The sequence below is a fragment of the Helianthus annuus genome, chromosome 13 (genome assembly GCF_002127325.2).
Source record: "Helianthus annuus cultivar XRQ/B chromosome 13, HanXRQr2.0-SUNRISE, whole genome shotgun sequence".
NCBI classification, from domain to species: Eukaryota; Viridiplantae; Streptophyta; class Magnoliopsida; order Asterales; family Asteraceae; genus Helianthus; species Helianthus annuus.
The window spans coordinates 124,520,020-124,571,970 of NC_035445.2; the positions used below are offsets into that span (position 1 = coordinate 124,520,020).

A 51,951-nucleotide genomic window follows, 5' to 3' on the forward strand; every position below is an offset into this window, starting at 1 on the left:
ATTGTTTATATGTGGATTATAAATAATGAAAATATTAATCAAATTATATGAGTTTAAATTTTGTAGATATAACAATTATAAAGTCATACTTATCAACAATTTTTGTGGAATATTAGTTAACAACTAATTTTTATATTGCTATGAACAAATATGTATAACTTTATGTTCAATACTAAATGATTCTAAAATATGTTGTATATTACAGGTTTTTAAAAATGAGCTCGTCATGTGTGGCTTCGTTAGAAGATGAATCATCGTTAAAACTGGTATGCTACAATGTAGACAAACAATTCTGTATATCTTTTATTAAATAAAATATATACATAAATGTAACCGTAGGTGCTTCCAATTGAGTTTGTGAAGAACGTATATGGAGATTATTGGCAAAGAACAAAAATATTGATAAATCATGAAACTGGAAAAAGTTGGCCAGTTTCTTTGAGAAGTGTAAGTGGTGAATCTGTTATAACTGACGGATGGAGTAATGTAATAAGGGAGCTTGAGTTGCCAAAGAGGACGTTATTGCGGTTAAGGATAATGGAAGACAAAAACATTGAAATAGATTGTTTTGTGGACAACATATGTGGTGAATCGTTTGTGACAGTCAACCGTTACAACATCTTAAAGATTGTAGTAAGTCTACTAACATGTTTTGTAAATTAAAATTTATTTTGATATAGTTTTTAAATAAATGGTATACATATATAACCAACAATAAAATATTACAAAACTTTTCAGGTGATTCCTGAAGCTTACGTAACAAACTGTTACACTTATTCGCCAGTCAAAGATTATTACAAAATTTATGCAGCAAGTCAGACTTGGAACATTGAGACGGACAAAATCAATGATAATTATGTTTTTACAAAAGGTTGTCCGAAGTTATTTGATGATCTTGCAATACAAGAGGATGATATACTCTTGTTGAAGAAAACGGACATCGTCACATTTGAATTGAAAATTTACCGTAGAGGAGTTGAGGTAGTTTTTACCAAGAAAGAAGAAAGTGAAGATGACTCTCTGATGGAAGTACCTAGAGAGACATACTACAAAAACGTTAACTTTGTAAGTAATTTAAATTAGCGTATAGTAGAATTATGTAAATATTATTAATTTGGGTATGTTATTTTATAACAGAATTTCTGTGAAGATGATGACTCAACAGATGAAATACTTAGTAAGGTAATAACTAATCATTTGTATAGATTTTGTTGAAATTACAATAATAATTTGTGGATTTTATTATTTAGGAAATACAAATGCTTCAAGGAGATAACCAAGAAGAGGTGAATAAAAACAATGAAGGAAAAGAAATGTCAAAGGCAGGAAGAAAGAGTTTGATCATAGAAGACAATAACCAATCAAGAAAAGCATATGTATTGGTTTTAAACAAAATAATAGATGAGTACTTATATTAATATATTTACAAATATTTAGATATATTTAATTAATATTTGTTCATTTCTTATTTAACGTTATTACTTGTTTTAACAGGTTCAAAATAAAGGAAAAAAGATGGTGGAATGTTGTAATGAAGAAAACAGTAAAAGCCTGATATGTGAATCCGAAGTGGAAATGCCAGAAGTGACAACTGTTGGACAGAAAACACACAGCCGCTTGGTACGTATAACTTAACTTAACAACATTTAGTAATGAATATTTAGTATAACTGCTGTGATTAAATATATTAGTCTAATAATACAATTTGTATAATGTTTCAAAAGCTTAAAGAAAATACAAAGAGTTATGAGAAAGCATTGAAGATAGTGGATATGCAAACAAAAGGTGTTGCAAGGATAAATGATGTTCACAAAAGTGGTATTCATGAGTTCAAAAAAAATGGAGATAACCGATTGGTATGATTTTTTAAAGTAGTCAATGCCAAAGACAAATAGTCTAACATCAATAAGCCTAAATTAATTATAAAACTATATTTGTCATGCAGAGAATGCCTGCTGATATTGTAAGAATTGGAGGATTCAAAAAGAAAGTGCACCAGTTAAAAGTGATGAACATGAATGGAAAAACAACAGATATTAGGCGGCAGAAGAATGGAGATGCTGTAAGGTATGCTATCGAAGGTTGGCCGATGTTCATGAAGGATAATGGACTTCATTCCGGTGACACATTGCATTTCATATTTGTATGTTCACAAAATCTCCTGATCTTATCAAAGGTTGATCTAGTTAATGCAGGTTAAAACATTTTCTATAACAGAATGCTTCAGATGTTTGTGCAGACTAAATGATGATGATTTTGTAACTATTAAATGTCTACTTCTTTTTTGGGACATGCAAGTATTGTTAAACTTTTTTTTTTCTTAATTAGTAGTTTAAGTTTAAAACCTATTAGTTCTATATCTTATATGATACCATATTTTGGAATGTACGTAAAGTTGGTATCTTTTATAAATGGTTGTGGATTATGAATGCTTAAATATGTATATTTAGAAATTAAGTTGTGGTTATTTATATGTCATTCAAATTGTTTATATAATTTGTTACTAATAAAAGAACCTGAACTACATTTTAAAAAACATATATCAAAAAATAAATATCTAAAAGACTTATAAAGTTGGTTAATAATATAAAAATAATGATTAAATAAATGAAACTATAAATTTGATAATATGTCTTTGTAAACTATATTTGTAGTATTATTATAAACCGGTAAGCCATGTAGTACATTAAATCTTTTGGGATCCAAATACAATTTCAATAACTTACGCATCTCAGTACACTCGTATTGTGTAACTGTTGGAGTTAAAAATGTATTATCATAAAAACCCAAAGAAACGATAAAGTAGAATTCATAATATAACATTATATACATATTTTTTGATATTTCATGTATATAATTTAGGTAAAATAAAAAATATGTTAATTGTAAAGTTTCACACTAAAATTAGAATATATATAATAAAAAATACAACAAAAAAAGACAAATGTGCGTGTAATATAGATCATTTTGTATGGAATCTTTTTAAATGAAAGATCTGTTGTGATACTCAGGATTTCAAAGATGAGATGTTAGTATGAAAATGTACAAATAGAACCTCTATATTACAACCGTCACACTTAAAAAATTACATCTACACAACCTATAGTTTATAAAGTGACTAAAATAATAACATTTTAACAATAAATTTATGTTATAAATAATTGTGTAATTGTATTAATGTTATCAATTCAGTTCCTAAATTTATGATATACACATATGAAGGTTAAATATCGTAACAATTAACATCATTTGTATATTTCGTATTGTTAATTACATAAGTTTTGGTATTAAAAACTTTGAATATATATATATATATATATATACTCTATATGTTTTCAAGTTATATATTACTAAAAACCTATATCACGAAATATATATTATTTATTAAGACAAATTTATTTATATTTAATTTTTATAACTTGATCATTTTGAAGAAATAGTGTTATCAATTATGTAACTTATTATAATAAATATTGAAAATATAAAACAAAATAAAGGTAAATGTTGATTATTAAATAACTGAATTATAAAATAACAAAACTTAATATTTAAAATATCTATGACAATAATACAATCATATCATGTACAATCTACTGCTACTTCACCTAACTTTTATGGATTAAGTATTTATATAAATTATTAGAGTAAATATTAGAAATAGAAAACAATATAAAGTTAAATGTTATTTATGAAATAATAACCGAATAAAATATTGAACATATCTCTACCTTTTACAATATCTATGAGAATCATTATATCATATCACATAATACCTAAAGAAGCTTTACTTCACCTTCTTCACATAGCTCAAGAATACCCAAAAGGAGGTTAAAGAAATTAGTAAAGGTAAGTTTTAGATTTTATATCCGATCACTTTTAAACAGATTGTTATTTTGATTTCAAAACTAAAGTTGTCTTTCTTATTCCAAATAACTCACACAATCTAACCCTAAAAATGATTAATCAGTAAGTTAATGTGAAATCTGAGTAACTTAATGTTAAATAAATAATTAGTATGTTATGTAAATTAAAAAGGGATTATATGTATTGCATGTGTTTGGAACTTTAGTTTCTTGGGTTCATAGTGTGATTTGGTTGAAATATTATGTTGATAGTCGTATGAAGAAATTGATTTGGTTGGTTTATAGTTTGATTTGGATGATTAAATGGTTTTTCTTGTTGAATAAAGTATGATTTACAATATTCTTAAATCACCTATATTGACATAGATTTGTATTGTTCTTGATAACAGTTCCTATAATATTGTTTATATGCTTTATATTTGGATTATAAATAATGAAAATATTATTGGGTAATAAAATATGAAACAACAAAGATTTCTACTTGATTTTGATTTTGAATATAATGACAAATGGGTTTGTGTAATCTAGATTGATTAAAAAATCATAATAATATAGGATATGTTTAAGTAATAAAAGTAAGTAACTAAAGTAGAATAGAAATGTAACATCAAAAGGAATTACAGTATTTAACGTATGTATGCTTGTGAATACTTTAAAGTACAAAAAAAGATTGGATTATATGTTATTACTGGACCTTTTTTTTTAAATGGGTTAAAATTCTAAATGTTTGTTAGAATGGCTGGAGCTGAAAACGATGTTGTCGTGATATTGGATTCTGAAGACTCTTCGGCTGAATCAGATGAGTTTGATGATGATGAGATCGGTCCGCTTATATTTGTTGTGCCATACACGAAACGCTTTGTAAGTTCCGATATAAAGTAAATGTTAATACATGTCAAATATGTTTTTATAATTTGGTTAACTATGGTATTTTTAAAATATCTCAACATCATTAATGGAAATTATTGTTATATTTTCTAACTTATAGCGCATACCAGTTGAAGTAGCACGGATCACATGAATTGACGAAACATTGAAAGTTAAGATCGCCAACAGGCAAAATGTGGAGACAAAACATGATGTTAGGCCGGAGCCAAATAAAAACAGTATGAAGTACGTTGTGAAAGGCTGGGCGAAATGGCTAAAAGATAACAACATACAAGAAGGTGATCATTGCAAGTTCCAGTACTTTCCGGATATATGTGTTTTGTTCCTTGCTGGTGTTTTCCGCTAGAGGTGATGTTTCAAACTATGAAACAGGTTTGACCCATCATATATGGTAATTTTGGCTAATGAAGGAAGCTACAGTAAGTTATGTAGTGTTAAAAGTTGTTTTGTAGTAGGTTAACATGTTTCTAGTTAACATCTTTATGTATTATGGACTTCTAGTATGTAACCGTGATTATAATTATCAACTTGTTCTAGTTTTTGTTTATATGTTATATTTAATTCATAGAAATATCGTCTTATATTGATATAACAATGAGGTTAAGTATATTCAAATAACAAAATTATATATTATTAACCTGAAAATTAGGAAATAGAAAAATGACAACATCTATATATATGAAAAAATAACTATTAAAAACAATTACTATAACATTGATGTTAGGATAAATCAACTACATAACATAAGTTTAATCTACAATTTCCCAAAAATTTCTTTGTAAACCACGTTTGCAGTTTTGTTTGTTGGTCTCCCATCTTTGTCGAATATTAGAACCTTAACGCCATCTTTAGTCTTTACTCTCGAAAAAGCAACATAAAGCTGACCATGTGAGAACATGGGGTCTCTAAGGTATAGACCAACTCTGGATAGAGATTGTCCTTGACTTTTGTTAATAGTCATCGCAAAACATACGGTTATTGGAAACTGCCTTCGTTGAAACTTGAAGGGTATTTTTTTGTCAGATGGTATCATGCTAATTCTTGGGATGTAAGTTCTTGAACCAACATTACTTCCCGATAATATCTCAGCCTCGATAACACGTTTACCAAGACGTGTGATTTGAAGACGCGTACCATTACACAAACCGTTTTGCTGATCAATATTCCTCAAAAGCATTACCGGAACACCCAATTTCAATACCAATATATGATTTGGTAATCCAGATACTTTCACACTGTTTAACACATCTGGATTATATAAATCTTGATGTAACAGATCATTAATTTCCTCAGTAGGACATAAACTATCAGAGCTAAGATACTCTACCTCTTCACCCGGAAACAAAGCAAGCAAACAATCATTTATCTCATGAACAACTTTATTCTTAGGAGCGAGTATAGCTCTTTCAGAAAAGTAGTCACGGTCTTTAAAACGATCCAAAACTGAAGGATATACAAAGTCAATCAAAGCTTGAATTGGATCATTTTCATCAGTTATCAAAAGATGATCAGGTATTTCAATATTAGAATCACCATCGTTAGAATCACCAACATTGCCTTCGCCGATCTCTAGAAGCCATTTACCAAATAGATTTATTTCCTCGATGTTTGAGCTACTAGATCCTACCGATAAACGCATGTTGGTTGTCAATTTTAACACCTTGCAACTGGACCAGATGTGGGATGAACATAAAGATGCGTTTACAATATCTTGCCTGCTTCCATTTTGTACAACCGGTAGGATTTGTTTAAAGTCACCACCAAAGACAATAGCTTTTCCACCAAATGGAAGTTCTGAATTTCGTGAATCAAATACACTCAAAACATCCTTCATTGTATGATCAAGAGCCTCGAAAGCATGTTTGTGTACCATCGGTGCCTCATCCCAAATAATCAACTTGGCTTCGTTTAGAAGATTAGCGACTTCAGTATTAGGCTTGATATAGCAAACCGAATCTTCATTGAGATTAATAGGAATATGAAATCGTGAGTGAGCAGTACGACCTCGTGATAACAACAAAGATGCAATACCACTTGAAGCAACATTAATAACAATCTGTCCAGTGGATCTAATGGATGCACCTAAAGTTTTCCACAAAAAAGTCTTGCCCGTACCACCATAACCGTACACAAAAAACACACCACCCTTTCCACTTCGAACAACATCCATAATTTCATTATACACTACTCTTTGATCTTCGTTTAGAGAGCTGTGAAGATTATTGAACTCACCCCTAAGTTCATTAGTGTCAAAAGAAAGCTCCTCATTTATCAAACGGTTGCTCTCGGACAGTAGATAGTCATCATCAGGATAAGGCATCGTTGAGAACCTGTGCAAGCTGGTTCCATTACGAAGAAGAAATTTTTCGATTTTGGTCAATGTTATATTCTTTAAACGTTCATCTGATACAACGAATCCTACAATGAAAACGAAAATTATTTAATATAACAAAACAATTTGTTAATATAACATAAACAAAATATAACAAAAAGGATAAAAAAGACATACCGCTCATGCCAGTATCTTTCCGCATATTGTATAAAATGTCCTCGGACATTACCTCCCACGTTTTCTCCCAAACAACTTCAGGTCTTGAATGCGTATTAGACAAAAGTAGTGTTCCAAACAAAGAACGAAGATAATGACCGTTCCCAGTGAAACTGGATTCTTTAATACACTCGATATATTCATTGTCATCATCTAACAGGCCACGTGCATAACACGCATCCCTAAAAGTAGGATAAACAACACCTTCATATGTTCTGATTTCTTCAAATGATCTTGGTCCTTTAACCTTGGTAAGAAGAATTCTTAGATAATAAGCCTCACCAAGAGAAGGAGACGCAGAATATATTCTCCCAATAACAACATAATTTTGACGTGGCTGCCAGCAACGATCTTTTAACTTCCACACATATTTTGAAGGAAACTGAACATAAGTAAGTTCTCTTGCTTCAGGCTTAGAATTGTTCATCTTCATCCATTCTAAGAAAACAGATGAATTTACTTGAGGTTTGTGTAAGACATCCTCAATATCGTCGTCACAACTAAATACAACATTTTGTTGTCCTGGAAGATGAAAAGGTAATCTCATGACAGAAGGATACCTATAATGAACATCATTGGCAAATATTCTCCAGCTTGCTTCACATGCGGAAACATATCTAGCTTCGTAATATTCTTTAATTTCATCTTTTGGGATCTCCTCATCTGGACCTCTGTCTGAATCAAAAACAGCAACCGTGGCTCGATCAGGTCCTTTATTAATATATTTAAACAAATACTTAATTGAACCCGCCTGATTGCACCACTCAACGTTGATGTGCGCCTGATACCTTTTAAGAAGCTTTTTGTTGTATGGAACTACACTCCTATTGTCCAAAGTAACACCCTTCTTCACAACCGTGTGACCAGAATCTCTTCTCCTATAAACGGGAAATCCATCAGAATCAATGGAAGGGGATTCCAAAAACTTCTTTGGAAAATTCTTAGAACAACGGTTCCCAACCATGCATGAACATTTCTTGTTGGCATGTCCGCAAGGACCATGAATCATAAAGTCACTCATAAGAGAATACAATTCAGGATCCTCGTTTTTATCAGGAATTTCAGCTGAGATAAATGGATCAATGTGTTCAACCGTAGGAAGCTTATGATCAGCTTTCATAAATAAGCAAATATGCGCATGTGGCAAACCACGCTTTTGAAACTCAACTGTGTAAACAACTACAAAAAAAAAACAATGAGTTAAATATAGTAGATAAAATGAATGGGAAAGACAAAAACAATTTATAAATTAAAAGTGGATATAGATTTTACATACCTGCATTAATATCACCAAATATTTTTTTTTTGCTTCAAATCATTTATCAATTCATCGAGTTTCATCTTAAACAATCGACAAAGTATGTCAGGTCTGTCTTCTGGCTTAATTGATGAGTCACCAATAAATCTAACAATTTCAGGCCATTTCGGATTACATGTGATTGTGATAAAGAAATTAGGATACCCATAATTCCGACATAACGCCATAGCATCCAAATAGTTTTGCATCATGTATCAAGAACCACCAGTAAACGATGACGGTAATATAACAGGTTGTCCTGTATGACTCAAATCACTCTGACCAACCTCTTGAACATTTTTAAGACTGTTAAGCGAGTCAGATCTCAGTTTGATTTGCTGAAAACGTATGAAGTTGAGCCTCTCACTTTCAATCATTGTGCAGGCATCGACTAAAAACTGCTGAAACAACCTTCTTGCATTAAGAATTATAGAAAACTTGTTATGTCTATCCTGAATTCTATAAGAAAAAAATTCCCTCATAGTGCAAGTTGGTCTTGTCTTCTTTGTGTTAGGACCAAAATCCCTATGAGGAATATTAATCCTATAGCCATCGTCTCCGTACGGAAAAAGAATTGGATACTGGAGAGCAAGGTAAGAAGGATGTAACTCGCTAATACGCTTAAGGACTCCTGAACGCTTTTCGACAATAATATCACGACTTTCTATCTTGAGATCAGGTTCATCAACTATTAAAGCAGCAACTTCAGAACACGTAGGTAAATTGTATGTCCTTCCGTCACGATCTCTCTGTGAGATTATCCGTAGCCTAAGGGAAACGTTAGGATTCTCATGGAGGTGGTCGCGTACCATTCTGTAAGTTTTTACCAGCATATTGGTAGAATCTAACATGTTGGTAAGAAACTTTATAAATTTAGCATCAAGTTCCTTTGCCCTTAAAGATGCTTTGCTTGTAGAATCACTGTAAATAAATGATAGGTTGTTAATTACTGTTTTAAACATTGAAATGAACAAAAATAGTATTATATGTTCTAACGTAATATTAAGAAACATAACCAAAAAAGATACTTACCCAAATAACAACTCTCTATTAGCAAGCTCATTCTCAGTATCATAGATATAAAGTTGTGAGAATTTTGGCTGGGCTCCGTCCTTAGGAAGAAGACTACCCATACTATGTGCATTCTGACCACTGATTCTATAAACATATGGAGCATTTCCTTTGTTTATTTTAGTATCTACTTTTCCTCCCATTGAAGTAAAGGAAAACATAGAATTGTAACGTCTTATATTCTTTAAGAAAAACTTGCTTTCTTGATCTAAAGAGCGAAAAAGCATCTGATAAGATGGATGAGAATCTTTATATTCAGGCAAGTCAACTTTACCATATCCACAACATAAGCTATATGTTTGTTTTTGAAGTGCAATGCGACCCTTTCCACCTTCGGTAGCCCATAACTTTGCAAAGCATAAACCACACGTAAGAGATTGGTCACCATGGTCAACGTAATCTGAACATTAAACACAAACTGAATAATTGTGTAGGACAAATAAAATATGAAATAAAAATGACTAACATTACTCAGTTACCTTTGGATACGCCTTTGGTGGCGTCTACAACAACCTCGTGAATATGATTTTCATCATCAGAATCAAGAGGAGCCATTGGTATGGGTTCTATTTCAATTGGTTTATGAATAAGTCTACGCTTTCCAGAAGACATCTTTTTTAGCGAGGTAATATCGGAGGTCGAACATCTTGTGTTACGTTTATTGGTTATTGGGGGATTAAAAGAGTAGCAGTCATTCAATGGTAAAGTTGATTATCTTGCAATATTATCTACATAACAAAGAAAATATAATTTTTCGTTAAGTATATGAATTATACAAATAATAATGTATGTAAGAATATAATTGTAAAATTTACCATGTGATATAGGATTCAAAGAAGACATAGCATTAGAACAATATGGTACACTCGGAACTTGCGTACGTATGTTTGTAATACACGACAGTGGTGTCATGTTTTCCTTGTTTGCCCTCATCATACGTGGTACTAATGTAGAAGAATGTTGCAAAACATTTGTGTTTATATTTTGACTTGAAAATGCCCCCGATGAATAAGCTACGTTTCTGGAAGATTTACAATTATTTCCTATTCAGAAAAAAATGATAATACAAATAACTATTTAGAAAATTATTTGTTCACATCTTTTTGGTATAAAAAATAAACAAAATATTAAACATCACCAAGTAGTAAGTGTTTGTTATTGGTTTACAAACCTGGTGTTATGTTTTCTATATTTGCAAACGGTGTACGGTTGGGTGTTGTATACTTATCTTGTAGTACATTTCCTTTCTTCTTCATTGTAGAAGGTGTAATAATGGAAGATCTTACGTTAACCGAGGAATCTAAATGATTACCTAATAGGATATAAAAAACATAATATAAAAAGTAATATCACCGAATTGCAGTTGACAAAGTAAATCCATACTGTGAAGTCTATAACATTATCTAAATATTAAAAGTAAACTTACGTGTCGGTATAAGAGTTGATGATTGGGTAGTAAATGTTGGTATTGAAAAATTGGGAGTTAAATTCTCTTTGTTATTCAAAATAAATCGTGTTGATGATGAAGACGTTGAGCATCCACTTTTAGAAATCAAATTTCTACTAATCCTTGATCTCTTACTATCAAGGTATAGTTTTCTTAACTTCCGCCTGTGTTTAGCCTGAACAGCTGAAATATTAAAATAGAAAAAATGAATAAATGTTGACATATGGTTGTTCAGTATTTAATTATAATAATTATTTGTTACACATCTCCTTAAATAACAAATCAATTATTAAAAATAAAATCTCATTTCGTTTAATAAAGTAACAATTTAGGTTGCCTTAAATAAGTATGTTTGTTCAATATTTGACTTAGACCATAGGTAATGGTTAATGCCCACTAAGGGGCATTTTTCACCACATCATCATCATAATGCCCTTTTAAAAAAGGTGTAATGGTTAATGCCCATTTCATTTATTACTTTCCATTATTTTTCTTTTTCTTTGGGCATTATTATAGAAATGCCCCTCACTCTTCATGCCCCTATAATGCCCATGAGTAATGATGTAAGGGCATTATCAAAATTTTTCATGCCCTTATAAAGCCCCATTACATATGGTCTTATAATGATAAACATATTTAGATTCTACATTTCCATTTATAACAGAATTACAATAATGTAATAAATATTCGTTTTTTTATTCAATTAGACCGAACTAAATCTATTATATAAAGGGTATACATACCATCTTCAACTATAGGTTTGAAGTTTTTCATAATGGTTTATATTCCTTTCGATATTATACTATTTGAAATCTTAATTCGACTCCATGGTAGATCCATTGATCAGTACAAATGTGTATGTCGACAATGGAATGAAGGGCTATCATCATGGCAGTTTATGTCGTTACATGTTAACTATGTTGAAGAATATCTGGTAAGATATTATAGTTGTCTTTTACTTACATTCATATTTAAATTACTTGTATCAACATTGTTGATTCTTACTTTAAAATTATTCGAAACTTATGGACGCAGGAGAGATTCTGGGAGGATTGCACGTCACTATATAAAGAACTTTATAAGGAATATTTTCCTCCAGGTTCGAATCAGAAGAAAATAGAAGAATATGAGGCAATGGAAGAAGATAACACGATTGGTGAAAAAAATAATTAGTCTTCTTGGAGAATTTGTGTTATGTCTTGTTTGTTTCGAATAATAAATATTTACTATGTTTGAATAAGATATTAAATTTTAATGTTTTCTTTGATTAAAAAAAATGAGGTATGCAAGTCAATGGTTTTGGTTATTACAATCAGTTATATGTAATATCGATTTTATAAATATGTGATTTATAACAGTAAACATTATAAATAAATGTATTAAAAACATATATGAATATATAAATGAAAGAAAATTACCTCTAACAAAATAAGCCGGAAGTGCTGTTGATTTTGACTTCTTATAATCAAGATATAGTTTTCTTAACCAACGTCTATACTTAGCTTCGTCAGCTACAAAGAAAAAAAAGTAAAAAAGTACAAATAAATGTACAATTGATATTGCAGGACAATGTAGTTGTTAAAGCATAAAAAGATTTCGAAAACAAAGTTGAATAATATTTTCTATATTAGAACTAACAATTACAAAAACACGTACACTTATTACCGATGCCAGGGTGTGGACGTTCAGAAGAATATGAAGTAAGTTGTTGAAACGTATTATGCCTTTTGTTACCACCACAGAGTACTACAACAAAAACCATATAAGTTTAAAATGAAAAACAAATGAATGAAGGAATAAAATTATAACGAAATACCTAAAAAATTACTGGAAATATAAAAAGTGATGAATAAAATGTTTCAACCGTATAAGGAATTCGAGAATGCAAATTCACATAACAATGAGAAGCTTTTTGAAAGTCTATGAAGTATTCGAATTTATAGAACTATGGTATTAGTTATTTATGGAATTAATAATATAAATTGGTAAAATGAATTGGAACAAAGGTAATTACATTAAATATCAAAACAATCTTACATTTATTGGTGTTTGATTAAAATTGCTAAAAATACGATTTTCTATAAATAAGTATAGAAATGTAACTGAATAGAAAAATTTGACATAATTACAATATTACTTAAAATAAATTTACAGGTGTAATTGAATATTAAATCATATATAACTATAAATGGTTAATGTTCATTTAATGAGAAGTAATTAATAAATGTTAAATGTAAAATTTAAGTTTGATTTAGTTATTTTTATGTTTTCGGATGATTAAATTAAAAAAAAATAAAGTAATCAACATACTCTCGTAAAATAACGAATATAACAAAACATCATTGACACTCAAAAAATATTATATCAAACCTCAATATGTCATAATAAATACCGCAAAACAGAAAACGTCTTTAAACATATAAATAGTCATAGCATACCGATAAAATTCCAATACTCAAATAACAAATAATTTGTTTCTTATTAAAACCACCATTTGCCATATCTCCTTTATCAATTGTGGCTTAGATCTTCGTCAACAACATTCTTCTCAACACACATGCGAGGCTTACTCGCTGACGACCCCAATCCCTCTTCATTCAAATAAACATCATCAAGGTTACGCTTCATATCAGAAGATGGCTGCTTCAAGTCACACACGTAATCCTTTGAAACAGGTGTGGTGTTATCCCCAGTGTAAGAATCAGCATCCTTAAAGAAATAAAAAAATTCTACTAAGACAACATTAAAATTACATATAAGTTAATTTTTAAATTAATACCTTAAAACTTTCACCACCAACAGCTTGGAACTCAGACTGAGTCATACCAAAAGAATCAGATACATCAAGCTGTAACAATATGGGAAAACAAAAGAAAATTAGTTGAAGATATTTTAAACAGTTATGAAAGTCAATCTATATCTATATATACAAAACAATTGCTTACTTGGTCAATTTTGAATTTTTTGTTCAGCTTATCCAAGATGTCTTCATCAGTGGTAACAACTGAGATTCCATAATTCTCGACAGCATTGACAATATTAAAGTCAGTTACTTTAATCACGAAAACACACTTTAGGTTAACCAATGATTCAAATTCAACTGGATATTCTCAGGGATTCTCATTTGACTTCAATAACTATATATTACAAAATATACGGTGTAATTATGAAAAATATATAAAATTTTAATTACAACTAATCTTTAATATAAAGTATAAATAAAAATAACCTCGTCCTGAATCTCTATAAGTTCCTTTGCAGTTTTACCAACAAACTTCAACGCCTCATGATCAAACAATGTAAGTGTCACCGTACCGGTTGAATCTTGAACACGAACCGGTATTTTAAACCTTAACAATAGTGTTTAAATATTTAAAATATTATATCTATATATCTATATATATATATGAATATATTAAAAAACGACCTACATTGTTGTTGTAGATCCGAATAATAAGTTGAAGTACGAATAACAAACATTTTACCTGGACAACGGGAAAACTTCTTTATCATTACAATACTTGTTAGAACATTGATACAACTTCTCATCTTTAACATCACTGTTCCATCATCCTTATCATAGGTTTCAAACTTTTGCTCAACTTTGGACTTGCAATAGTTACACCCATCATAATACCACATCTTATCTGAAACAATTGCAACGATAGTTCCAACAACAACAACTTTCTTTGGCTGTTTACATAATAAAAGACAACAATTTCATTAAAATTTTGATAAAATTTAAAATATAAAACATGAAATGTTAATGAAAACCTCTATGATTGATCCAAGATAAGCATGGTGAAAAAACATCGTTCTTTAAAAATTCATCTTCGACAGAACACATGATATATGACCCAGCATGGCTACTTGACTCAGTTGAAGCAGCAAGTTTTGCTAGAAACCTATTGAACAGTTTGAATAAAAACAAATGTTCAATAAACAAAAAATAAATAAAAAACAAAAAGATGAAATCAATAAATAAATATGTTTACATAATATGACTTACTTTTGCTTAAACAATAGCATGTCATCAAAGTTGTCGTTAATGAAAAGTCGTGAACCATCAAAGTTATTAGAAAAACCCCATTTACCTATTGTCATGTAAAAAAAAAGTAAACATTAAATAAAATATATATAAAGTAACAACATCTACATAAAGTGTACTATGAGGTAAGTAATGTGGTATGAATTAAATACCTTTGTATGTCTTAACAGCACCAAAATGGACAACAACGACAACATGTGCTTCACGCTTTTCACTAACCATGTAAGAATACATGTCCTTAGCGTAATCATCCCAAAGAGTTAAATCGATCTGAACATCTCTACAAAATAATATAACAAAAAATTATAAGTTTAACAACATTTTGTAAATTTGAAAGCCTAATATAGAATAACAAACAAAGAATTTATGAAAAAATTTTACTCAAGATCTTGAAGCTTAAGATTAAGGCGTTTCCCTTTACTACCATCCTTTTTGTTCGTTTCCTCGATGTTATAACAAACACAAACATAACCAATGAAATCTAGCAAAAAATATAAAATACATGTCAGCATATATAAGAACATAAAAAAAACCATAAAAATTCCTAAAACAAATATTATGGTATATAAAGTATGAAAAATTAATTAAAAACTAACATACCTACTGTCGTACCCTCCTTTATTTTATGTGACAGAACATCATTAAAATCAACAAAATTGAAAACATACTATGGACCCTCCCATTTTTTGCACTTTTCCACAAACGTATGGTAGTAAAAAGATAACTTCTGATTGTTAGGAACAATCTTGAAAAATGTAGTGTTCGCAGCAAGAGAAGGCCGTTTTATGATAAGGCATTCACCAACAATAAGATGCCTCTCAAACTTTGAAAATAGCTTATGCAAGCAAGATGCTTGAATCTTGGTACCCTGTCGGTAAATACATAAAAACATGAAAAGGAGATCTTAAAATGAAATGAAAATCAGTATAATTTAAATAAAAAAGAATAAAACATCAATTTACCATTTCATCCATCAGTATCATATCTATACGATACATCTCTCTTTCATTAGCTCTCATCTTCTTCCTCCACAAACTAACAATTTTAACCTTGATAGTGTAGTTTGTGCTAAGAGCATCGATATCATTCAGCAAGGTGATCTGACCTTCGTTTTCCATTGTAGCTAAGATGCAATCAATATAGGAGTAGAGTGTTGAAAAACTATTAGTTTGCCTTAAACAGAAAACAATTGATCTATTTATATAAAACTATAAAACGTATTATTTTTAGTAATATAATATTAATATTTGTAATCAAAATAAACCTCGTTTTTAAAATACAATAAATAAGGAAACAGAATAACTTATAATTAGATAAAAGTAATTAACATTTATGAAAATTTAAAAAAATGGAAACTGTACATGTTAATTATATACCCTCGGGATTCAGTATACGATTTTAAATATTTTTTAAAATTACATATAATTTTATATATATTATAATGTAGCATTTCACAACTATAATTCAAGTTTAAAAATTGACAATCATATTGTTATCTATCGACAGAGACATTATTAATAAAAAATGGGATACAGATTACTTTAAATCATCTTAAATTATTAATTGATTAAGATAAAAGTGTGTTTAATATACATTTTTAAATACTATTTGTAACATTTTTCTAAAATTGACAACCATTATTAAAATAAATAAAATTGATTTTTCTAACTGTTTTTGAATAATCAGTTTCCATAATTATAGGTTTGAATTTGCAAATGACGAAATTATATGATTAATAACTTGAAAAGTAAAAACGAAATATTGAATTTGCAACATACAAATTAACAGTTGAATTTCTATAATAAAAATGAATATAAAATGGGTTATTTATGTTAAATATTATATAAAAAACTTATAATGTAGCATTTCTCAAACATAATGCAAGTTTAAAAATTGACAATCATAGTGTTATCTATCTAGATATACATTATTCATAAAAAATGGGATACATATTACTTTAACTCATCTTAACTGCTTAATTGGTTAAGATAAAAGTGTGTTTAATCTACTTTTTTAATAAATTATTAACTTCATTAGAATCTGCTAAGGATTTTTAAAATTTAACCAATAACTGTTTAACAAATACATTAAATTTTGAAAGAAATGACAAAAATGATTGGTTAAAAGGACAGTTAAGATATGAAAAAATATAATAACTTAAAATTCAAAACCAAAACGAATGTCAATAACCAAGAAAACCATATAAAAACTTAAAAAGTAACAGATGAAAGGCAAAAAACATGCCGTAAATGTCATATATCTAATGACTACGCCTAACGTAAGGTACAACCAGATCAACACTCAACACCTGGTCATTTTCATCAAAAGAATAATGAACCGTGTCACGGACCTTAATTCTAGCAGCTTTCATGAACTTCTTCCAACTGGTTAAAGCATATGGCCAACCTCCATCGCTTTTTCTTTCACGTCTGGTACCGTTAGTAAATTGCTGTGGCGGATCCAGATGCATAAGTCTAACGGTGATATCTCTTAAACCTTCATCAAGTCTAGCCATTCGTGAAACAGGATCTGGAATCCTCTGTATTGTTGTAGAAATAAAATTAATAAAAAATATGAAACTAAAAGAATAATGTTTAGAAAGAAACAAAAAAAGATTCTAAAACTTACAAAATAACGTTCACCAGCCATACGAACAAAACGACGAACACCACCATGTATTAGTTCACCAACTTCATTTTCAACATCGATAGGTGCAACTTCAGTCTGCAAATTAAATATATAACATAAATTAAATTAACATATATAAAATATATAATTAAGTACCAATATGTAACTTACCTCATCGACATTTACATCCGAAAAATTCATTTCAAGACCGTTTTTCCCAAATATTTTTAAATGGAAAAAAATACCAAAAGCTTTTGTAAAAAACAGAAAACAACCATCCTTCAACTGTAACTGACTAACAATTACGTCAATACCAACGGAAAAACCTACTTTACCGTCAGACGTTTCAATGAGAACGTTAAACGTGTTGTTGTCTATAATTACAGTAGAGATTACATCATTTGACGAATAATCATAGTGTTTTGGCAGGATACATTCAGGAATGACCTGTGGGAATGATAAAAAAAAAGTCAGCAAAAAGTAAATTTAATATAAGTAAAGTACTACATCAATACAATATGAAAAATATAAATATAACTTATCTTACATAAAAATGACATGATGGAGGGAGCAGATATGTCCAAAAAGTGCCACGACTAACCCCATCAACGAAATATGTTAACTTAAACGTAGTAGAATCTATAGGATTAAATACTACCAAACACCCTATGGTTAGTCGCAAATGTTCTACAACTTTGGACCAACCATGAAAAAAGAATATCTTTCCTTTAGAAGCGCTTAATCCAACATTAAATAGTCGGCCATCTTCTGTGTGTATCGAAACATTCGTAGGACCTTTATATACAACCCATAGTTTGCACGTAGCGTCATCTGGAATACACTAATAAAAAAAACAAAATGATTTATATTTATAGTGAAAACATATAAACAATACAATAATAACAAACTGTAGTTAATAATAAGATAAAGAAAATAAAAAAAAAGTTATGTAATAATTTGTCATTTACCAGAATAAATTCGTCTGCTTTATTCATGTGCCTACAGAAGCAGGGTCCTCTGAAACTGATTTAAAGATTACGATGTTAATCAAGTGTAAAATGTTAAGGTTAGCATGAGAAATAAAAAATGAAAACAAAACACAGATTCTACAAATGAAATACCTTGATGAACTTTCAGCCATATGAAATACCTACAAAAAGAGGTTACATAAACAAAGCACGTCAGATGAATTATTTAAAAAATATAACCTTTATGATACATCATAATAAAAAACTGGGCAACCAAATGATTTACAGTGACAATTAAAAAAATAAAAAATCCTCAATATGATAAAACCTATTATACTATCATCAAATACAGATAAAGTTACAAAAAAAGATGATAGATTACATAAACATGACAATCATAAAAAATATATAATACTGAAAAAATAATAAGAATTTCTATGACAATAAGAATCAGGGCTTGTATAACATAAACCTAAACAGTCCATCAGACTGAAAAAATCATATAAACATAATCATACGAAATAGTCTGCATCAAAAATCGCCTTTAGGTCAACATAAATAACAATGCTAATGGGATTAAGGATTTGGAATGACATTCACAAACTTATTAACAAACAGAATCAAATATAAGTTATTATACATCAATTCATATAAAAGTAAAGACAGATATTGATAAAAATCGGATATAGGGTTTAGTGTAAATAATGTTAAATACAAAAAATGAACATAATTTTCAATAATGTTAAATACCAAACAGACTTAGGGTTAAATAAACATAAACATACATTAAACACATAACATAAAAGAAAAAACACATGAATAAAGACTAAAGAATGAATTTAACAAAAACAACTTACAGATTGTAAAACGATATGTGAACTTCAGGAATGGATTCAATGAAGAGTAGATGTAGATGATGACGGTAAAGAATGTCAACCCATCTATATATGTAGATCCACTAAAGAAATTCATTGTTATATGGAAACCGATGGTATTCTTGGAATAAGATTGGAGAGAAGTTGAAGAGTTGATTGGAACCATAACTGCAAAAGGAAGTAAATAATATGTTTAAAAATAAAACGTGAAACTAATTATAGAAACATTGACTAATTACATAAACAAACATTTAATTACAAAATCACAAATTTTCATAAATTAAGCTTATATACATTAAATTATCTTTAAACTAAAATTGAAAAATTTTTAACACAGAATATTGTTAATTAAAAAAAGAAAACATAACGGAAAAAAATACAAAAACAAATTAGATTGTTTGAGCTAACCTCTGTTTCTTGACCAATTGTCGTATTCCAATTGTTATGACGGAATTAGGGATTTACATAGAAGAAACAATCATCAACAATCAACAAAAACATCTGATCTAGATTTCGGTTTTTATTTAACAACAGTAAACATGTTCAATCCATTAGATTAAATATGAATCCTACATAAACAACAAAGTAAAACAAAATACATTCAAGATTTATGATCGGATCCTCAAAAATCAGAACAAATAAATAGTTAATAGAAGCACAAACAATGTTTATAAATCTAACTTTATATAGAAATTAATAACATAAAATCAACAGCAGATCTTGATTCATAACATATATAATAAATATTTAGATTCAATTTAGCGTATTTACCTTTGATGTTGACCTAATTTTTGTAAAGATGGTGAGAAGATAACCGATTAAATGTTCTAAAGGAAGAGAGAAGAAGGTAAAGTTGAGGTAGGTATGAATGAGAGATAAGAAAATGAAAAAGTTTATAAATGATCCGAATATATGCAAAAGGTGAATTGCGAAATGCAAAACCCGACCCACAACATTCCGGATCCCGCTTCCATTTTATTAAAATCGTGAATGCTTATTGCATTTAAGAATTCCCTCCTAAACTCAAAAAATGAGGTTGCCACATCAGCAAAATTGTCCCAAATTCAATACCACATAGCCCAAATCACATCTCATTTATATATATATATATAGATTATCATAACAAAATTACCACTTTCATAAAAGAAACTGCATTTACTAATGGCTATATAGCCCAATGGTATCCAGATGTATTAATGGTTGTTAGATAATATAAATACATATATTATATTTATATCAATAACAGTCCACTCGGAGTATGGGTCTAACTAGTTAGAATAGAATATCATTTTCTTCTTCTTCCTATAAGTAGCATGTATATGGTATTTTTCCATGATGAAAAATATAAGAACTCTCCTTAGATATTGGAGTTGTCATTGTAATCCGATTTCAATTTAGTTTTCAATTTGTTTCATAGTATCTGACTTCTGAATTTTGATAGAGCCATTCACAATGGCGAAGCTTGACCCGAATGACAGAGGGGTCGAAAACGTATATACCAAAAATTTCTAAAGAACCGGGGGTTCGAAAACGTATATACCAAAAATTTCTATAGAACTGGGGGTTCGAAAACGTATATACCAAAAAATTTCTATACGAAAACTACATATATAACACTACTGAGTGAAAAGTTCGAGAGGTCGGATGCCCCTCCCTCAGTGGCGGACCCAGGAATTTTTTCATGGGGGTGCGGAATATTTTTAAAAATTTTAGGCCCCTAGTAAAAAAAACGGTTCGTATCGGGTCGGGTCGGGTCATGTAAAACAAACGAACATCAAACTAAATTTATATAATCATCAAAAACATGTCAAACCTTGTTACAAACATAATTAAAACGTCGACGCCCTACGAGTTTTCATATTTGAAATCTATCCAAAACATCATCTAAAATTAAAATTCTTAAGAAATTCTTTCTCTATATAACATAAGTTTATCGCTCCATAACATAATGTTTCAAATTATATCTCTTATACAAAAAGTAACATGCACCCCTTTGTTTAACACACACACACCTCTTTGATCAACACATACCCCTTTGTCTAACACACACCCCTTTGATTAACACATGCCCTTTTATTTAACACACATACTCCTTTGATTAACACATACCCTTTTGTTTAACACATATACTCCTTTATTTAAGACACATGCCCCTTCCTTTTAATTGATTGATCTTTTGTTTAACACACCCCTTCCTTCTGGTTGATATGACAAAGCTTTCGTCCCACAAAGAAAAACTTCATTCTAAACCATTACAATGTTTCACAAAGTGGTATACCACCATTCGGTATCTTATACATATATATAATATAAGACATGTATCTCTTTAAATTATCTTATTTTAGAACCCTCTCTTTCTGATATTATAATTGAAAGCATCGATGAACAAATCGGAAGTTCCCACAAGAATGGTAATTTCCTCCAAGAACCCCTCCCTCACTTGAATCTCATGTTTACAAACCTTCTGTTTGTTTGCATTTGTTTTCATTCACAACTTGATAATTGCATATTCTCTCTCTAATATCTATCAATTACATCATAATCCCCTGTTTTGCGATTCATTTTCTAACACAAATTCCGTAAAACAACGATACATATATATTTATTCATACCGATTTGTTTTATTGCCATCCGTTATTTATTTATTTATTTTTTTTTTGTGTTTACGTAGACATTGCATTGGTCTGTATTTACTTTTTTCATCGCTTGGATAGATTTTTCAGTTTTTCTAATTTAGATAATGTGTAACTTAATTTATGTCCATAATTATATTTCAAGACATTAAATTATTGTGGGTTTATCATCCTTTAATAACTTTGGGGTATTGCATAGGGATGAACTATTAATTTTTTGTTTTGTTTAAAGACATGTTGTTTCTCTTACATAAAAAATAATATTCTTAAACTTTCTTCAAGAGATTCAAGCGTTCATTACTATTCTTTTTCCCATCTTATATAGTTAATAATAATAATAATAATTACATTAATAATAAACATCCCGCCGCAACGCGCGGGTTAATATCAACTCGTTTAATTTTAATTTTCAACTATTCAAGCCCTAGAAATCATAACGTAAGTTGTAATCACCCTAAAAATATATAAACAACATAATCTAAAAATATATAAACAACACAATCACCCTAAAAATCATCTAAACAACCATAAACAACGTCAAAACACACAAAATTTCAAACCTATTCAACAACTTTATTACCCTTTTTTCCTCCTATAATATCAACCAAAGTCATCAAAATAACAAAGAAACTTACCCGTGTTCGGATTCCGGTTAGATTTGGTGTCAAACGACGGTGGTATGGTGGTTGATTACGGTGGTCGCCGGCTGCTGGACTGTTGTCGTTGGGTGATGTTGTTCGTTGGCAGTGCAGGGACGCAAGAGAGAGAGAGAGAGAGAGCGGGAGAGAATTTCTAAAGGTTTTGGGCTTTAATTATTTTATTATAGTTTGAAATATTGTTGGGTTTGATTAATGGGCTAAAACTTAGTGGGCTAACTAGTTAGGAATTATAAGTGGGTAAAGGTATGGGTATTTGGGTTTAGTTAGTTAGGTATTAAAAGTTATATAATTTAGGTAGTATTTTTTTAAATAGAAGTTTACTAAAAAATATAAAATATAAATTGATAACACTTTTTACCTAAGGGGTGCGGACGAAAAATTTCAAAAGTGCGGTCGAAAAATTCCAAACGGTGCGGACAGGATTTTCGACGGAAATTAGCACTAATTTTTTTTCCCCGGGGGTGCGCCCGCCCACCTTAAAGTGGGCTTGGGTCCGCCCCTGCCCTCCCTGCCCTCCCTGCCCATTCTATACTTCGCAACTGCCCATTCAGATTTTGGAGTTGTACCCTTCGGATAAACCCTTTTCAAGTCATCAATTAATCTCACACCACATCCCGAAATGGTATGTGGAAAACATTTCGTTTCCATATCATACTTTCTCTCTCTAGACTAAAAAAGATGACACAATAAGCCTGACTTGCATATTGATCTTTCAATAAAATAAAACTGCATAAAATTTCAAAACTGACATAAGGATGTCTGGGGATGTAGCTCAAATGGTAGAGCGCTCGCTTTGCATGCGAGAGGCACGGGGTTCGATCCCCCGCATCTCCATTTCATTTTTAACGTTTATGTTCAGAAGAAGGTTTTTGCATACAGTCAAAACTAGGAAAACCTTTACATTCTTACGGGATTTTCAAAACTACCTTTACATTCTTACAGTATTTTCAAAACTAAAAAAAATCGAGTCTCTTCACATCATCGTGTGTGTTCGTGCTCAACTCAAGAATCTGATTATGCCCATCTAGACATGATATTATACACTTGGGTTGATTTTAGAAAATGCTATCTATCCCGTAAATATAAAACAAAACTGAAACCTATCAAGTGGAGGCTCTTAATTATCTTCAATAAAATAGGAGATTTGATATTGTAATGATAGTTTTAATGGTCACAATGTGTGCCTTATAGATTGTTGTGATGTGATTTGAATTTGTAGGGTCAAAACAAAAATCGTATAACATTTAACCAAAGGGCTGTTTAGAGACTCATACACAAAATTTGTTTAAAGTAACTGATTAAAGTCCAATGAAACCTTTAAAGTGGAGGCATTTAATTATCTACAATTACAATTAAATAGGAGATTTGATATTGTATTGATAGATTGTTGTGATGGTCATACTGTTCGCCTTATATATGGGCAATATTATGTTATTGGCGGATTTAAAAGAAAATTTTTAGGGTAGATCCTATTTTTTTTTACCATACATTAATAAAACAGATTTTTAGGGTCCATTATATTTCACCTCTCATTCCTGCATAACAAATAATACCTCAAAATTCAACCGTTGGGAACACCCAAGTAATAAGTTTACAACCGTTGTAGTTATCAAAGATGCAATTTCATCAAAGCACAAAGACTAACCATGCAATTAATTCTTTTAAGTATTTTTTATTTTGTCTCTTTATTGTTATGAAAGTCAAAACTATCCTTCCTAAATAAAATTGCATTGTTGATACTGTTTAATAAACTAGTTAGCTAAAAGGATATTCTATTCGATTCTTCTTTAATTTATTATCAATAAAAAACTTGTTCAAACTTTATTAAATAGTAAGAATCTTAACATCATATGTTAGTAAGGCTGACAAATTGTGTCTTAACAGGTTTCTGACGGCGCGCACAACATAAGTTTCAAACATGATTACGACTCGTTTAACTACTTTCTACCTCATGTTTATAAAACGGTTTTATGTTTTATGTACAAAGATGAATAAATGATAGATCCTAACATTGTAATTTTACTTATTTTAAAATTTTAAAAAGTCAAAGGGTGTATTTTTCTGTCAAACAGGTCTAATCGTGTTTTAACAGGTACCCAATTTCCAGCCCTATATGTTAGTTTAATTTAGTTAATTTATGAAAGGATCTTAATATAGTATCTTACCAAAGTCTTTCTTGTTAACAACAATCTAATTTGTGTGTTATGTTTGTATTGATATGAACATAGGTACATACGATTATTTAAAATTGATGCTATATTAGAAACAAACGTGATAACATATATGGAAAATTGGATTAAATAATCCTACCTATTACCTATTGGTCTGCAACAATCCCAATAAACAAAATGCTTTGCAAGAGTCTCAACTTTTGACATATCTTCTCTCAACAAACTTTTTTGACTGAGTTTTGCTGATGTTGACTATGTATGTGGCAAAAAGTCAAATGTAACATAGACTGCTTTTGTGGCAATTTTTTATGACGTGGACTGTTGATCTGGCAGTCTATGTTAAAAAAAAAAACTAAGTTAACTCTCAGTTAGAAAACGCTCATTAGAAGAAATTGGTTAAAGATTGATACTATCACAAAACATTTATTAATTTGACTCGTGCAACTTCCTTTTGGGACGTTACGAATCCTTAGTTGTTTTTTCTTATTTTTTTTCAAAGTTTTAGTGTCACCCTTGTATTACATACATGCACTATACTATTCTAACCTATCCAATTTTCTACCGATTTGAATTTTCTAATAGCTTGCATTGGTTAGTTATTAACAAAAGTTAATACGTAATGTGCTTACTTCTTATTTTTCGACATCCCAAAATATATTTTTTAGAAAGCGGAGTTGTATTAAAAAAACGTATTCTTTATCGTGACAAACTAAACAGATACCGACCAAACAATATCAGTACGGGTATCGGTGTTATTGGAAATGACATAAGTATTCGTTTTTATGGTTTTTGACCATCGTAAAACATGTGTTGGTATCCTTTTGTGAATATCATGAATTTACTGGTGTTTGTACAGCATGTACCGGTGGTGTAGTAATTGAACGTGCTGGTGGTGGCGCGTTTTGGCTATGGTATGCCGTTTAAGAGAGTGTAGAAGAAAGGCACAAAAAAAGAGGCCCTGAAGAGCTCCACACTCGATAACTAGGGCTTGGAAGGTCGATCCACAAGGATCCATAGCTGAGTAAGGATGAACCGGCTATGATACCACTTGTTGGGTACTGATTTGGGACTCAGAATATAAAAGAGAACAGAAGATATAGGGAGAATTAAACTTAATCAAAATTTCCTCTTATACTAGACATTTCTACTATTACATTGCTTTATATAGCCTACATCTAGGGAAACACAAATACTAATATGAAATAACAAGGAATTGAAGCAATAACTTATGATTTAAACTCATGATATAAACTAACAACTCATGCAGCAGCTCTCCTTAGGCGATGTGGATAGGTTGGTGCATGGCTTGTATGAGACTGGTAATTAGCACGTATCATCTTCTTACAGGGCCTAAGAGGTTTACCGCATAAGTTGTTTCCTGCATGACCCAATTTCACATTTCTTTTTGTTATGCAATTACAAAATTTAACAGATAATCGAACTTGAATTAAGTAATATGAGAAGTGAATGTGAATGTATAGTATTTTTGGAAATAAAATATAAGTAAAGGTGTGCATACAGATTTAAGGGTTAAATAAATTAGATAAAGGATAAAGTGGCTTTAGAGTTGCCAAGAGACTTTGGTTCAATGGAATTGATGAACTCGCTTAACTAAGTGAGGACTTAAACCTATCGTGGGTATTTAATTAGGTGAATTATATTATAGGTGGTGTATTATTAGGAAGTGTGAGTGTTCTAAAAGAGTGCCTTTAGAGTTGGCTTATATTGGCAACTATGGAAGATTACCACCAATGATCTTTTGGCCTAGTGTGTGTAGTTCCAGTAATAACAAGACCCATGACTATCACATGACTCGTGCACTTCCTCGTGTTCGTTCATTAAGAAAGTAAACTTGTTTATGAACGGATTACGAAGATAAACGAATATATACCATTTAAAAAACATTGTTATCGCAAATAGACATAATCTCCTTGTTAAGCACTTGACATGATTATCTCAAAACAAATACACAAGTTAGATATTATAAGTATAAACATGATTATCCCAAAATAATGGTTCATATATCTAAGTTCACTAACACTACAAGAAAACGAGACAATAGCGGCCACAAATGTATAGATCCTTGATGCTAATACTTTTAGCGGCGACATGTATCCGGTATTGGTCAACGTGTCGCCGCTAAAAGTTCTTGTCGTCGCTAAAGGGTTTTCTTGTAGTGTACAACCTTTAGCGGTGACACAACATCCGGATCGAACCAACAACGGCGACATATGGCTTGTCCGCTATTAGTGACGCCGCTAGTGATAGGGTTTTCTTGTAGTGTAGTACACAAACGTTTGATATAAGACTAAGTTTTTCCATAGATAAACCCCCATGAATGGACGTAAATGTTCGACATAAATGAACGGATACAAACAAACATATTACCGAACGTTCATTGATGCGACCTTTATTCGTTTAATTAATCGAACAATATTCCTTGTTCATGTTCATTGATTTATTAAAAGTACGAACGTAAACAAACATCCCACCGAATAATGAATCTTCGGTTCATTTACAGCCTTATTTCTATGTGAAACATGGTTACAACTAAGTACTAACCATCTATTTTCTCGTTAAATAGAAACAGAATTATTGCTAGTCATACTTATCTATACGACTATACCAACCCACAGTTATATTGAATTTATACTTAACTTTAGCACTATTTACAGCAAATCAAAAAGTAAATATCATTACATGCAGCTTTGAAGATTAACCAAAATAATAATGATAATAACCAAATGAAACATGCATATTTAGGGGTACCTGCAAATGAACTTGGATCCTGGTTACTAAGCCCTTCAGGTATGGAGCCAACAAGTCTATTGTTTGCAAAGTTAACTTTCAAATCTTTCTGCTCAAACTCTGGTATTTCTCCTTCAAACTGGTTGTTTTGAAGCTGCAAATCTACAAGAATTGGCATCTGCGTAAGCGAGGTAGGAATTTTGCCACTGAAATTGTTATTTGCCAGTTCAACTCTCCTCAATGAACTCATCCCTTTAAACGCATCACTTCCAATCTCCCCAGAAAATTTGTTATTTGAGAGGAAAATCCCACGTAACGTTACGATTTTCAGAAAATTAGGCATCGCGCCCTCAAAGCTATTGTTCATGAAACTTATCGTTCGAATGCTCGTTACCTCAGCCAAGGTGTCCACATCTATCATCCCGCTTAAACCCATGTTCTCGAGAAGTAACCCGAATACATTTCCATCTTTGTTACATATCATTCCGTTCCAGTTAGGCGATTCACCGGTGCATGGTGGAATATCAGGGTCCCAGTTGTGTAGATGCCCCACGTTGTTGAGCGAACTTTTGAACTTTAAAAGCCTTGCAGGGTCATTTTGGTCAGATAAAACGGGTGAAGTTGCTAGTAAAACATGAAGCATTAGGAGTGGAAGCCAATATGGTGGCAAGAAACATGCCATATTAGCTTATGATTGAGGGTAAATGTGGTGAAAGATGAAAGTAAAAGACTGTTTTAAGTAGTTTTTGGAGGCGATATATGCAAGATACATGCTGTCGATGTCAAGGAAACAAGAGAAGATGATTAGATGAATGGTGGAAAGGCGGAAACAATGAGGGCCTGTTATCTAAGGAGAAAAAGTTAAGGGTTTGTAGTGGTGAAATTCTCAATGTCTTTGGTATAAAGGGTTTTACCCACGTGCTCTGTGTAGGTAAAGATCTTTTTCTAAATAGACATGTTATGTATGGCAGGGGTGCAGCTTCCTTGGGGCGGGAGGGGGCGTCCACTCCTGAACTTTTTGACGCATAGCATTATGAACAGTACATTCGTATAGAAATTTTTAGGTATATACGTAATAAAATATTTAATCTTAGAATAGTATGCTTTCTTGAAAAGCCGGCGAAGATATTTCACATTTGCCATATGTTTCCGATTATTAGATGCATAAACCATGGATCCTAAACTGAGCCTAAATATGACTATAAAATTAAATATTACAGTAATAATATATTTAATCTTAGAATAGTATGCTTTCTTGAAAAGCCGGCGAAGATATTTCACATTTGCCATATGTTTCGGTTTATTAGATGCAAACCATGAATCCCAAACTGAGCCTAAATATTGGGTTGAGTTAGTAAGGTTCTGTTTGTTTTTTCTGTAGGAAAAGGTCTGCAGTCTGCGGACCACATCTGCAGGCATCTGCAGGAGAAGAGGTGGACCAAAGGTCTGCAGTCTGCAAGAAGAAGAGGGTTTTTTTTTTTTTTTTTTATACATAAACCTCTTCACACACATTACACACACAACACACACCAGACATCTCTCTTTCTTCTTCAACTTCAAGAAACCCTAGTTCCTTTTTCACAAACTATAGCCAACACCCCCATACTCCCTCGTTCTCCATCTTCTCGGTCTGATGACCAGAGCCGAACACCGGCATCCGGCGGACCTCTCCGTCCGTTCGTCTCCACTAGCAGGTCATCGACACAATCACCCACTAGTTCCCCTTCGATTGACGACACTGAGCACCACCACCACCGTTCGGTGGTGGTGCGGCGGCGAAAATAAGCAGACTAGAAGTGAGAGAGAGGAGAACCAGAAGAAGAATGGAACGGCGGGGGTGGTGATTCGGTTTGACGGGATTCACGGTAACCGCCCCCTTCTATTTCTTTACCTTCTGTTTATGATGATGATGAGGGTTTTCGATTTAGGGTTTTTCCACAGTTCGATGTTGATGATGATGAGGGTTGTCGATTTGGGGGTTTTGTTTGTGATGTTGATGATGATGTCGGAGGTGGTGGTGGAGTGGAGGTGGAGCAGAGGTGGTGGCGGAGTGGAGGGAGGTGGAGGTGGAGATGGTGGCGGAGGTGGAGGTGGAGCTGGATGTAACAACTGTCACTAAAATCCCTAATTAGGATATTAATTATCTATTAAGAAAACCCTAACTGAGAAACCCAAGTGATTCCACACAAACCCTAAAATTTTCAGAATTTTCAGAATCAAGATCAGGGCCCCTAAAACTCAGGGGGGGATAAACCCTAGCCAACGATTATCTTCATAACTAATTATAAAAATCGAATTTTAAGAAACTGACAACACAGCAAGCCTACACGCACGAAGGGCTACCCTATGAAAATAGGGTGGTCACTCGCGTAGCGCTACGGCTAAGGGGGTACCCCTCGCGCTACGCGACGGTGACAAAATCTCAGTATAAATAGCAGGGGTTGGGACTTGAATTTTGGTACTGAAACGACGAAAAGCGGAGTTACATAGGTCGAGTTATAAGCAAAACAGTCCAACACACACAATTATCGAATTGCTGCCACAGAACAGGGTAATTACTCGATCGCTATTACGATTCAGTTTCCAGAATCAATACATTCAAAGAATGTCTAAGTGCCGCCCACATTGGGCCATGCTTTATCGTTGTCGATAATTAGATAATGAGCCGAAGCATTGTACTTTGTCGTTGTCGATAATTCGATATACGAGTTGAAGTACTATACTTTATCGTTTGTCATTTTGATAAATGAGCCGAAGTATTGCACTTGGACATTCATTGTCAAAATTGATCTCGGGGAATTATCGTAACTGCTGTATTAATCACTAATCCTGTTTTGTGTGCATTATTGCTAAATTAGAAATAATCAAGGCTAATCAGTAGGCTTATACACTGCTCGTTAAATCTGCAATGTGAGTCATTCTTCTTTTTATCAATTGTTTTACAATACTCCAAATTATTTTCAAAGTGTTATAAATACAGGGACTAAGTCGTGGATATCTTGATTTATTGGTTAGTGGGGTATTGTGCACATTACTATTTCTCCCAGTTAGGTTCATTGACCTACTAGGGAGAAACGTCACTATTAGAGTTCATTAACCTAATAGTGGTACGACCATCGTCACCATTGTGACTTGTCACCATTGTGGCAGAAAGCCAGATAAAGATAAAGATGTAAACCATTGTAATCGCTCTTATGCTGTAATTTATAACTATGAGTCATTTCCTAAAAACTGAATGAACTCACTCAGTATTTCCCCGCTGACAAAACCTTTTTCAAACATGTTTCAGGTAATCTGTTGTGAGCAAAGAAAAGTGCCAGGAAGCACTACCAGCTTAGAAAAGTGGCTCAGTGTAAATAAATAAAGAAACATGTTTTGGAAAATAAAGATTTCCATTGAAATCACATTATTGTAAATTACTGGGTTTTATCCCTAAATTATATAATGAGCAGTTTAATACTAAAGATCCTGTTTTAAAAAGACTTCCGCTGTCGCCTAAATTAAATACCGCGGGATTTCTGTCCCACGGCTCCTGAAACGGGTCAAACCGGGTCGGGGGCCGTGACAGAAATAAGGTGGTATCAGAGCCACTTCTCAAGCCACTGATTTAAGCCAATTAAGTATTTAGAAAATACTTAATTTCCATTAATTACTATTTTGTGATTAATTATTTATTTATCTGACTAATTGTGTACAGTATGAGCAGATCTTTATATGCTAGTCAATGTAGTAAGTCATGCAAATTCTTAAATAATTTGACTCAAGTATTAGTACCTTTATTATCTACAATCTAGAAGTCTTATCAAGAAAATCATAAAATAAAACCTCGTATGATGTAAATTTCAATAATACCCAGTAGGAACACAGATTTAAAAGATTTTCTATAAATTTTATGAATTCTGACTATGTCTATTTTTGCTAAACAGCATGAGTAACATGTCTGAGGCCCTTCAGAATTTAAATCTCTATCCAGTAAAAGTAGAAGTTTCCAGAGATTTCAATAGGTATATACCAAATATAGAAGAACCTATAGAGTTCGATGCTTTACCTCTCGAGAAACCCAAGCCCAAGGAAATAGAAATTGGGGAAAGTTCTAGGCAAATTGAAAAGTTACCATCTCAGGAAGAGTTAGATTCTATAATGGCAAGCCATAATACTATTAAGCCTGTTAATGAAAATATTTTTAATTGCTCTCTTGAAACACCACTACCAATGAACTTAGAACCATCTATTCCAAACCTTTCAATCCACTCGCAAATAGACGAATGGTTAATTAATGAAATACAGTTACAAAACTATCCCTATAAGCTTTTTCCTCAAGTTCCATCTAGAACCTTTACCAAATCCACCAATGAGTAACAAGAATAAGGCTGAACTTCGCTTTGGTGAAGAACTAATGGATACTGGGAATAGGATCCAAGAGATTGGGGGGGGGGGACAAATCTCCTGGAACTACGATAAGAGGGAACACAGTTACTAGAATATCGTTGACAAAAAAAAAAAAAAAAGAATAAGGGATTTATGAAACTGTTATTATAATAGTAAAATCAGTATGTGTAAGATAAATAATAAAACGGTTATATATAGAAGCATGAAATTTTAGAAAATTTACAAATTTTGTTCGTATATGTGATTATGTGCAATTAAGTGTGATATTGGATTATTTTTTTTCTTGTATACTAATTATTTATCTATAACTTAGTTGTCAAATGGAAAACGCTAATAATGAACCAGTTAATGAGGTTAATGATTCTGAGCAACAACCGGGAGATCAATATATGACTAGGCAGGATATAGAAAATATCGTTGCTCAAGGGATAGCCAACACTATTCCAACAATGATAGCTCAAGGGATAGCCAACGCTATTCCAGCCATCGTTGCTGCTGTTAAAAATCCAATAGAACCACAACAACCCGTTCCTAGCAAACGTATTTCTGAAGATAACTTCAGTAATAGCGTAAACGGAGGCAATGATCATGTTAATCATGACAATGAACCACAACCAGCGCCGCTCCCTAAGAAAATGAAAGTTGCAACACCTGGTTGCACTTACAAGGAATTTCTTGCTTGTAAACCATCTGAGTTTGCAGGCAACGAAGGAGCGACTGCGGCACTACGTTGGTTAGAGAAAACTGAGGCAGTAATTGCCATAAGTAAATGTGCTCAGGATGATCAGGTCATGTACGCGTCAAATCTTTTCAAAGAAGGAGCGCTAGAATGGTGGAATACGGTGTTACAATCAAAAGGAAGAAGGATGGCGTATGCTATGAACTGGGAAGAATTTAAGAGCTTGGTAGAAAGAAAATTTTGTCCCGAATATGAAAAAGAACAAATGACAAACAAGTTTTTAACCCACCGAATGGTTGATGTAGATTGTCGAAAGTATACTACGACATTCTTCGAATATGCTCGAGTAGTACCAACCCTGGCTTCGCCAGAGCCAGTACTTATTTCTCGATATATTTGGGGATTGATTTCTGAAATCCGTAACATCGTCAAGGCTGCGAAACCTCGCACGATTGATGATGCGGTAGATTTAGCCAATACTCTGACTGACGAACTAGTACGGACAAGAGAAGAAAATAGAAGGAAGGAAGTAGCCCAAAAGATTACCCAGGTAATCCGTTCGGATAACCATAACGATTTTAAGAAAGGAGGGAATGGGCAATCTTCTACTAGTTCATTTTGCAATTTTTGCAAAAGAAAGCATTTTGGAAGATGCAAAGGATACTGCAATTTTTGCAAAATTCCGGGGCATCAGGAAGAAGACTGCAGGAGAAAGAAATTTTCAGTTTGTTACAACTGTGGAGAAACTGGACATCTTAGGCCAAATTGTCCAAAACTAAACAAACCATCTGACACTAAAGCCAAACCTGCAGAAGAAGCAAAAAGGAATGCAAGAGCCTTTCAATTGACTGCTCAGGAAACAGAGCTCATTCCAGATGTAATAGCCGGTACGTCCTAGGTTACAACGTTTACACAAAAAGTATTAACTGACTCTGATACACACTAAAGTTTTATAAATACTTCATTCTGTCAACTTAAGACAAATCTTTACAGTCAAAACAGGCAAAAAGGAAAATATAACTCTCAGGTCATATAATTCTTTGCTAACCTAATTCCTATGAAATTAGCCAAGTTTAATGTTGTGTTAGAAATAGATTGGTTAATAGCCAACCCTACTCGAATTCTCTGTGATAAGAACTTTATAGAAAATCCAGGTAATCGCCGGAGAAGTATTTATGATTATAGGAAATAAACCACGTAAGGTCACATGATAAATCATGAAGATATTCACTTAGATCCTGCTAAGATAGCAATGGAAGAGTTCGCAATCTTTAAATGGAAAGTAAGTATTTGGTAAAATTTAGCCGGATACTATAGGCAGTTTATTAAGGATTCTTTTAGATAGATACATCCTTAACTAAGTTAACACAGTTAATTCTAAATAAGAACCTAAACAAAAAGAAGCCTCTAGCTAGCCTTACCAGAAGGAACAGAAGATTTTAAAGTATACGGTAATGCTTCAAAGTTAAAATTTGGATATATGGTAATGCGACACAAAAAGGTAATTGTGTATGCATCAAGGCAATTGCAAAAGCACGAAGAAAACCTTACCACTTGTAAGCCTAAAAAATTAGAAACCACAAGTTATCCTTAAGATTAGGAAATATTATCTAAGCAAGCTTACTATCCATATGGGTCATAAGAATTTAAGATACATATTTGAGCAACAAGAATTAAACATAAGGAAAAGGAAATCCTCAGTGATTACAACTGTGATATTCAGTATCACGAAGGAAAGACTGAAGACGGTTAGAAGAACTATACAAATAATAAACAAAAGTCGTCGAAGTTCGAGTTGGAGACAAAATGCTATTGAAAGTATTTCCTTGGAAAGGAATTGATAAATTCGGTAAGAGAAGAAACTAAGTCTCTGATACGTAGGACCATTTTCAGTAATCCAACGCATAGGACCAGTAGCTTATCATTTACAACTACCAGAAGAATTAGCTGAAGTACATGATGTGTTTCATGTATCCAATCTTAAGAAACTTCTATCAGGCGAATCCTTGGTAGTACCTCTTCAAGATATAGAGATAAATGACAGAGAAATCCCTACAAATAGAAGATCGGAAGATTAAGTTTCTCAAAAAACAAACAACTAGTGTTAGTGAAAGTCCAATGGGAATCCAGAAGAGAACAAGAGTACACTTGGGAACTGGAATCAGAGATGAAGTGAAAATACTCTCATCTATTTCAGTGAATCTCGAGGACGAGATTTTTCTTAAGGTGGGGAGGATGTAACAACTGTCACTAAAATCCCTAATTAGGATATTAATTATCTATTAAGAAAACCCTAACTGAGAAACCCAAGTGATTCCACACAAACCCTAAAATTTTCAGAATTTTCAGAATCAAGATCAGGGCCCCTAAAACTCAGGGGGGGATAAACCCTAGCCAACGATTATCTTCATAACTAATTATAAAAATCGAATTTTAAGAAACTGACAACACAGCAAGCCTACACGCACGAAGGGCTACCCTATGAAAATAGGGTGGTCACTCGCGTAGCGCTACGGCTAAGGGGGTACCCCTCGCGCTACGCGACGGTGACAAAATCTCAGTATAAATAGCAGGGGTTGGGACTTGAATTTTGGTACTGAAACGACGAAAAGCGGAGTTACATAGGTCGAGTTATAAGCAAAACAGTCCAACACACACAATTATCGAATTGCTGCCACAGAACAGGGTAATTACTCGATCGCTATTACGATTCAGTTTCCAGAATCAATACATTCAAAGAATGTCTAAGTGCCGCCCACATTGGGCCATGCTTTATCGTTGTCGATAATTCGATAATGAGCCGAAGCATTGTACTTTGTCGTTGTCGATAATTCGATATACGAGTTGAAGTACTATACTTTATCGTTTGTCATTTTGATAAATGAGCCGAAGTATTGCACTTGGACATTCATTGTCAAAATTGATCTCGGGGAATTATCGTAACTGCTGTATTAATCACTAATCCTGTTTTGTGTGCATTATTGCTAAATTAGAAATAATCAAGGCTAATCAGTAGGCTTATACACTGCTCGTTAAATCTGCAATGTGAGTCATTCTTCTTTTTATCAATTGTTTTACAATACTCCAAATTATTTTCAAAGTGTTATAAATACAGGGACTAAGTCGTGGATATCTTGATTTATTGGTTAGTGGGGTATTGTGCACATTACTATTTCTCCCAGTTAGGTTCATTGACCTACTAGGGAGAAACGTCACTATTAGAGTTCATTAACCTAATAGTGGTACGACCATCGTCACCATTGTGACTTGTCACCATTGTGGCAGAAAGCCAGATAAAGATAAAGATGTAAACCATTGTAATCGCTCTTATGCTGTAATTTATAACTATGAGTCATTTCCTAAAAACTGAATGAACTCACTCAGTATTTCCCCGCTGACAAAACCTTTTTCAAACATGTTTCAGGTAATCTGTTGTGAGCAAAGAAAAGTGCCAGGAAGCACTACCAGCTTAGAAAAGTGGCTCAGTGTAAATAAATAAAGAAACATGTTTTGGAAAATAAAGATTTCCATTGAAATCACATTATTGTAAATTACTGGGTTTTATCCCTAAATTATATAATGAGCAGTTTAATACTAAAGATCCTGTTTTAAAAAGACTTCCGCTGTCGCCTAAATTAAATACCGCGGGATTTCTGTCCCACGGCTCCTGAAACGGGTCAAACCGGGTCGGGGGCCGTGACACTGGAGATGGTGGCGGAGGTGGAGATGGTGGTGGCAGATTTGGAGGTGAAGAGGTCTGCGTGGTGAAGAGGTTCCAAGAAGACTTGGGTCCATGTCTGCTCCAAGAAGAGGTCTCGCAGACCTTTTTTAATGAAAGGTCTGCGAGAAAACAAACAAGCTGCAGACATCAAACGTCTGCGCGCGTCTGCGTCGCGCAGACATAAGTGGCCAGAAGTACTTCTGGCCAAAAAACAAACAACACCTAATTGTGTTATGTTTCTATAAGAAAAAGGTGATTCTATCTTATTTTTGATACAATTCTAGATAAATATGACCATTTTGCCCATAGCCTTATTTTTTATATAACGACATACATGTCAGACGATCCTCAATATGCCATTCTTTGTCTTTAAAAATTCATCACCTAAATTCGTTCTCTTTTTGTATTTGATTAAAACTAGGGTTACACTCGCGCTATGTGACGATGGCAACCCAATTTTTAATGAAAACGTAGACACAATAGTAAAAATAACATTAATGGCAGGAATTCGTCTGATATTGATTCGGTTCATTAGGATACCAACACTTACTAAAAGAGTAACAAAAAAACATCATGATACGACCAAAAAAATACCGAGATGTGTTTACATCGATCGAAACAATAAAAAAAGAATATCAATTATGGTACTGACGTTGTTCGGTCAGTATTAAACCGTTCGTTTTGTTACATGTACAACATCAGGTTCGATTGAAAATTAAAAAAGAAAAAGAAAAACCAAAACATAGAAAAGAAAAAGGAAAGATGAAAAACAATTCACAAAAGAAAAAAATAACAAAAGGACAAAAGTCACTGTAGCTAAGAAGTTCATAAATTATATATATATATAACTAGTCTTAACCTCCACCCCCCCCCTTTGCGGGGCGATAAGGCGTAAAACTGTGCTATCAACGTTGCGGGGCGGGAGATGTAAAATAATGATAAGTAGTAACCAAACAACAATCAAAACCTGAAAGAAAAACGTAACACAAATTTACAAATTTTTAACATCGAGGGACTCACATGGCGTAAAACATAGACGAAGTCGAATGTATACCGACATGTATTAAAAATCTAAGGGGGGTAAAAATAACCCGAGCGACCAAATGTCGCAACCAAACAGCGTACTGGGTAGCAACCAAATGATAACCAAACCCGAGAAAAAGCGTAAAAAAACTAATATAAAAACTTAAATTATGAGTAAATTACAAGTTTTGTTCTTTATGTTTACATCAAATTGCAGGCGCTGTACTTTTGGCCAAAATTTTACAGGCGATTTCCTTAACCTTTCAAAATCTTGCACGTTATGTCCTTTAGACCAAACCCAGATATAATTTTTGGTTAAATCTGGTCATGTGCCTTGCACATGAGGGTATTTTTGTCATTCCATCTCTTTAGGGACTATTGTGTAGAAGACTTATGTTTAGAGACTAGTTTGTAATAAATTGAAAAAAAAGAAATATAATATCTCTCTCTATCTCTCCAACTACTGAAAGTTCCTCTCTCTCTTCTCTCACTCTCTCTAACATAACTTGTCACCACTCTCCACCACCGTTAAAACATCACCGCCACCATAAGCATCTGTTCACCATCACCCACCCCAAATTCCCAACCACCATTGCACCGACACACCACCGCCATAGCCTCACCGTCACCACCCCCAAATCACCAACCACCGACACACCACCGCCAAAGCCCCGCCGACACACCACCCCCATAGTATAACAACCCTCAAAATATTTCTGACACCCTAAATTAATTAAAGTGTCCCTATACGTCCTAAAATATACCACGTATACGAGAAATGGCCTAAAATACCTTTATTTTTATAAAAGTTAAATAAAAAGAATTTATATTGGTCCCTGGCGGGCCGCGACAGAGCCTTAAAAGGCTTACGCGGGCCGCGAGCGCTCGTATACAAGGCAGCACCCCTGAGCTGCCACGTGGCAGCCCCGTGTCAAGCCTAGTTCGACGAATCAGCAAGCCTACGGCCTATGCCCCTCCCTCGCTTCATCCTTCGCGGGGCGCGAGGGCCCCCTATTCCAGCCCTATAAATTGGATTTCGACATTCTGTTGAAATTCGTTCATCACACACTATTCTCTCTAAATTTCTGAATAGCAATTATAATTCCCGGGTATAATACCCCCTAAATAACAAAGTTCTGCCCCGTTGTAAGTATCGTAACCCCCGGTTATGTATTAGATACACTGCACGATTGATCTAGGGTTCCGTAACGACTGTCGAGGTTCTGCCATACGTAGTCGTTGGAATTCTGTCTCGGGGAGGGTATTACTAATGTAAATATTGGGTTATTATACTAACGCGTGTTCATTGTGTAATTAATAGATAATCACTAGGAAATTATAAAGGAAAACCTTAAGATAGCAATGTGAGTAATCCTCCTTTTTGCAAACTTTTTTTTACAAAACCTCAAATGTTTTACATTATATTAAACAGTGATTCAAATTCAAAGATTTTCAAAAATCATTTCAATGATCAAAATAAATCTTTTTCCGAAAGTTTCCTTATTTTTCGCGCCAAATAGCAGTTCTCTTTTATAAGTCCAGTGCTCCACTTATTTGCATAAGTACAACACTAAATTGGGAGGGACTTGAAGGGGTAAGGTCCCAAAAACCTCATAATAAATACTTGGGACCATAGCACAACCTTGCTTTTCAACCTTTTAACCTTGCGCGGCCGCGCACTGGTATTACAAAAGAAAATTTTAAAGCAACAGTCAACACTTGCGCCAAAAGGAAATCATAAGTCCTTGCGCTTTCTCCCATGAGCAAAGGATGAAAATCCTAAAGTAACACTTCCGCTCAATATCCAGACATTGATATTATTTACCCAGACTTGGGATTTAGTTATTTAGCTGATTCCACACGATAAGGAGTCACACCAGATTACAGCAGTAATCTTCTAGAAGGAATTCAATCGTGCACCACTAAGACGGTTATAACCGTCTGGACACGTGTCGCCATCTCAGGCCTCCCTGAAATCACAACGATGGCATGAAATTGGAAAGAAAACCCCACTTAATCACTTTCCACGTGGCAAATCCCCAGCCATAGATCTAATCAGCGATCCGTGTGCACTCACGTCTGATCAAGAAGCTTGACGGAAGGAGATGTAACCGCTTACGGGGTTAGCATCTTTCGTTAACTTTTCACTAACAAGTTTTGCCGCCCAAAGACTCCCGGCTATAAATATGAGAAACAACCTAGGTATGAAGGCAAGTTACACACACTTCTCAAATACATTTTCTTCTTCATAACCCATACTTATTCTCACACCGGAGTCGGGTCAAGGAGAGAACCCTTTTCTCCCCTTGGCGAGGCTAACAGTGCTTCTTTTTTGCAGAGTTATCGGAGAAGAAGATCAGTTGCAATCGAATCAAACGAGAGGAAACTTACCTTTTTATGCGGATTCAAACCCCCTAGATAATTGATTCCGATCGATTAATCTAGTGTTTCTTCATTGGCGCCCACCATTTTTTCTCTGTTTCACCCATTTCTCTCTTGTTTTTTCGATTCATTTCATCATTTCCATTTGCATATGCAGGAAACGTCATCTCATCGGCAAACCGGCCCCCGGCCGAATGTCAAAAACAACTTTCAAGTAGAAGGAATCCCAGAGGATGTCTCGGATGACAACGAGGTTCAATCCAATCGAGCAAACGACCCTGTCACTCCAGGAGCGTTACCAGCAAACCCTGCTCATTCAATTCTGCCACCAGGAGAAACTCCAATTTCCTGGTACGTCAGGTCTCAAGGGGCACTAAATGCGGTATACACACAGTTGTGTGCTCAGACTGCCCCCTTAACTCAGTCACGGAGACCAGGATCTCGTGCTAACGCTTCCCAACGGGAGAATTCAACTTACGAGGATACAGAAGTTTATGCCAGATCCACATCAAAACGTGAATCAAGGAGTCACCAGAGAGAATATCATGGTGAACCACACCCTCACCGAAGACAATCAGTTCACGATAGGTTGGTTTCCCAACGGAACACCCACATCGATGAGTCTGATCCAACGTACCGTTTAAGTGCAAATACCAGTGTGTTCAATCGATTGCAGCCAAATTACAATAAATGCAGGCCTCGTGCGGTTTATAACCCTGAGGCAGAACACACCTATGATTTGATTTACCGCCCTGCGGAAGCAGCGGAAAATTCAAAGTTCATCATGGAAATAGCTTTAGCTCCGCTTGAGAAAGCTAAACTACCATCCAACGTGGGTAAGTTTAATGGGCTGACAGACGTCGATGACCACTTGAGAGTGTTTACCAGCGCAAGTCTGGTTGGGGGTTGGACCCTCCCGCTATGGTGCCATCTGTTCGTGCAGACTCTAACCAGTGCAGCGAGAATCTGGTTCAATAACTTACCAATCGGACAGATCGAATCATGGAAAGACCTGCGCGAAAAATTTCTGACACATTTTAGTCAACAACGGCGTTCCATTCGCGACACGCCTGACGTCATGAACATTTGGCGCCATGACGATGAAAATCTGGAGGATTTCGTCACCAGATACAACAAAGAAGTACTGGAGATTGGTGGTGTTCACGAACAACTAATCCGCGCCCAATTCAAGTACGCGGTTAGGTGTGATGACATGATAAAGGTCTTATCTGGAACAGAAGGTCTCCCTAAAAGTTGGGAGAAGGTGATGGCGGCAGCCAAGGTTTATGCGCAAACCGAAAAAAACCTTACCACAAACAGGCCACCACCACCACATAATAGACCCGCGGATTTAAGCTCCACTGGCGAGGGAAGATTTAAGAAATCATGGCGTGAGTCTAACTCGGGAAATCGTTCGTCTGAAGATGCTCGAACAACGATCAACAAACTTACCGCGCAGAGGGAGTCTAAACAAGAGAATAGGGAGAGGCAGTGGACTCCCCTAACTAAGACCCCGGCGGAAGTATTGAGCACTGAAGACTATCAATTCAAACCTCCGATCCCGATGAAAAATAAGCGCGGACAAGACCCTGCCCAATACTGCGTGTATCACAAGGACAACGGGCATACCACTAACAACTGCATTTCTTTACGCACAGAAATAGAGAAAGCCCTCAAAGGCGGCGAGCTCACACATTTGCTCCAAAATGTGCACAAAGAAATTAAGCAGATAACTCGGGGTGAGGAGGGCCCAAGCAAAAGGGCAAAAGCTTAAGAGACAACTCTATAAATTTCTCGCACGAAAACATGATCTATCAAGCGAAGCGGGAATATTAGAGAGTAAGTTAAGTTTCATATAATTATATTAGCAAACTTTGTAAAAGCCTCTGTGCTCTATCCCTAAATAAAATAACAAAGTTTCTATTATTTCTGTGTTTTTCTTACAAAGTACATGCAATTTCTTTTAGTAAGCGCAAAAACATTATGGTAGTTACAAAATAAGCTTCATGAACGGTCAGTGATCACATCACAAACGACCATAAGTTTACACATGAGCTTTATACCAAATTCATTCGCCTTACTCAATAAAAGTAATTGTACTCATGCAAAATATTGTAAAACGAAAAACATAGCATACTATTCTTGGCATACAAATACGCCTGAAAAACTATCAAACACGACAGTGTTTTAGTTACTTGCGCAACAGCGCACCAACAAAAAAGGGATATACATCCCAAATATTACAAGAGAATTGTTCAAATACATTTTCAACCTACGACAAATCTTCACCCTCATCCGGAAAGATTTTTTTTAGTTGCGCTATGTGATCGTCAGATTGCAGCGCCACATTTATCAGATCCATAACCGGAAGTTGCAAGTTATTAAATTCTGTTTTTAAAGCAGCAAGCACAACATTGGTATCTATGCCATAAGTAGCAGATTTACTGATATCCCAATCCACCTTCAAAGCGCTATTTACATGCTGAGAACACTCAGCATATCCTTGGGCATACCCATCTTTACGCGTGGCAACAACTAACCGCCCAACAGTTTTATCCAACTCTTCAGAATTTAGCACTGACTCAGCAACCTGCGGGAGGAGGAAAGGGTGAATAACAAGAAAACGCATAAACAGTTCCACAACAAAAAGGAACAAACCACTTACACAAGCAATTCCACGATCTTTTAACCACGCCATATCACTCTTTAAAGGTTCAAGCTCGCTCTCCGCCGTGACCCGTGCCGTTTCAGAATTTTCCAATTTTTCTTCAGTTTCGGTCAAACGGCGAGAGGTTCAGCCTTTTCAGAATGCGCAAGCTCCAGGTCCTTTTTAAGTTTTTCCTTACCAGAAAACAAATCAGTAAGTTCTTCTAACTCTTTATCTCTAAGGGCAAGAGTGGCACAAGCTTGTACCTCTCGTTGCTCACTGCGCTCCCTATGGGAACACGCTTCTTGTAAAGCAGCTTCTGCATCAGCTTTCTCCTTTTTCAACTTTTTACCTCCACATCCTGGTTCTTCAGTTTTTCAACCTCAGCCTTGAGGTTATTGATGATATTACGAAGGTTTGCCTTCTCAGCATTATCTTTTTCGCAAATTTTCCTCCAGTTTTTGCGTTCCTCGGAAAGGAGAGCAGCTTTAGCTTCCGCTTTCCTCTTCCAGCCTGCAGCAGACCACACCTCGGTTTTAAGATCAGCCTCAAACTTGGCTTGATCAGCTTCCAATTTAGCCTTCAGCTGAGCCAAGCGCCTCTCGTCTTTGGTAAACTTCTTCTGAGACACCTTAAAAGCTTCCCAGCCCTTATGCATACTATACCACTCACGCACTATGCGATGAGTGGTAGACACATGAGAAGCAGTCTCTTCAAGGAAAGTTTGATAGGTTTGTTCATAAGACCGGCCTTCTTGAAACTTGATCTCCCCAGGCGGAAGTATCCCCTGCAACCAATCTTGGCATACGCGCCAATCCGAGAAAGTGTCACCTTTCTTCAAATTCCAAACAGGGGCGTGAGGCTCAGAGGCATCTTTCTCCATATAAGTTCGATAGTAGTAATCCCCCAAAGTTTCTTCTGGGCGGATCGGAGAATGTTTACCAACACCAGCAGATGAGCCTTGCTCCTCAACTGTCATCTTCTCAACATGTGTAGGCATAGCATCAGAAGGTTTAGGGGAAGGAGTTGAAGTTTTTTCAGCAGTTTGTTCTTTCCCCAAATCTTGAACAACAGTTTCAGGGGTTTGTGGATTACTAGAACCATCCACAACCCCTGGATCAACAACTTTTTCAGTTTCCGCAGCAATATAAACAGGCTTCTCAGTCTCAACAGTCTTATCCACACCGCCATCAGCAACCCCCGTAGGCTCTAACTGGTCAACAACATAAGCACGCGGAGGGGTGGATGGAAGCTCTTCATTAACCACAGATTGCAGCTCTGTGGGAACAGGGGAAACAGGAACTTCTGGGAAAACAACAAAATCTGTAAAGATTTAATGCGCATAAAGGAAACAAGAAAAGGCAACACCTACCAAGAACAAGTTCCGAAATAAAAGCATCTACATTTCCTCTTCTGGTAATTTTCTTCCTCTGAATCTTCTTAGAAGGCTGACCCTCAGCATCAGTATCAGCTTGTTTCCTTTTACCAGCTTTCCTATGCACCAAGTGTTCAGGGCTAGAATCCAAGTCAATGGGTTCATTTGGGTTGGATGGAGGGATATCAACAGTATCTCTCGGTTCAGATTTTGGCCTCCTAACAGTAACTGCAAGTATAAGACCCTCCAAAGAGTCAGAAACCACCACATAACCGCACCAGGAGTCAGAGGAATCGCACATACCTTTCTTCTCTCCTCCAACATTTTTTGTCTTCAAGGATTGCGTTTTATCTTCACCTTTCTTCGGCACAGAAGTAGAAGTCATCGCGCGTTTCCTCTTCTCAGGGCCTATGCCCAAATTTCACAACTTACCTAAAATAAGCGCAAAGAATAAATTATTCAAAAATGCAAAAAGCAAAACAAAAAACCAATATAGCTTACCAGCACCGGCAGCAGGCTGAGCAGATAGATCCGCATCTCGCGGAAGAACAAAGTTTCTCACAATCCGGTGGTACCAAAGCTCCTCATCAGGTTTCTTCTTAATGGTACCCATTCTTCCACCTTCCCTCTTGAACGCGACAACATACAGCGACACAACTACAAAGGAAGAAAGGCAAGTTCAAAAAAAAAAAAAAAAGAGAGAGGGAAAAACCCCAAACTTACTATGACCATCCTCCGTATATACTGGTTTATCGTCACGATCCATCTTCCAATTCAAGCTCATGCTGGCTCCGACAAGAGCTTTCTCCGACAAAGCAATGTTCGGAACGTCCTTTAGATCCTGGTACCAATTCTCGTCAACAGGGGTCTGAATCGTTTCAATCAGAACATCTTCCTTCCCCCTTAAAACCATCCTCACCGGAATCACTCCGGCCTTGTTAAAAAAGAATTTTTGTTTCCAACCGTGAAAGAATTTTGGGGGTTGCTGTAGAATCTTCTTTGCGGACGCCCTCTGAATGAACGAGTAAAACCCTTGGGTACAGTGCATCTGGTGAAAAACCCTAAATCGAGAAACATTTGGCTCAATATGCATTGTCCGACACACAAATTCAAAATGTCGAACCGTAACCATGCCAATAGGGTGAAGTTGGGAGATATGCAACTTATAGTACTCAAGGAATTCAAGGAAAAATTTAGTAACAGGCAAATGAAAGTTGCCTTCATAGAAAAAATCCCAAAAAGGGTAATATACCCAGCCGGAGCATTCGCTGCAGTCTGCCCCTCTTCAGGGTACAGAGCACCCCAGTTCTCCGGAAATTTGAAATTCCGAACCAAAACATCGAAGGTTGCCCTAGGCCACTTTAATGATGGAAGTTCAGTCGACATTTCTTCAGAAAGATCTCCTTGATGTTCTCCGGTTGACATAAGAGGTAGGAATGATAAATCTTTTCTTAGAAGAAAGGAACAAGAAAAGTTTCAACAAAACAATGATTAAGGGGGTTACTCAAATGTTATATATACTCATCGCAATAAATAGCATCGGTAACCGCCACAACACCTTTTTCGGATATCACAGTTCTCCAAGCAGCAGAGAAAGTGAAAACCAACACCAAACGCGCTTACACGCGCGCGTGCAAGATACGGACAGCAAAAAACAACTGACAGTGACAGACTGTCACTCAGTTTTACTGTATCAGTCTCTTTCAAATTCAAAGATTTTCAAAAATCTTTTCAATGATCAAAATAAATCTTTTTCCGAAAGTTTCCTTATTTTTCGCGCCAAATAGCAGTTCTCTTTTATAAGTCCAGTGCTCCACTTATTTGCATAAGTACAACACTAGACTGGGGGGACTTGAAGGGGTAAGGTCCCAAAAACCTCATAATAAATACTTGGGACCATACCACAACCTTGCTTTTCAACCTTTTAACCTTGCGCGGCCGCGCACTGGTCTTACAAAAGAAAAGTTTAAAGCAACAGTCAACACTTGCGCCAAAAGGAAATCATAAGTCCTTGTGCTTTCTCCCATGAGCAAAGGATGAAAATCCTAAAGTAAACACTTCCGCTCAATATCCAGACTTTGATATTATTTACCCAGACTTGGGATTTAGTTATTTAGCTGATTCCACACGATAAGGAGTCACACCAGATTACAACAGTAATCTTCTAGAAGGAACTCAATCGTGCACCACTAAGACGGTTATAACCGTCTGGACACGTGTCGCCATCTCAGGCCTCCCTGAAATCACAATGATGGCATGTAATTGGAAAGAAAACCCCACTTAATCACCTTCCACGTGGCAAATCCCTAGCCATAGATCTAACCAGCGATCCGTGTGCACTCACGTCGGATCAAGAAGCTTGACGGAAGGAGATGTAACCGCTTACGGGGTTAGCTTCTTCCGTTAACTTTTCACTAACAAGTTTTCCCGCCCAAAGACTCCCGGCTATAAATATGAGAAACAACCCAGGTATGAAGGCAAGTTTCACACACTTCTCAAATACATCTTCTTCTTCATAACCCATACTTATTCTCACACCGGAGTCGGGTCAAGGAGAGAACCCTTTTCTCCACTTGGCGAGGCTAACGGTGCTTCTTTTTTGCAGAGTTATCGGAGAAGAAGATCAGTTGCAATCGAATCAAACGAGAGGAAACTTACCTTTTTATGCGGATTCAAACGCCCTAGATAATTGATTTCGATCGATTAATCTAGTGTTTCTTCAGATCCTGATGTAATTTCCGCTGCCAAATTGATAAACATCGATACCACTGAAACTGGCCGCAGCCGCCCGTTCCCGGGTAAATAGGGGGCGGGGTTTCGACACATAGCCGTCACCACCCCGAAAATCACCAACAGACACCCCTATCGCACACCACCACCAAACACCCCTCTCGTACTTTTAAGCCAACACTGCAATTTACTCTTGAAAAAATTGTAATTTACTCTTGAAAACAGTATCGAAGGCGGTGGAGGTGTGTCGGTGAATACGGTTTTCGACGACGGTAAGATCGAGACGATGACACAGGTCTATGATCGAAGACGGCGACACAGGTCTGTGACCGAAGACGACGACACAGGTCTGTGATCGAAGACGGCGACACAGGTCTGTGATCGGAAATGGCGGAACAGGGCTGGGATAGGAGACGACGAAAAAGATCTGAGATCGGAGACGGCAGGGTGTACGACGGTGGCGTAGTTGTCGCAGATCTGAGATCGAAAATGTTTCTAGATGATGAAGAGTGGTGGTGGTGGTTAAGGGTGGTGCTAACATATGGATCTCCAGATCGATTTCATGTCGCAAGATGATCCTAGTCAGGCATATCAAGTGCCATGTTGAAAGCATCATACCATTGTGATCTAATAGATGGTTTTCCACTGAAAAAAATCATCTTTAAAGAATTCTTTAGTGCCGAAAGAGGACACCTACACTTGTTTGCATTGGTTATTCCATCTTACTTTGCAACCGAGGTTTGCACTTTGTTGGTATTTTTATGCATGTTTTTGTAGAGTTTCTAATGTTAATTGGTTTTTTAACTACTCCCTTTGATTATTGTGTAGTTTGGAATATCATTATTCTTCCAATTGTTATAGTTTCCGGTAGGTTTTTGGATTGCCGGTGTTGTGTTGTCATATACGTTAGGTGTGTTAGGGTTCAGTAGTTCGGTTTAGAGAGAGAACAGAGAGATAGAGAGATAAGTTTTGAGAGAGAGAGAGAGAGAGAGATAGAGAGAGAGATTAAAGATTTTTATTTTTTATATATTACAGAAATAGTCCCTTGTTATAACTTATTTACTCAATAGTCCCTAATAATATAAAATGACAAGAATACCCTCATGTGCAAGGCACATTACCATATTTAACTAAAAAATCTAACTTGGTTTGGCATAAAGGACATAACGTGCAAGATTTTGAAAGGTTAAGGACGCCGCCTGTAAACTTTTGACCAAAATGACAACACATGCAATTTGGTGTAAACATAAAGGACAAAACTTGTAATTCACTCTTAAATTATTTAACTTTTGTCATAATATTATTACAAAACTAATTTTTTTTACAAAAATATAAAATTTAATATATATATAAAAAAATAAAAATCAAAGAAAAATAGAAAACATAAAAGAGAAAACCCTATATAAACAAAAAAAGCTTAATAACATGGATATACACACTTGATGCCATGGTGATGGTAAATAAAGACCTATGGCAGCATGGTAAATAAGATCATAATTATGTTCAATTATCATACTGTTCACAACAACCTACCCTAAATGTTATAGGGTCTACATATTCACACACCTTATTCCCTATTTCCACACCTTTCTAGACGCCTCGTATAGCCCTATACGAGGCGTATAGGGTTGCTTTTCCCAACCAGCTTCTGCACCTCGTACAACGTCACATCAGTCACATCAGACGGGGAGTCTAGCCCTGTACGAGGGGTCAATACAAGGGTACTTAGACGCCTCGTATAGACCTATACGAGGCGTCTTGCTGACCGATTTGACTATGATGAGACTATGTCTGACATGACTTAAAGGCATACGGGGAGTAAAGACCTATACGAGGCGTCTTTAGCTCACATAAAATGCAACCTACAGTGTATTCTTGGTCCACACCCAAGCATTCAACAAACACTCACATTCACACATTCTGTTTCTTCTTGTATTTATTCGAAAGACTCTTGTTGTTTGTATTTGCGTTCTTATCATCCCGGAGTGTTGAAATGTCATTATATTGGGACGGCAACTATATCTTCGAGCAGTATTCTAGCGAAAAGTGGGGGCACGAAAGCGTTCCGGTAACAGTTATTAGCTTAAATGTTTTATTTATTTGTTGTTTTAGTTTATTATTTACTAATGATGATACGGTTGTCTATTTTGGAGGACTTTGGCGTTCCCGATTCTAATGAGCAAGAGGATGTTGTGTCTAGTATACAAGGAAAACAAAACAGCCCGTTTCTAGATTTGAACAAGCATCCTCCTGTTGATGAAACAGCCCCTGTAGATGACTCATACCATGCTAGTGGATACGGAGGAAACGGTGGATACGGAGGAGACGGTGGATACGGAGGAGACGGTGGATACGGAGGAGACGGTGGATACGGAGGAGACGGTGGATACCGAGGAGATGGTGGATACGGAGGAGACGGTGGATACCGAGGAGATCGTGGATACGGAGGAGACGGTGGATACGGAGGAGACCGTGGATACGGAGGAAATGGTGGATACGGAGGAGACAGTGGATACCGAGGAGATTGTGGATACGGAGGAGACGGTGGATACGGAGGAGACAGTGGATATGGTGGATACGGTGGATACGGGGGATACGGGGGATACGGTGGATACGGAGGAGACGGTGATCATCAACAATTCATTTCCCCGGGCACTCCTTACGTTCATCAAAACAATTCGGACGTTGGAGGATATGGTGGTTATGGTGGATATGGTAGATATGGTGGTGAAGCACCTCCCATTCTGGACAGTCCGTACTTAAAAAAGCAGGTATAAATTACTATTTTATTATTAATATTTTATTGTTATTATTATTATTATTATTTTATTATTATTATTATTATTATTTTATTATTATTATTATTATTATTATTATTATTAATATTGTCGATGTTACAGGTTTTCAACTCCTTAGATGAACTAAAGAAACGGATACAAGAAATAGCAAACGCGGATGGTTTCGTTATTGTCACCCGTCGATCAAAGAAAATCGGGGGAAGAACCGGGAGGGTATGGCTTGAATGTGATCGTGGTGGTGAGCACCAGAGTACAGCAACACTTAGAAAAGCTGGAAGCAAAAAAAACGGTTGCCCGTTTTACCTGCTGGCTGTCCGAAACCACCCGTATGAAACCTGGGAGATAAAAGACGGAACAATTGAACATAACCATGAACTTTGTGAGGATCTGTCGGCCCACGCGTTTGTGCGAAGATTTACTCCAAGCGAAATGAAACTGATCGAGCAGCTGACAGCTCAAAACATGGAGCCGCGCAAAATATTTCAAACGATAAGGAAGCAGGACCCCGACAGGTTTCATGTTCAGAAAGACGTTCAAAACGTTGTAGCGAAGATTAGAGCCGAACAAAGACAAGGATTGACTCCCATGCAGTCACTAGAAAACATGCTGATAAACGACTTTATTTACGAGACACGGGAAGAACCCGGAACAGAGATCGTAACAGAGATCTTCTTTCTTCATCGGGACTCGAGAGTCATGTGGCGTGCATTCCCCCACGTCATGATGATCGATGCGACATACAAGACAAACATATACAATATGCCCTTTATCCAGATTGTTGGTATGACGCCTACCAACAAATCGTTTATTATCGCGCATGCCGTTGTTAGTAAAGAACGGGGTGATAACTTTGTGTGGGTGCTTGAGAGGGTTAAGTCAATGTTGGATGAATGTATAGAGCCACGTGTGATTTTAACGGACAGAGACCTAGCCCTTATGGGCGCGTGTGCTAAAGTATTTCCAGACGCCTCCAGGCTTCTTTGCAGGTGGCACATACAACAGAATGTTATGAAGCACTGCAAGGGTGCCTTCACAGACGAAGACTGGAAGAAATTTTTGTCATTCTGGGGGACATTGATTGAGTCTCCATCCTTACCCATCTACGACTACCACTTGCGCAACATGCGAAAGCGACTTGTGGAGTTCAAACGTTCTAGTAAGTTTTTCTAATAACATACGACTCACCTATGCAAATTTTATTAAATTATTTTTACTTTTTAGGAGTCTTCAAATACGTGCACGATAACTGGCTAAAAGACTATAAGGAGATGTTCGTCTTTGCGTGGACTGATAAGAGGCGCAACTTTGGTAATCGTACCACAAACAGAGTTGAGAGCCAACATGCCAACTTAAAGAGATACGTCCTAGATAGGAGCTCGCTGGACCGTGTAGTTGGTTGTGTCCGGGATATAGTTGAGACACAGTTCGGTGAAATAAGGAAGACTTTTCGAGAAAGCATCGAAAAAACAATGAAACACCACAAACACCCGATGTTTCAACACCTACTTGGAAAAGTATCCCATACAGCCCTTGACTTGTTGCATGGAGAGGCAATTAGGAAGCTAGATGTCTTGGAGCGCTTTCATTCATCATGTGGTTGCCAAATGTGGCACCGCTGTGGGTTGCCCTGTGCTTGTAGGATAGAAAAGTACATGCGTGAAGGTAATAATTGTTAAACGTACAACACTTGTGTGATATATTTCCTTTTTTCATTTTACTTAAACAATATTGTTTTTAACCGTGCAGAGCGTCCGATTCAACTCGAAGACATAGACGTCTTCTGGCGGAAACTTAATTTCCAAAGTTGTAAATTGATAGACGACTCCGTTGACGTGGTCGAAGAGCTAGATATTGTTAGACAACAATTAGAGTCGCACCCCCCAACTCAGCAAAAAAGCCTGATGTCAAAGATTAAAGCGGTGTTGACTCCAACGAAATCTACCAAGAAACCACTGGTTGTCCAACAAAATACTCGTGGCCGACCAACAACAAAGCAGGTACAAGAAAGGTTGGACGAGGCCTCTCGTATAGATGAAGAATTGAGGAGAAGCTCCTTCGGTGATGCAAACACGTGCTTTGAAGGTTCACGACAAAGTAAGTATGATAAACCTCGCCACAGCTCGTACGTTCCGTCTCAGGCCTCTCAACAGTCGGTTATAAGGTCCCAAAAACCCAAAGCGAGCCTAAGCCGTTCAAAGAGTTCTAAGAAGAAAGAGACACGAGATGATCACGGTTTTCCTTTAATCATTGGGGACGAGTATGTGGGAATCATCGAATGGTTTAAGTCTGCCATTCCGCCAGTGTTCCATCCGTACGTCTCGTGCATACGAGATGTGATGCCGGACGGTCATTGTGGGTTTCGG

The 51,951-nt window shown here is 35.1% G+C and overlaps 4 protein-coding genes and 1 non-coding gene across 5 annotated transcripts; 1 reads left to right on the forward strand and 4 right to left on the reverse strand.

Moving 5' to 3' along the window:
• Positions 1-5,505: 5,505 nt before the first annotated feature.
• LOC110901646 lies at positions 5,506-8,263 on the reverse strand. The gene is made up of 2 exons (XM_035982344.1): positions 7,261-8,263; positions 5,506-7,169 (listed from the first exon to the last, which is right to left on the reverse strand). Exons 1-2 carry the CDS (start codon positions 8,261-8,263, stop codon positions 5,506-5,508), a joined length of 2,667 nt encoding a protein of 888 aa, XP_035838237.1.
• A 548-nt stretch (positions 8,264-8,811) lies between these two features.
• On the reverse strand, positions 8,812-10,325 carry LOC110901644. Its single transcript, XM_022148457.1, has 3 exons — positions 10,147-10,325; positions 9,629-10,067; positions 8,812-9,517 (listed from the first exon to the last, which is right to left on the reverse strand). The coding sequence occupies exons 1-3, from the start codon at positions 10,277-10,279 to the stop codon at positions 8,812-8,814; spliced, it is 1,278 nt and encodes a 425-aa protein (XP_022004149.1). The 5' UTR covers positions 10,280-10,325.
• Positions 10,326-13,625: 3,300 nt separating this feature from the next.
• Positions 13,626-16,280, reverse strand: LOC110903213. The gene is made up of 12 exons (XM_035982345.1): positions 16,125-16,280; positions 15,838-16,030; positions 15,544-15,643; positions 15,315-15,442; positions 15,124-15,208; positions 14,926-15,019; positions 14,752-14,807; positions 14,600-14,674; positions 14,344-14,464; positions 14,060-14,185; positions 13,894-13,962; positions 13,626-13,823 (listed from the first exon to the last, which is right to left on the reverse strand). The coding sequence occupies exons 1-12, from the start codon at positions 16,278-16,280 to the stop codon at positions 13,626-13,628; spliced, it is 1,401 nt and encodes a 466-aa protein (XP_035838238.1).
• A 7,406-nt stretch (positions 16,281-23,686) lies between these two features.
• Positions 23,687-23,759, forward strand: TRNAA-UGC. Its single transcript has one exon. It is a non-coding gene; the product is annotated as a tRNA-Ala (tRNA).
• Positions 23,760-26,202: 2,443 nt separating this feature from the next.
• LOC110903211 (pollen receptor-like kinase 4) lies at positions 26,203-28,490 on the reverse strand. The gene is made up of 2 exons (XM_022149318.2): positions 27,866-28,490; positions 26,203-26,474 (listed from the first exon to the last, which is right to left on the reverse strand). Exons 1-2 carry the CDS (start codon positions 28,485-28,487, stop codon positions 26,356-26,358), a joined length of 741 nt encoding a protein of 246 aa, XP_022005010.2. The 5' UTR covers positions 28,488-28,490; the 3' UTR covers positions 26,203-26,355.
• Between the last annotated feature and the right edge of the window lie 23,461 nt (positions 28,491-51,951).

What these genes read in the sequence shown, in the direction of transcription:
- LOC110901646 (XM_035982344.1), bottom strand. Translation starts at nt 8,263, where the DNA reads ATGGTTGGGAACCGTTGTTCTAAGAATTTTCCAAAGAAGTTTTTGGAA. An exon ending in GAAAGATACTGGCATGAGCG is followed by an intron (nt 7,170 to 7,260) that starts GTATGTCTTTTT and finishes TTTTCATTGTAG; the next exon opens with GATTCGTTGTATCAGATGAA.
- LOC110903211 (XM_022149318.2), bottom strand. Translation starts at nt 28,487, where the DNA reads ATGCTTCATGTTTTACTAGCAACTTCACCCGTTTTATCTGACCAAAAT. An exon ending in GGATCCAAGTTCATTTGCAG is followed by an intron (nt 26,475 to 27,865) that starts GTACCCCTAAAT and finishes TGGGTCATGCAG; the next exon opens with GAAACAACTTATGCGGTAAA.
- LOC110903213 (XM_035982345.1), bottom strand. Translation starts at nt 16,280, where the DNA reads ATGGAAAACGAAGGTCAGATCACCTTGCTGAATGATATCGATGCTCTT. An exon ending in AAAGTGCAAAAAATGGGAGG is followed by an intron (nt 15,644 to 15,837) that starts GTCCATAGTATG and finishes ATTTTTTGCTAG; the next exon opens with ATTTCATTGGTTATGTTTGT. An exon ending in ATGCTATTGTTTAAGCAAAA is followed by an intron (nt 15,020 to 15,123) that starts GTAAGTCATATT and finishes ACTGTTCAATAG; the next exon opens with GTTTCTAGCAAAACTTGCTG.
- LOC110901644 (XM_022148457.1), bottom strand. Translation starts at nt 10,279, where the DNA reads ATGTCTTCTGGAAAGCGTAGACTTATTCATAAACCAATTGAAATAGAA. An exon ending in CACCAAAGGCGTATCCAAAG is followed by an intron (nt 10,068 to 10,146) that starts GTAACTGAGTAA and finishes TTTAATGTTCAG; the next exon opens with ATTACGTTGACCATGGTGAC. An exon ending in AATAGAGAGTTGTTATTTGG is followed by an intron (nt 9,518 to 9,628) that starts GTAAGTATCTTT and finishes ATTTATTTACAG; the next exon opens with TGATTCTACAAGCAAAGCAT.